This window comes from Dreissena polymorpha, chromosome 1 (assembly GCF_020536995.1).
Source record: "Dreissena polymorpha isolate Duluth1 chromosome 1, UMN_Dpol_1.0, whole genome shotgun sequence".
Classification (NCBI taxonomy): domain Eukaryota; kingdom Metazoa; phylum Mollusca; class Bivalvia; order Myida; family Dreissenidae; genus Dreissena; species Dreissena polymorpha.
This window is the reverse complement of record NC_068355.1, coordinates 165,572,122-165,644,210: the sequence shown is the minus strand read 5'-3', so window position 1 is coordinate 165,644,210 and position 72,089 is coordinate 165,572,122. Positions and strand designations below refer to the sequence as shown.

At 35.0% G+C, this 72,089-nt stretch overlaps 4 protein-coding genes across 6 annotated transcripts; 1 reads left to right on the top strand and 3 right to left on the bottom strand.

Annotated features, from left to right (window-relative positions):
- Nucleotides 1–14,749: 14,749 nt before the first annotated feature.
- LOC127859652 (uncharacterized) lies at nt 14,750–18,905 on the bottom strand. The gene is made up of 3 exons (XM_052397161.1): nt 18,178–18,905; nt 16,721–17,709; nt 14,750–16,299 (listed from the first exon to the last, which is right to left on the bottom strand). Exons 1-3 carry the CDS (start codon nt 18,513–18,515, stop codon nt 15,950–15,952), a joined length of 1,677 nt encoding a protein of 558 aa, XP_052253121.1. The 5' UTR covers nt 18,516–18,905; the 3' UTR covers nt 14,750–15,949.
- A 19,460-nt stretch (nt 18,906–38,365) lies between these two features.
- LOC127859801 (pre-mRNA-splicing factor 18-like) lies at nt 38,366–47,718 on the bottom strand. The gene is made up of 10 exons (XM_052397309.1): nt 47,545–47,718; nt 46,584–46,694; nt 46,151–46,222; nt 44,726–44,839; nt 44,093–44,251; nt 43,182–43,250; nt 41,373–41,513; nt 40,657–40,728; nt 39,215–39,370; nt 38,366–39,011 (listed from the first exon to the last, which is right to left on the bottom strand). Exons 1-10 carry the CDS (start codon nt 47,608–47,610, stop codon nt 38,925–38,927), a joined length of 1,047 nt encoding a protein of 348 aa, XP_052253269.1. The 5' UTR covers nt 47,611–47,718; the 3' UTR covers nt 38,366–38,924.
- Nucleotides 47,719–47,828: 110 nt separating this feature from the next.
- Nucleotides 47,829–55,221, top strand: LOC127859717 (uncharacterized). 3 transcript variants are annotated; one of them, XM_052397228.1, is made up of 5 exons: nt 47,829–47,992; nt 50,479–50,665; nt 52,336–52,548; nt 53,303–53,514; nt 54,477–55,221. In XM_052397228.1, exons 1-5 carry the CDS (start codon nt 47,858–47,860, stop codon nt 55,167–55,169), a joined length of 1,440 nt encoding a protein of 479 aa, XP_052253188.1. In that variant the 5' UTR covers nt 47,829–47,857; the 3' UTR covers nt 55,170–55,221. The 3 variants fall into 3 exon arrangements, with proteins under 3 accessions (XP_052253188.1, XP_052253201.1, XP_052253195.1); XM_052397241.1 differs by having other exon boundaries at nt 53,303–53,506; nt 54,477–54,616; XM_052397235.1 differs by having other exon boundaries at nt 53,303–53,521; nt 54,477–54,601.
- Nucleotides 55,222–58,519: 3,298 nt separating this feature from the next.
- On the bottom strand, nt 58,520–71,727 carry LOC127859501 (uncharacterized). The gene is made up of 5 exons (XM_052396992.1): nt 71,504–71,727; nt 68,868–69,026; nt 65,858–66,831; nt 63,407–63,504; nt 58,520–61,618 (listed from the first exon to the last, which is right to left on the bottom strand). Exons 1-5 carry the CDS (start codon nt 71,611–71,613, stop codon nt 60,635–60,637), a joined length of 2,325 nt encoding a protein of 774 aa, XP_052252952.1. The 5' UTR covers nt 71,614–71,727; the 3' UTR covers nt 58,520–60,634.
- Between the last annotated feature and the right edge of the window lie 362 nt (nt 71,728–72,089).

The following is a 72,089-nucleotide window of genomic DNA, read 5'->3' as shown; positions in this document are numbered from 1 at the left end:
ATGAATACTAACATTAACTTCAGGATTATCAAGGACGGGCATTCCTGGCTTGGGTTGCGATTCAGTTGCTCTGCATACAATAAAGGCGTCTGATATTTCTACAATTCTTCATTGTTCTATGCCAATAGTGATGGCGACGTCAGAAAATGATTATAGTTGCAGATTTGTGCCCTAAGGAATAAAAAGTTTCACTCAACACGCTTCCACAATTATAAAAGATGCACAAATTGTTTAATACAGCATTTGATTTTAGAACATAACTAAAGGTAGACATACATATACGTTTCTGCAATACAGATTGTACTTGTTGTAAATAATTATGACGACTTCTAAAAATAGTTGCCCAAATGCAAATCTCATCCGAGATAAGCTGGGTGTACATAAGTTAAATATTGGGAATACATTTTACAAAAAGTAAAGTCTTTATCACAATAACAGTACCGAAGTGTGTGCGGCCATACTTTCCCTTTCTAGCAACGGCTCATCGAGCACGAAATAACACAGCGTACACTGGTGAGCTATTACAAAGACTGAACAAAATATTGTCCACATAATTTTAAGTCAGTTTGTGATTCAGTTTTAATACCGAAAGTGCTGTGTTTTTAAAAGAAAGATTTTCAAAGTTTTTTGTGTTATACACTTACTGATATAGTGAGATATCGTTCTTCAGCATTAAACAGATGCAAGCCATTGTCGAACTTTGACAATGTCGGATCGTGGAAGTAGTTCAATATAAATGTTTTCTCAATGCCGTCCAGTTTCACAACAATGTCCTATTCCAGACAGCCCGGGCATGTTGCCGAATTGAGATGGTTTGTGACACCTGTGGGAGCTGCAGGCACTTTACAAAACAGGATTTTGGTAGAGTTAACTTTTGGAAGGCACGGCTCTGACTGTAAAAAAAAAACAGATGATATATTCATTATTATGGCTAAGGACTTCTAACCACATGATTGCATGTCTTAGAACAGCTATGTAATTTAAAGCTTCACAAATGACTCATTTGTTTTGGAGTAGGCCAATCAAACGTGACATTAATTGTCTTCGAAGTAATAACTGAAGTACTTACAGTCTCATTGCCACGAAGGAAAACTTTTGGAAGCTGAGCATTGACCAGATTGTCCCCTGTCACTGTCAGAATAGTACCGCCACTGAAATATGGCCTCAACAAAATTAAAATAAACAGCCCTCCCCAATAACTGTACCATGCACACTACACATTGAACATTGATCAGATAGTCACACGTCACTGTTTGAATAGTAACAGCGCTGTAAATGGAAAAGAGACAGCACCCACCCTTTCCCGTCACTGTAAGAATAGTAACACCCCTGTAACCTGGACACATCACAATTAAAAAAGACAGACATAATAGTTGTATTACATGCACTCTCATGTACATATAATAAGGCTGATCAAGAACTTTTCATATAAACCCATGACTTAAATTGTATAAAATATCAATATAAAACTAGCTCTAAAGATGGATGGTTAAAAAATGCACATACTGATTTAATACCAAATTTTAAGCGTTGATGTTATATTGCTCCGACACAAAACAAAAATGAAATAGCATTAACAAAGAGAAAACTTAAAATACAGAAAACAAACAAATAATCCGCATATATTTTATTCTGCCGTTAAATTGTGACTTTTACCATTGACTTATTTGCATTAGTCATATCGGTACAAAATATGAACTTGTCTTGCATAATATGTATAGGTTATAACAAAATGATATCAATAATTAAGCCTATGAGAGGAACTAACTATAAATAGTTAACCTGACACATGTCATTGCGAGCTTAACCTTTGTTTAAAGGGATCTTTTCACGCTTTGGTAAATTGACAAAATTGAAAAAAGTTGTTTCAGATTCGCACATTTTCGTTTTAGTTATGATATTTGTGAGGAAACAGTAATACTGAACATTTACCATGGTCTAATATAGCCATTATATGCATCTTTTGACGATTTTAAAACCTAAAAATTATAAAGCGTTGCAACGCGAAACGATTGAATAATTTGGAGAGTTCTGTTTTTGTCGTTAAATTTTGTGAAACTACGAAGATTGCTTATATAAGGTATAAAATACGTCAAGTCTGTGTACTCGGCGGAATAGCTCAGTAGGCTAAAGCGTTTTTACTTCAGGACTCTGGCAGGACTCCAGGGGTCACTGGTTCGAAACCTGCTCTGGGCAATGTTCTTTTCCTTTTTTTTATTTTATTCTTGATTTTTTACTGGAGCTTTTACGACCCAATTTTTACATTTATCAATATAAAGCATTTAATGAATAAGTTAAAAAATGCCAAAATCTGTGAAAAGGCCCCTTTAACAAGCATTGGTATGATACACAAAGGGCATGAGGAAAAAATTAACAAGTAATGTCAGCCATTAGACAGGAATACAAAGACAAACATACATTCGATTCGACAAAAAGGAGCTTAATTGTCGTTTAAAGTATGATATGGTAGATATCAAGATAAAATAACCTTACAGGATAACATAAAATGTATTAAACATATGTAACTTAAATAACCACAATACTTCTATTTATAGCATTAAATACGCGCCACCAAAGACCTTGAGTTGCTTTAACTGTTCTTTTTTGTATGTCTGCTGCTCTTTTGTGAACTCAAAACGTTCTTGTACTTTGCTGATATTTTATTATTTACACATGTATGCACGACTTAATCAATCAAATGTGTTATGGTGAGCTAAAATAACCCAAAGGGTCTTCTGAAACCGCAATGACACAAAGAAACTTCACTCATACGAGTAGGAAGATTTCACGAGTTTTCGCCAAGCAAACCAACACATCCCTGGCAGCCATAGTTGGCTACGGGCCGGAACAATACTCGATCTCTTTTAAGATTTAATCAGAGCAACATTCTCTACATAAGTATCGTGTTGATGGGAAAAAATCTGAGTTTTTCAATGTCCACCAGAGTTTTGTTCCTATTCATCACTCAATCAAGGTTATTTAAGATTTGGCAAAATATGCTACCTTAATGGTAACTGGTTATATAGAACAACGAACGACATGTTGCATTGATTTTCTGACATAATAAAGAAACTATAATTTAGAGCACTGTAAAACATATTTTCAATACATGGTCTAATAACATTTGCCAATTGTATCTGAACACTTGTCAACGGTCATTGATTTATTTAAAACAGATTAGTTTCAACCAACCATACGCTACAAAGAGCTGTGAATGCTCGAAATGTTTAATGGACCCCTAGCTGAGACACATAGAAAGCTGATTGTATTGCATAATTAATATTTAAAGTGATTCTTTCTGCGCAAAAAAATATTTAAAGAATATAGCTTACCTTAGAAATCCGTGTTTGAGATATATGTCTTTAATTGACGGATTTTCTAAGAATTAAAATATGTCGCTTTCGGAAATAATTTCAACATCATTCAAAAATACCACAAGGCTGGTATTTCCGATAAAATATCCTGTTGGTATTTCTCCAATTATCACATGAACACCTTGTCTGCAAAAAAAAAATATAACATTGCAAGAGACGCACTTATGGCGTGTATGGGCGTCGCATATTGTTGTTTTTACCAAGTCATAGCAATAGTATACGGTCCGTACCTTCAGGAGCAGCTCGCGCCATCATATTGACAAGAGAGGATACAGCTGAAAACTAATGGAAGCAATATCAGCTCATTAATAACTTAAACTGACTTTTTCATATTTCGGCTTCCGGATTATACTGCTGTGTTCAGCCAAATAAGCATGGTAAATATTGCTTCAACGTCTCCATAACACTATGTAAGGTAAAGTAGTTGCTAGATTTCTTGGCATTCAATGTTCTTGCCAAAACATATGAGTAGATATTGACAAATATTATATATATATATATATTTAACGTTATTTTTTAATCAAGATATGCTACTGAATACTGGCCCATTGGCTTTCATTTGCAGAATGGGTACTAGTGAACGTCTCGAAGAAGATCGGTGCGGCCTTATTGGTATTCACATGCCTCTTTCTGTTACTCTCCGTCCTCAGTGCAATCTTTGACGTCTACGTCTGCTGGGTGAGTAGCAGAGTTGATGTACTTCTACCGCTCCATTATTCTATTGCTCCAAAGCTTCATTTTGGACGTCTACTTCTGCTTTGTTAGTAGCGAACGTTCAACTGCCTTTCAGTTATACCCTGCGTCCTCATTGTCATTTTTGAGTTCGACATCTCAAAGACTAGCAAAGTTTCATGTTAACCGTCTACGTTTTATTGCTAAGTAGAAGAGCAGGAGTCCATCTACCTTTGTAATGCGCTTCTTCCTCAGTTTCGACTTTCGCTTCTCTGTCTCATGAATTATTATCAGGAGGAAGCTCATATGTCTCTCACTGATAGTATTTTTCTTTAATGTCGTTTTTGACGTCTTTGTCTGCTGTATGAGCAACCGATCTAGTTTTCTAAATGTTCGTCCTCAGCGTCTTCGTCGATGTCTACACCTTCTGGATGAGCAACACTTCTAGTGTTCATCGGCCTTTCTTTATATTCTCATTTTTCTCATTGTCATCTTTGACGTTTAAGTCTGTTGAGTTAAACATCTGGTATCTACTTGCTTTTTTACTGCTGTGTGCGTAGCAAGGCGGTTGTTCACTTGCCTCTCTTTGTTTCTCTATAATCTACGTTTAATAGTTGAGTAGTAGAGCTAGTGTTCACCGACCACTTTCTTACGCTATTCGTCATATTCAACTACGTTGACGTCTTCGTCTGCTGGGTGACAAACAGAAGAGGTGTTAACCTGTTTCTCTCTGATATTCTTTGTCCTAATTTTCATAGTGGACGTCTTTATCTGATTGTTGTTCACCTGCATTATTCTTCAACTCATTATAAAGAAGTGAAACTGCAGCTGCTGGATCAGTATTGTATTCTCATTATAAACAATTAGTTGGTCCTTTATTTAAGGCAAGTGGCCAAGTGCCAGAACAGTACGAAACAGCACTATACGAAACAACATACACACATTGAAGAATAAAGCTGGGGTCATCGCCTTGGAACGGTCAATGCAAAGCATTGGGGGTTTAAACCGGTTTTAGAGCGCTCAACCTAACACTTAGCCCAGCAATATTCATAATACATATAAGTGTAAATAAAATTTAACCTCTTAGCATTGCAACTTAAATTAAACAATAATAAAAGGGAATTAAAGCGCATTAAATTAAAAAACCAATTGATTACTCAACGGTAGGAAGAAGACCAGAGCAACAGAGTTACACTTTTTTGAGGAACGATGAAATGAAATTACGAACAAAGTCAAAGTCCTCACTGTCATGATTGTTATCCAAGTCTGCAACGTAAGTAGCACAGCGAATGTCAACCTAAATATCTGAATTTCTCTGATCTAAGTTTCATCTTTGCTGTCTACGTCTGATGTCTGTTCACCAGCCACTTTCTTATACTCTCCATCTAATCGTTCAGGTGTACATCTTATTGGTGAGTATCAAAGCTGTTGTCGCAGCATTCGCATAGATAGCACGCACGTACCAACATTTTGAGTAACTTAAACTTAATGTGCATATAAATGACTCACACGAAGACAATCGACCGCTTTTATTTTAATTTTATGTATTAAGAACATTATATAGTATACATATATTGTTAAATGTCTTAAAAAGTGACTATTATTGAGTCAATAATTATAAATACCATTACCTACAGAAAACGAAAGTGTTCATTGGTAAGTACTACACACGGTTCTACCAGCCTGATTCCTCTGAGGAGACAGACCTGCTTCCCTCTGAATACAGGCACATCATCAAGCTTTGGGACATCTGGACAATACTCGGGGACATCTTCAGCCTCTATGGCACCGTCTGGATAGTCTTCAAGGTAATGGTGAGTATATTTGCAATGTGTTGCTAGTTTGACTTCCTTGGTTGACATACCGGTATTTTGCTTGCCCTTTTTATAACAACTTTGGTTCATATATAATACATTCAAAAAGTAGGATTGACACCTGTGTCTACTTAACCATTCGTTAATGTTCAGTGCTTGGAAAAGAATATATTAAATTCCTGTTTTATAAAAAGCCTATACATAATTATCTTAAGCGAGTATACAACATTTTAATGTGAATATTTTTATTTTATTTTCGCAATCGTTAAACAACTATGGTTTCTAAACATTGCCATGAGGTTGCTTTAATCGTTTTAAAAGAGGTAGTCAATAGCGTCATAGGCTGCACTCCAGTCACCTCTTGGCTCATCGCCATGCGTATCTCAGCGATATCTAGCAATATTACTATAATCTAGGTTAACGCACCAACATCAGATAACAAATATAATGTGATCAAACACGTTCGTGAAGATTTAGAGCTCATCGTACCAAGGCCCCTAAGAAATGCATTCGTATCGTCAAATCGATTGGAACGCCAGATTCGACCAAACACAGACTGGTTAGGGAGATTAGGTACATTCGACATAGGAGAGATAAACGAAAGACGGCTGAGACTTATTGGTTTCTCAAGAAGCCAACAACTCACCCTGCCCGCACCAACCGTCCAGAACAGCGACCTGGCATGCTTCAAATGGACCACTACACGCCAAGATCGATTTCATCCTGGCGCATCAACGGTTCAATTCCGGTATCAACAAGGCGAACTCAACAACGTTATTTGGCGCAGAAATCTGCAGTTTCTATGACTTAGAGTTAAACACCATCAAGCTATAGACAATATTGGCTTATTTAATATATACAATAGACAAACCATCCATGAGTATACATGATTAAAACATAGTAACATATATAAAGGCATGACATGTGATCACTATTAAATTTCAAAAGTTGTTACATTGAGTATCAATACATGAAAAGGTCTAGGACACATTGTCTTTGGATTACAACATTTAGAATCTATTTCACAATCAATGCTATAACGGTAACATCAAGAACAACAAAGAAGAATCTACTAGAGTGCGAGAAGTCAAGTTTGGGTAATGCATTATATAGAATTAATCATAATGATATGTATACAGGTTTCTTTGACTAAATGCTTTATGTACATACATAGCTACGTTTATGTTGGTACGTGTATTATCCGATTGCATTATTTCAATAAATGTTATCATGCATTGTCTTTGCCAGTAATAATTATTTATATACAATTTCCTAATTTCATCATGTAAAGAGAATTCTAAAAAAAAAGGATATTCATCCTCAAGAACATTGCAATGTTGACATTTTCTATCTTGAAATGGTATGGTTTCAGGTTTGTGCCATCTGCCTGATTCTGTTTCTAATCTATGGGATGACACCCTTAATCTACAAATATCAGATCTAAACTTATTTATGCTAACATTTTAAAAGTAATGTTGCAATTAAAATTTACAAAACTGCCTGTAGCGTATATCTCTTGAGGAATCATTAAGTTATGACATCCAATTTTGTATAAATGTATCATTTAATCTAGACTTTACCAAGGTTAAAAAACTTTTTTAATCAACTACACCTTGGTTCAGCCATGCATATTGAAAGCCTAAGGTCTGCAACAGATTACATACAGAATTTGCTCATTAATGTTTATTTGGTTTATTTACTAACTTCTCACACGTGTGTCTATAAATACACTTTACACACGTATGATCTTCTAACTGTATAATTTTCAACCAATACCGTATTACATTGATGGCTCTTTTAGTTATCAAGGATGTTCTTCCAAGTTCACCATATACAAAATTATTTTGTGTTTGAATTTTTACGCCAAGTAGTTTTTTTGCAAAAATTTAGGTGAACTATTTCAAGTGCCATTGCCTTGGTTAAGCCCCATATTTCTGACCCATAATTTAAAATTGGTATAACAAGCTGATCAAACTACTCTAGTTTATATAGTTTAAGGGAAGGCGCATGACCATTAACAACAAAAATCAAGGAATCTCTGCTATCATAGGCCTAATGAGTGATTCGGGTAGAGAGGACGAAGAGCAAGCCACGGGCAACGATCGCTATTATGGGCGTCTGCGTAAAAAAAAAGAAGGATAGGTTTGAAAATTACACCAGCCAGGACATAATACCAGACAGCGATATTAGATATTAGAATTGTATTCTACAACAAAGGAAGTCCAATCTTAAAATTACAGAAACCTTGGCTTCTTAATATCTTTTTTCATAGCCAGTAAATCGCTGGGTCAATAGTCTTTCTGTCTAATTTGATATACAAGCCTCATTTATTGTAGCCACGTATTTATCCTTTATCAATAATACAGCATGCTATCAGCTGCATTAAGTACAATGATAATAATTGTAATACATATGGTATAAAAATAATACAATAAAGCTGCATCAAAGAATATAGATTTTTTGCCGATGAGCAGGATGCTTATGCAACCAAGTGGACAATACCCACCAACTAACTTTACTTAAAATTCCATTATTAACTAAGAAAATAATACAAAATATAACATTATCGAAAACTTAAAGTGACATCACAAGAGGCTTCAAAGTCATCAAAGTAGGCATGACTACAATTTTATAAACTGTTGAAATGGTCTTATTATACCATACATGGATGATACCATTACAGCGATTTTTTTGCTTCTTTTTACAGTAACCGTAGAAGGTACTTTTCCAATTTATTCTACAAAATTTCCATTTCCGGTCAGAAAAAATCCCAAAACAATTGCGTCAATTTTGTTTCAAAAGTGAACATTATTAAAGTAAACAAATAAAATGAGCACTGAAACTGAACATTTCAAGTCAAAATTCATGGACATTAATATTTAAATTGGTTTGTGCAATTTTAACCAAGCTATTAAAAAGACCCATATTTCCTAATCTGAAAATTCCACGACGCGAAATTTCCCAATTTCATGATTGTTGCGATTTTTTTCCTAATTGGTACAGTATCGGTACTTTTCCACAGTGGGCAAACAAAATCGCTGCATTATATATTTCAAGCTTGTTAAGCACGTGTTCTGATAAAATAAATAACAATTGGGCAACACATTTTTTCAGTACGATGTTTGCAAAACATGATCTATAGATTTAAAAAAGAGATTTAAAAAAATAAGAAAACAATTATAATAGAAATACCGGTAATATAAATTATGAATATAATATTTACTGTCAAAACCATAAAACATTATTATATTCAGTATTCATTTAGCACGGTGCAAACAATTGTATGTGAACTAAACCAGCTGAATAGAACTTTATCAAGCTTTCATAAAATGCATGAGAATTTCGCCCGCCTTAGTAAAAGAATAAATAAATCCTTATATTTAGAGAAATCCCCCTAAACATGAGCCGCATCAATTCGTCTTTATGGATATGCCTTAATACAGCGTAGACGAAATTAGCACTTTTCATTTCAGGGAAATCCTGAATATTCTGTTTAAGTTATTACAACATATAGATATGCATGTTGCTTCAGTTACAATTACGCATCAAATGTTGCAAAATTTCAAGGTCAGTGCTCTGTCATCATATCGTAAATAGGAAGACAGAATTGACTCTCGATATATTCATTATGCTGATAACACAGTATTGCTTTCAAGACTCTGACGAGAGAAAGTTGCCGGGAAGCGGCTGTTTAAGATGCCCATCCATTCACCGGACAGGATGCAGAAGGCGTGTATTTACACCGTCTGACTCCACACACTAATTCAAACCATTGCCCGAAACTCGGTGAGCCCAACACGCAGTCGAAGGGTGATTGGCTTGCATTTTGTCGATACCGGGGGATAACTCTTAGCTGTCAGAAAGTAACATGGACATATCGGCATATGTGTGCACAACTTTGACTCCCAAACTTATTTACACCTTACATCAAACTAGGTCAGCTTAACAAGCATCCCATCCGACGGGTAGTCAGCGAGCATTAAGTCGTTTCTGGTGGAAATCTCTTTTTTCATTTCAGACAAAGTGCATTTACACCACCCACTGATCCATCACAACTCTAATTAAAGCTTGGCCCTTAACTTGGTCAACCAAACAAACAGCCGACGTTTAATCGGCATGCACTTGGTCGTTACCAGCGGACTACACTTTTTCAGAAGAGATAATATCGGTGCAAACCATTTTAACCGATGGGCAGCCGAAGGGTGGTTGCCGTGAACTGGTCGACACCGGGGAATAACTATTGTTATGAAAATGGCCATTAAATGTGCCCATTTGTTCACAAATTTATTAATCAAATCTGAATATTAAAGCTGAACGTTGTATAAACAAGAGGCCATTTAGTTGAATAAATTGTGTTGGTCACTTTAAAATATAAAAATCCAACTTTCTCACTCCGCAGACTGATAAAGGAAGTTTTGTAGAAAGTGTTCAAGTGTTATCATGCCAAGATATGACAGAGCTGTGAGTATTCTTCTTAATAAGGAGGATTTCAGGCATCTTTTCGATACATGTTATTAAATGTTCGATTGCAAGTAAGTTAGGTCATAAGGTAGAATTAAACTAAAAAGATCATCATGTGACTATACAATTGAAGATTGTTTCTTATGAAACAGCTTGTCTGGTGAATCATTGCTTTTAGAAGATTTGTACCGGCATATATCTAAAAAGTTAACAATTATGCTCAACAACATAACGAGATAAAGAACAAACCCCCTACTTGTACGTGCCACACTTCTGACAAATCAAAATAGACATGTTTTAATTGAAAACCACTTTATGAAAATGACAACAGATAGAGAGCGCACGTAACTGTAACGAACTCCTGCTATTTTGTATGGGCCATGCTCTGTGAAAAAAGGGTTTAATGCATGTGCGTAAAGTGTCGTCCCAAATTAGCCTTTGCAGTCCACATAGGCTACTCAGGGACAAAACTTTCCGCTTTGATGCTCTTTTTCGTTTTAAAAGTCTCTTCTTAGGAAAAATCAAGTTAAGGCGGAAAGTGTCGTCTCAGATTAGCCTGTGCATTCAGCCTAAGGATAATTAGGGACGAAACTTTCCGCCTAAACTGGATTGTTTGCACATGCATGCATTAAACCCCGTTTCACCGAGCACGGCTGAAAATAAAAACAAAGCACAGGAAAAAAATGTTTATTAAGCTTCTGTTATTTTTGAAATCAAGAATATGCATACATGGTGCCTTTTATATATTTAAGTTTCTCCGTTTTCTGTGAATGTAATATAATATTCCCCTTCCAAATGTTTCTTTTATCATTATTCCGCAATATGTAATTAATTCGAATGCTTTTTTACCAAGTTCGTTAAATACAACTGTGTTATGTTACTGCGCATATCAGTATAGGTATCCAAAACGAATACTCAAAATATTTTGATATATATTCCAGTTGAGCACTACTTTATTACTTACAAAAGAGTATATATATATATATATATATATATATATATATATATATATATATATATATATATATATATATATAGCATTAATAATGACATTTTGACAGATAAAATGTTCCATGCAAATTTTCGTCATTGTATTTGTGTACGCTGTGAATATTTTAATACATGTATTACCTTTGTAAAAACAAAACCATTGCATTTTATTAACGATATTAAAGATTTCATTAATACATTTTTATAATAACATTAACAAAATACTCAGAACTTCATAATAATCATAACTATGTAACAACAACGCATCAGAATGAATATATTATTGCCGCGTTATTGTCCACTTTGCATCAATTGTTCGAATGCATTGATGCACAATACATATATCCGACAATAGCTATTCAAAGTGTTGAACATGTCCTTGCGCCACGTGCTCTTGGGAATTAAGCGTCACAAGCCTGAAGAATATATATGGTGTCTTAAAGGAAGAAACTTTTGTTTTAAAAATGTAGCGAAAGAGAACATAAACATTATTTTATATACGGTAAAAATTTGTTGTCAGTTGCAGAAAGTGTTTGGCCTATTTGGTATTATTAACAAAAGCATCCAAATATAGTTATTTATTTAAGTAAGAAGTAGAAGTAGAATTTTATAAATAGAAATATTTAGGACAACCGTTGTGATAATCGATTAAATGCGGTAAATTGTATTTGGGATATAATGCTATCTTCAATAAATGACATTTGCTTCGCTTCACGTCACAAACAAAGTGACCCGATTCTCTATCTCAAAGTGCATGGATTCTGTTCGATTGGCATCTTAGTGAATGGTTACACTCGCAATAGAAGAAAATACTAAAAGGGTTTCGTGTCAACTCTCTATTATGAAAACACTTTCTAAAAATCTTACATGTTTCATGATTAATAACTTCATTCAACAGTTAATATTAACATTAAAAGTTACCATTAACCATCTGCTCGCACTTTGTATAACTAAGCATGTAATTTATATCCTTCCATTAACAAGTGCAAAGTCATTAAGTGTATATAATATAAATATTTATATACTATATAGTGTGATATATCATCACTAAATTACCGTTATTCCAAGTTTAAACGAACATCAATATTTCATGAAAATCTTTTTCTGGTCGTATATGTTATGAAACGAACCCTCGTACGGGGCGCAATCTGTCTATCCAATAGTTCATCTAAACTCGTTAAATTATGACAATACGGCGAGTGCTAAATACTTCAATTTAGAGGTGTTGCCGCCCGTGTATGGATACAAAGTTGCAGAGATACCTTAGTCGCAAAGATTGAATTACAACATATTAAACATTGATTATATTTTTTCATTTATTATATAAATGCATTGTCATTTCATTAACGTATTTGTAATGAACATTCACATGTAAAACGAAAAGAGGTAACATTCTTCGTAAATCGTTACGTATTTTCAAGGCGATTGTTTAAGTATATTTCAGAACAGAGACGAACAAACAAACAGTATATATCCTTGTTTAGAATAAGAGTAGACATAAGCTCTTTCGTGCTCTATGATATATTTCAGTCACTATCCTAATGATCGAATTTAAAATGCCGTTCTTTAAATAGATCCATTGTATGTGTGTTTCATAATTGTTTAATCCTAAACAAACAGTTATTTACTACAATTTCTTGAAAGGAAGTACAACAATAGCATGGATTACCTGCCCCTGACAATACAAGGTTGAGTCAGGCACAGAACAACACTAACCTATAATATGTGATTTTAGCCGATGTAGATAAATATATGAATGAATAAAAGCTCATCAATCATACATAGTTTGAGTAGATCTATAGGCGTGCACTTCTCTTATAAAATTGTGTAATTGTAAGCTAATCCTTGTGAGTCTTCAGTTAAATGATTGTAAACGATCATGTGATTATTCGACAAATTTTATTTCATAATAATAACTGTATTGTTATTACGATCATTATAGTGCATTTACAATTTGTATATAAGCATGTGATTGTTTTAGCGCTGATTTGCGACACTGCTGTTTTGAAGTCGTGATGCCATGTCATGTATACATGCCTTTTGACGTCAATATGCTTTTTTATGTTATGTTAGATAAATAAGTAGTCAATTAATTAAAACAAACTTTTAAAAAGAACTTATTGGTCGAAATATATCAGGGATGAGTTATAAGTTTCTGTGCTTATTTCCTAGTATTCCTCCTGGATACGAAACTGGTAAATATTGCAATGTAATATCAAGTTTACATTGTCGTGAAAATATATTATGTGTATGGAGATTGGCCTCAAATCAAACAGTCGAGCATTATTCGATATTTTAATTGTATATAGTACAGTACCATGCATAAAAACTATGGAAAACATTAACAATAAAGCTCGTATAATTTTGTGGATGAATGTCTCATTGAATTGTTTTTATATTTTTGCAAATAAACTTTATCGACACAGAACGAGTACGTCAGTGTATATTTAATAGAAAAGATTCGATAAACATCAAGTCACTATATATTAAAAATTAATTAGAAACTGCGATAAACTACGACTTCTGCAATTCATAATGATCGATGCATATCAAAGTGTTAATTGATTAGAATTGTAACACGTTTAAGATAATTATAGCATTTAATCATGTGTATTGCTTTCAACACATACGTTTACGATTTACTGGAGTAAACTTTTTACATACATTATCGAATACGTGTTTTATTTCCATTTGCGATTCATCGACAGCAATTAAACCAAGTTGGTTATGCTTGATACACGCTTATATGATTATAGGTGATACCTTACCTAAGGGCAAAAACTATCCATGTATTGTAATAAATATATGGACATCACAAATCATTACAATTGTTTCAATAAAAATGCAAGTAATGCATCTAATAAATAAATCTTATATTTCGCTCGTTACAAACACACGTTTTGCAAATGCCTATTTTTTAGGGCTAATATCTTATGATTGCTGTTGTATCCTTTGGAATTTAAAGCTGGTCTGGTGGCTTTATCGTTGTGGGTATTGTGTCCGCTTAGCGACTTGGAGGTCTCAGTATTGATACCTTTAGTGGGAGTGTTCTTTAGATCACTATTATGACACCAACTACTAGTCCTGCACAGGAACAATCAAATGTCTCAATTCAACTAAAGCTGGCTAAAGCAGTTCATTCTAGCAAAAACTGATTTAACATAATGAAACAAATGTTATGTGCCAAATAAAGATTATCAATGTATAACTTTGTGGAACAGAAGGACGGAATTTTTTTTTTGGAAAATTGAAATTGCGATTACAGGTATCTCGCAGGGTTTTAACTTACTCTGATATACTTGTGTTGCCTATCGGTAGGTTAAATTATGTCGCCACTACTAGCCATGGTGTAACTATTCATTCATAAATCAGAGTCTAAACTGCATGATATTAGTTTGTAACTGTATAGTAACGATGTTAATTCAAACACACTTAATGTTATGTATCATCTATATTTGTTTATTTATTTATTGAAATATCACATACAAACAACACAGCTATGTCAGTAATCATATTAGCTTATTTATAGCTCAGTCATTATCTTTCTAGGCTTTACCGCTAGCAAACGCATGTAAATAATTTAAGCATATTAAGTGCATGTTTACAACAGTTTATGGTAATGTATGGCAATATAAAATACTTCACATTTATTTGCACGTAAAAGAATACTAGTAGTTACACAATAAGTAATACTAAAGCACTCCCATCAACCTACAACAATATTTACATACATGTACTCAAAAAGTGGTGTAATCTTTTGAAACACAGTTCAATCATTGATTTATGTATCATAAATCAGTTAATACATATATGAAAAACAAGTATAAAACAGCATATTATATATATTAGAAAGAAATTGTTCAAAAGATTTATAGTCGAAAGCGCTAGAGTATAAAAAAAACTTATTGTTTGCACTCTTTGAACAATTTCTTTCTCATATATATATATACTTATTTATAATTGTCTAATTTCTAATTATATATGTATATAAATATATATATAAATTTATTTATTTATATTTATATTTATGTATATACAAGGCAAGAACATGGAGAACAATTCGCTACAAATTAATAACTTCCCTGTCGTATTTTGCGTGTATATGCACAATCATTCAATATAGCATTGTCGTCGAAGTGTTAATGTTGCTCAAGTGAGCTAGAATTTTGCCTCGCGAAAAAGATGTCGCGGACAGAAAAAAATGAGTCTGATAGGTAGGGCTATATGAATGTCAGAAAAGTGATGCAAACAACGGTCAACTCCCGCACATATGAATAAGTGTCAAAGTAAGATACTGTCGGGCGTCGGGAAGTGGCATAACATTTCAATAAAACAAAATCAAACCAAAGGCACTCTCTCGATAAAATTTGTGAACGTACAATGTGATATAAATAGTAATATAGGTGTATTACTACTTTAAAAAGGAAGCATGTTATATAAAATGAACAATAAATCATAGTTCATTGTTCATAAAGATATGAATATAACATTAAATTTCAGTTATAGCGCACATGTCATGCCAATAGAGATATTACCTATTTTCACTATGCGTCAATTTTTAATCGGTAGTTCTGCTAGTTTTTATCACAAATGGATTACTTTAAAAGAAAAGTGTTAAGTTATACACTCAACGTTATGTCATTTTTTGTCATACACTACAATGTCATCATTTCTATATCTTCCTACAAATATGGAACCAGTTTGTCTCGAGCAACAGATGGACAAAAGTTGCGTTCCTTCCTTCAGTGAAGCTACATTAGCAATTTTCTCTGTCCCCTCGCTGTTGAGTTGAATGATGTTCTTTGAAGCGTATCCACACACCAACACTTGTTCTGACTCTGTCACTTGTACGTCAATCGGGCATTGAAGTTCTGGGTCAGCGAAGGACGAAAGGAATTGTCCACTCATGTTCAGGGTCAGGACCTTGTGATTTGTATAGTCGATGACATGAATCCGATCACCATTCGCGTTCAGTGCAAACCTGTAGACTGTGAAGTAGAACTGGACTTTATAAATACATAGCTAGTAGCTCGTTTGTGTAACGGATCAGACAGAATAAGTCATGCAAACAAACACAAGCGTACAAACAATATCATCTACACCATTTTACTTTCATTTGTTTTTTATTATAATACTTAATAATGATACAAATTTAAATTCTTATAGTATTCATTAAATTTGTTATGACTTATAAATAATGTAATAAATAATGTGATAAATAACTAAATGTTTAACACATGTATATCAGATTTCACTGCAAACATTGTATACCCGCAATCTTATACCAACATATGAATATGGCCGACGATAATCAAACAAATTTATTAACAATCGACATATGATACCATTAATTCAAATTCGCTGATCTGTATTAGTTACATTAATTTGATAATAAAATCATATGTAAACCTGTGCAATAACCCGATGTGTCTTCATACATCTTGTCCAGCAGCATGCCCGTCATTGTGTACCGGTATAACGCTTGTGTGGATGCAACGTACAAATGACCATTATAGTGTCGAATTCCGGTGCATGGATGTGTCAGCTTAAATATTTCTTTCTCAACCATAGTATCATTTGTCAGTGCAAGTACGTGAATCTCGTGTACGCTTTTCCAATTATAAACTGCAACAGCCACTTCAGCGTCTGTTATCTGACACACGTAGAAAGGACATGCTGGCATATCATAGTAACTGACCACATGGAAGTGTTTATCAAGTATCTTTATCTTGTTGTTTTTAGCGTCGGCAATAATGACATTACCGTTAGGCATCTCACATATGCATCGTATCTCACATGTTGCTTCACCACTTAGCTTTATATTGTAATGTGAATTTCTTGTTGTTGCAATAACTGTGCTACTATTTGAAGTGTTAATAGTGCCAAGCGTTGTCATTGTAGCTAAACAATTTTCAATATTTTTGTCAAGGGTAAATGATAAAGTGAAATCAGATTTTGAGTCCATCTCGCGTAAAATTGAGTCAGAGGTTAACAGCTCATTTTCGATTTTCATAAATGCAACGGTAGATAATTCTGAATCGTGTGGCGCAATTTTATCGGACGCATCTTGGAGGGATTGAATCCTTTTCAGAGCAGCTTTACCCGAGAATACATCAGCTTGCAGTGATTTTTTCAGACGAGCTACCACTTGTCTTCCTTCATTTATAGTACGCTGCACCAGTAAATCTAATGCGGCATTAAATTTCTGACGCACGAGAGTGATCTCTTCTATAATGTTGTCGTACGCACACTGAAGTGACTTGACTTTGCACTCTTTCTGTTCTACCAGTTTTCTGAGACGCTGTGTCAAGTTAATGATGTCGGTTGTCAGCTTTTGTAGATCGTCATGTTCCTTTTTGTGTTCCCCACTGGTTATTTGAGTAACCTTGTTACATTGCCTAAATAAATCTTTTTTTTTACTTTATTATATGCTCATTGAGTGATTAAGCAATATGTCGCATATGATCTAATGCTGTTCGTTCACATATTGTTATGTAAGATATATATTGATGTTAATATCGAAACTTGAAAAAAGTAAAAGTTTAAGCATTAACACAAACGACATTTTTCGTATTAAATAATTGGTTAAACACGTGACTTACGCATATATACACATGGTCATTATTACTGATTAGTATTCATAATTCGTAAAAAATGTTCAAGCCTTCGACAAATACAGCGTGAAAAAATACCAATGAATGAACTCAACAGTAGCGAAACATCAAATTAAGTCACTTTAAAGACGATTGGTAATTATATCTATGTCAAATAACCTAATTTTCGGATGATTGATCATCAAATGGTACATTTAAATTAAATGAACACGTAATTTAAGTCTCTAAATTCAAATATTGAAATCTACTTACCTATGATCGAGCAGTACACACGTCGTACAGCACAAATGACTATGGTCCGCGCAGAACATTTCAATCATTTTCCCTTTGTGTTCCTCACATTTTGTCAAGAGCTCTGCTACGCCCCTGGCGACCGGCCATTTTACTTGCTCACTCTTCCCAAGCGTTGTGTGTTTCTTGTACATCTGACCATGAAGAGACACACACTGGTCACAGTACCACTTACAACAACTCTCACAATAGAACAGCGCCTCTGTTAGTGTATCATTGTCATCGCACACACAACAACAATAGTCGAATAACGCGTCTGAACCTTTCTGTAACACAGGTGTGTCTTCTTTTGTCGCCATTTTATCTTTAGGTTTGTTATCACAAGCGAAGATCACCCGAATGTTATAAGTAAGTAGGTATGCAATCACAAATGATGGTTTCACAATAGCGCAGATCGCCTTTACAAGTCCGCTAGCATGTTTAGATCCCTTTATTACATGTAAATCTAATTTACAGCCATTATAACTTGATAAGTGAAAACGAAACTAGATGGTTTATGTTCTAGTTTATGCTATTATCGATTACGCGCTGGTGTATACATGGATATATGTATAATGGGTTTCCGTAAAGCCAGTTCGTTGCAAGCACGATATCGCGATTAGACTTCATGAAGTTATTATAATTTGAGATAATTATTTATTTCGCCGGGAACGGACGTGCGATCATAACATTGCAGGTATTTCGCTTCTTCGTACAGAACAGTGGCGTAGCTAAGGGAACACAAAAGCCGAGAATGTTAAGGGGGGATCCGACTGTATGCAAACACGTCCCCGGAATGTTTTCTGCAACAGAAAAAAATTCAGCTTTCATGGTTATTCACTTTGAACGCGGATGACGTGGGACGTTCTCGGTTCTGATGCCGGGCAAATTTGCAGAACACTCAGACAATAACTAGTTGTGATAGATGATCATACTTTGTATTCTTAGCTCCCTGTTTTCAATAATGAAACGCTATCAACTGGATATCTATTTTTTTATTACGTATTTCAGGGGTGTGATTTAAGAACGAACTCAGGGGAGAAAAATGCCGTACCGAATCCCCCAAACAAGGTTCAACTAAACTTTTTGTTTTTATATAGATCTATACAGATCCATCAAAGTTTACAACTATTTGTTAAATTAGTTCGACGTTGAAAGGGAAAAAAATCAGCTGAAAAGAGGATAAATCACACCCCTGAGAACACTTATTCTAAATGATCAAAACTGTTGGAATGATCAATGCGAATTATTTGCGGTTTAAACTAGACGAACCTAACACTTACCCCATAATCAATCACAAACCAAACGCGCTTCTAAAACGATCACATCATAATGTGCCTATGTATACAGAAAAAGAAAAGAAGAATGTCAAAACGTGACGCGTTAATCGAATTCTACAAAAATAATAGTCCTCTAGGGTCGCTGGAATCGGAAATCTATTGAAACTCGGTTCACTAATCAGACAATGAAGTCTTGTGTGAAGTAATAGCGGACAGGGTAGTTCCTGACAAGACTGTGCGAATGCACTAAGAAATGAAATATCGCATCGAGAAGCAGCATTTTTATTTTCCACCCGTTTTCGGATCAATGAGGTTCCTATTTTGTTGTTCGCTTGAGAACAACTAAGGTTTGAACCATCTTTTGCAAGCAAAATTGATAAGGTAGTAAACACCTGATAACTGCCACATTGTCGCCTCCGCGCCGAGAAAGAGTTGGCGGCGCCGTGAAAGAGTCGGCGGAAGAGTATACTTTAAATAACATTTATGAATCATGAAAATAGTCCACTGCGTTTTACGTTGAAATCGAGTAACACAGCTCTCCTTGAAGGTCACAAGGGCATGTCTGCCGACCTACGCCTGCGTGTAACCGCCATAAACGCGCCATGGAGTAATAGATAATCAACTGATAAGAAAAAGCATGACGAGAACGGGAAATGCCCATGTAATTTTGTAAATCAATGGGAAGTTTAAATTCAAATAGAAAATACTATTATGATTATATGTAAATCATACTTTATGATACTTTCTGAATAAAGGTTTTTGATTTTCAAAATTTTCTTTCCTTCTACATCAAACATCATATATTTCTGAAGTCAAAAGCTGTCAAAGTATTGTTGCTGTAGCACAATCATGGGGTGCTCAATGTTTATATTTATGCACTTTATTCAATATGTAAGATCTATTTTGAGCATACATATTGATCTTTTGTCAAATGACTAGTTGTATAGTCTTTATAAATCACATCATTGCATACATATTACAGCTTCATGTCCTAATGGATCTGCATTATTCATGCTGCGCTTGGTTTGCTTAGGACTGCTAATATATATATATACATTTTCAATAATGTAAATGTATTATAAATCATTATGCAACATACATGCATAGTATTTTGGAAGTAGTACATTTAAATAATTATGTGCTACAACTTTTTCACTTACTTTCATTTTCATTGATAGCCAGTATTTATGTAAACCGTCATTCCTAGTATATGTGTTAAGAAAAATGGAAAAGTTGTATGAACTATGTAGACTTAAAATTGGTTTAATACATATACTTTTTATAAACATGCATGAAACGAAGTCTGATTGGTCTACTTTTCATTTGTTCCATCATGGGTTACTAACTCAGTGATGTGTTTGCTTTACATTTAACAGAAATAGAAATGGATACATGATAAGCGATTTTCCATAATGCCATTTCGTTGAAAGCACGATATCGCGATAAGACTTCATGAAGAGTCCATGTAAATTGAGATACTAATTTATTTTGCCTGAAACTGACGTGCGATCATATCGTTGTAAAGTTATTTCGCTTCTTCTAAAACACAACAGTTGCGTAGCCTAAGGAACACAAAAGCCGAGGAAGTTAAGGGGGGTCCGACTGTATGCAAACACGCCCCCGGAATGTTTTATGCGACAGAAATGACTGCTTTCCAGGTGTTTCACAGTGAACGCGGGTGACGTGGGACGGTCGCGATTCTGATGCCGGGCACATTTGCAGAACACTTGGACATTTACTAGTTGTGATTGATGATCATACTTTCTATTCTTATTTATAGAATGAAACCATATCAACAGGACATCTATTTTTGTTCTGATCCACTTATTTTATTCCGTTCTAATCAGTGGTGTGATTTAAAACTCACCTCAGGGGAGGAAATTGCCATACCCCTCCCCCCCCCCCCCGCTAGCAAGTTTTCAACTAAACACTTCGTTTCTATATAGATCCATCAAAGTTTACAACAATTTTAAATTTAATTCGACATTGAAAGCGAGGAAATCAGCTGAACAGAGGTAAAATCACACCCCTACGAACACTTATTATAAACAATACATGATCAAAACTGTTGGAACGGTCAATGCAAAGCATTTGAAATAATTTCCGAACAAGTTAGAAGCGATGACACCATGACGTCAAAAAAATCAAATATAATTTAAGGGGCAGTACTGTAAAATAAAAAATAAAAACATTAAAGGGGCAGGCCTGTAAAATCGAATTACCAATAAAGCCAGCTATTATTATTGAATATTTTAGAATCAAACATATAAAATGGTCATTCCATTAACAATTCCAAATGTTAAGAGACGACAGATAAAGTGAATCGAAAACCAACAAGATTGTGTGCACAAGCCATTCAAAACGAAATAAAATTTAAGAAGAAATACCGATACAAACAAAAAAGATTCCAAACATTCCTTCTCATATTCAAATTATGGTCCTGTGATTGACTTTTGAAAATACTGACGACAACATGTAAATTTTTAAGTTTACACACCAGTTCACACTTGCATTCAACAAAAATATGGAATGAGTGATGTATTGGACGTCATCATTGATGACGTTCAATCGAACGAATGATAAAGGGGGCTAAGTTTCGTTAAGTTGAGGCATATAGCCGCGATTTGAGCGCCTTAAAAACTGGCCGAACACGTTTGCTGAAATTTGACATGTATATGGACCAGAATGCGATCTACCTGTTGGCGTAGGCGTTATACCTGGGAAAAATCAAGTTTTCGAGTATTTTGTGTTTAAACTTTTTTTGTGGGAACGGGCACGCGCTCAAATAAACATTGTGACGTCACTTCACAAACAGCGTTAGACATCCGCCATCTTGTAACGCGACAAAGAAACTCAGTGTCATTAATTCAATAAACACAGAAAAATATGATTGTGTTTAATAATCATTAATACAAATGTCTATATTTTGTGCAGCGGATGTTTATTCAGACAGATACGGCAGAATTATGTAAGTATCTTTGTGTACTTTACAGTAGATTTGATAGTGGTAAACAACTGCGTACCGGTAAAGTTCAATCTAGCCGATTTTACTACGCAAGAAATTTAAGTATCTCACTGGCAAAATGAGCTTGACACATAAACAACAACCGGATCCGATTTACATCCACATAATATTGTGGGAATCCGATGCAATGCAAATTACTCATGTTTGATAACGTTTGATGAATTCGTTATATCAATATGCATTAACATTCAAGGGGAATAATTTTTAATTGAAATGTGCGATTCAATGACAGTGTTATATTGGGATAATAAGTCGTTTAGCCGTTATCATGATAAGTATATTGTTTGTTGTGTTTCATTTTCATAAAAAACATACTTTTACTGTTTTTTCCTTAAAGTAAAACAGTTCAGTAGTCATTATATCTTGAATTTTAAATATTGAAATAGATGTCGGATATTTCATATTTTCGGACGTTGCTACGTAAGCTAGTTGTCAACATAATTATTAATATACTGATTTACCTTTTACGCATACAGTTGTGCAACTGTTGTCTACGTAATGATACGCTGTTTAATGTCTATAATGTCTTCCTGCCCCTGATGATAATAAGTATTTATCTCAACAAACCCCAGCAATGTCAATGGTCTGTCAACATAAGAAAAATATTAGCTAAAGAAACTTCAGTGTACAATTTATATAGCAGTGTCCGACAAATCCATTGCCCGGAGCCCGGGGGCTACAGAATTTTTTCATCGGGCTACTGAAATGTTTCAGCTGACGCCCGCCGGGCTACTATAAATCTATAAGAGCGGTAGCCCGTTTTATTGACAGACATACGTAGAATAAACACGCTGACCATGTGTTTCTACACCGTGTCTTGTTTATAATCCGATAACAAAGTGCAATCAATTATCTTATCAATCACCGATCACTTGCGGTAATGTCGTAAACAGTAAGAGTGCATTTTAATCATTCAATCAGAATCAACATTTGTCGTCTGCTAATAATATAATGAGAGCCGGTTGGATAGTTGGCGCACATGATGCAACATCATTTCGCAGTTTGGAATTCTTTGTTAACCGCAACAATGAGTAAGAGCGACTACGTTTTTGATGTCGTTAAATATCCAAGGATGCCGAACATTAAATAAATCAAAACAATAGCGGATTCTTCAAAACGGTAACGAAACCGAAAAATGAATATTAATAACAACGCGGTTAACACCTGCTAATTAGTTTGCATTGTCAATTAATAATTGGATTGATCGACTGTTAATCAATAATCCCATATATGCCCAATTTAATTTTTTTTAAACCAAATTATGGGAGGGTAATATAGACGATGAGAGTCATAAACACAAACGTTTGAAATTTTCTAAAGTGTCAATTGAATTTCGGCATATGATTCTATTTAAAGATATGATGAAATAAGCTCCCAATCAGGACCGTTCAATTGCAACTTGCGTAAATCACCTGCGACGGTTTGCACACGTTGTGTACAGCTATTTTAGGTTACAAAGTTCTACATTTAATAAATGAATTTCTTTGTCCAGACAGGGACCTATACAAACGTATAGGCCCCTGGTCCAGATAAAAAGCGCGCACAAATTGGCATGGGTGTATTTATTTGTAAATAAAAATTTCGTAGCGGGTACATCATTGAGATCATTTAGTTTCCATTAAAAGTTTCGTTGTGAATTTCAACTAAAGTACCGGGGTATCTCGCGAATTATTTGGCATTGACATTTCCTCTTAATAAAATATAATGTAAACACGCTGTATCGTTACCGTTACACTGTATCAGTTCCTTCATTATTGAAACAATTATTGTATTGTATACTGACTGCACACTAGTGTCGTAACATACGGATGCAATACGTAAATTCGGACAGAACTTAAAGTCGGACACAAGTAAATAAATGATTTAATACTCTTGATTTCTTGAAACTCGGTATTTGTTGTTAAAAAGAGCAATTGCATTGATTAACACCATACGAGTCAGTCGTATTGATCATCTAAACGCTTTATTTACGTTTCCAACTTAACGTGCTGTCCGAATTTAAGTACAAATACATGTGCACATACATGTAATATCTATAACATGCAATAAGAAATTTGTTGGACACTGATATAGTATTGACATACCTGTATGATGAAGCCAACCCCGTATCAAAAGTCAACCAGAGTCGTAACATATTTATGTCATGCTATAAATCAAAGAATACTCATTTTCTTGGATACATTTCTACATATATTTGTGAATGAATATAAATTACTGCACCGAGGAATATTTTAAGGTTCAAATGTTTCAAATGCATCTTACAATAGATGAAAATAACTCTCATCAGTCTGAAATTCACAATTTTGACGCCATTGTCGCTTTGTCCAAGACTAGTTTTAATTTGGATACTTTCGAACGACCTTGACATTTTTTGCTGAAATTGTAAACATTACTTTCGTTTTCTGAAATCTATTATTTGTGATTAACAACAAGTCTGGTGGATTATAAAAATGATTTCAGTGTGAATCGGGTAGTTTTAAATATTTACTTTGAGTTTGTATTTACACTACAATTTGTTCACAAAACAAGCCAGAATATTCTAAAATACCGGGAAATGTCATTCTGAATTTGAAAACACTTGAGCACATGGTATGTTACTAAAAGTAGAAATACCATCATATGACCGTGAAATCTCGGGAGATTCGCATTTCAAGAAAGTCTGTCACATCGCTGTTTTTCTCGATATGTAAGAGCAGAATAGATAAATTTTAAATGTTTAAGATAGTATTTTGTGAAAGAATGTATCAGTTTAATGTGAAAAATGTAAATCTTTCCAATCAAGTGATTGATATGGGCCAATAACTGCATTTAAAAGCTGTTTTGGACCTGGTCTTTTTTAACTGTCGACTTTTCGGCATTTTCTGGTTGACTTTCCTAATGGGGTTGGTCCATAACTATAAAGTCGCGCCAGTCAAAAATCATAAAAAGCGACATTTAAAGTTATGGTAGCCAGAATTAGAAAAATATGTACAACTGAGCAATCAATCATGACAGACTGATGTCTCAGGTTAGTGCAGTGATTTTTCCACCAGATTCTCACCAAGGTGATCCCGGTTGATTTCACCACAATTGAATATATGTCAGTACACAAATAAATTATACAGCAGGTAATGACAATCGATAAATGTCTTAGTTTTAATTTAATTGTTTGCACAAATTTGGACACTCTTTGTGTCTGAGATATGTTGGGTTAAATGACCTTTACAACAAAACATACATCTCTGAATCTGCGATACATTACAGTTAAAGTTTAACACGTAAAATACCAGTATTCAGATCTGAAAATATCCTAAAAAACTCGTATGGTATGAAGTACATATATCTTGTGACGTATTTTCATTTTAAATCTTGAATTTAATGACGACTTGAATTTAATGACGACAAGTCGGACATGCAGTTAAATATTTTTATACGTATATCGTGTGACATAATTTCATTTAAACTCTAGATTTTAACGACATTAGTCTGACGCGTGCGGCGTTATTTTATTTAACAGTAAAACAAAAATTAAGTAGACTATCAAAAAAATACAAAAAGTGTACTTGTAAATAAAAACTCCTTCATTCCGTATAAAGATTGTACGTTACAGCAGAGCTCCAGATAACTTTTCTGAGTAATTGGGTTAATACCCACTACTTTTGAGTTCAATTGGGTATTTTCATATTCAATTGGGTACAAAAAAGTCGGTACCCACAACGGGTACTTTAATTGACAATTGGGTACCTTTGTTTTAAAATTGGGTATGTTCATTGTCTTAAATTCTCACCTGCTTATCTGAATAAGCTGGTTGTAGTTCCACTCTTAATTGATTAGTTTCAGAGATTTTGTGTAATTATGTAGATGTATCCATAATATACAGTCTTGATTCAAAAAAAAAGTTCAACGATTTTTTCCACCAGTTTTCTTACAATGTAAGCACTGACAGCAATTGCCTCCGACATAATATCGTCAAGAATTAGTTTCACTATATTTTCCGCTTCTGATTTTGTGTTGCCTGCGGTTAAATATCTTAAAATTGAGTTTCTTTGTGCCTAGGATACGATGTTTCCATTTTTAAGGCCTCACGATTTCGACATTTTCACAACAATAACACGTAGTCACAAAGACACTTTTTTCCGTACATATTATTGTACTGAAGGTTATACTGAAAGCGCTTGAACAAAGCGGAAAGAATCCGGGTATTTCGGACCAGGGTATTTCCGGGACAAATTTACTCGTTATGCAAAGGAAAAATATGATATGCGTAATCGGCAATTTCAATGGGGTTTCGGAACGCATGGTTTTATTTTTCTATGCGTAATCGGCAATTTTACATTGGGTATTTGCACAAATGCCCACCTTATCTGTAGCTCTGTTACAGTAATCTGTGAAACAACGTCATTAATAAAAACAAAAATATATGTTTGACAACAACGGTGGCTAATAATGTTTACGAAAAAATACAAACAATATAGATTTATCTATTACATAACATGTTAGAATTTTATCATGCATTTATAATCACTCATAAAGAGATTTCAATATACAGTTACATGCATAGACAGTTTTTTTAAGCCAGTGCCTTTTGAATTCAGAAAATAATCAAGATAAACCATAAAATTGGGAAAAAAAGATAGTAAACCATAAACTTGAGAAAAATGAGGCATTATTAATATGATTATAAATAACAGAATTACAATAATTTTGTTTGGAAGTGCATGATTGAGTGCATTTTAAAATTTATATTATAAAATGCTGCTTGAATTTCTTTTTACCTTTCATATGTAAAAAAAGAAATATCATCTGCTAGTGCAAAATATGACTGGGAAAGCTGGTTTATGGTCATTTCGTAGCAAAAGAGAAGAAAATAAGTGCATTAAATAAATGAATTCATATTTTTGTATCTGGAATAGTTGTATTTTAAATAGATCCTCCACCCCAGGGCTTTTTTTCCTGACTTTGTGAAGCGGCCCTGGCACCCTCACTTTGTGAAAAAATGAGTCATGAACTTTTCAAAATTGTGAAAAAATGATTCGTGAACTTTTCAAAATTGTGAAAAATTGAGTCGCGAACTATTCAAAATTGTGAAAAATTGAGTCGCGAACTTCTTAAAATTGTGAAAAACTGAGCCGTGAAATTGTTGAAATTGTGAAAAACGGCCAATTTTGTAAAAATTCACGGCCCTGTTAGGTTTGTGAATTGTCCCTATCAAAATTGTGAAATGTCCTTCCAGGGCCACTCGCAAAGAAGGAAAAAAAGCCCTGCTCCACCCTATAATGGCCGAATAAGGGCTAAATTGCTTTCCGACTTGAAATGAAAAGGCATATTGGTTGATCGTGTAGCGTTTATGTGCAAAATTTGAGGGCCAATTGATAAAGCTTGTTGATGCCAAAACAGGTAATAATAATAATTTATTATCAGGTACATGTACACAAGCAAATAAGTATATTTAACCCTTTCAGTGCGGGAACCGAATTTTAAAGGCCTTTGAAAACAGTTTGGATCCAGATGAGACGCCACAGAACGTGGCGTCTCATCAGGATCCAAACTGTTTGCTATTCTGATAGTATTCTTTGAAAATTTTTTGAAGAAAATGCTAATTTTAGAAATTCAGCAGACGACATTTTAGCAGACGACAAATTTCCCAGCATGCAAAGGGTTATTAAGATGCTTAAGGTGTGGAAGACTCATAATCAGGTTTGGTGTCCCTCAAACCCTAAGCGTCTTGTAATTCCTTATGCAGTTTGTATAGATAGTGCCGCATCCTGACACGTAAAGCTTGTGCTTTGTTGGCAGCGTTAGTTGGCTGTTAACAGGTTCATTGTGGTTATCTCCACCATCAGTCTGTCCGTCTGTCCTAGCCACTATCTCCTACACCATTAGCACTAGAACCTTGAAACTTAAACACATGGTAGCTATGAGCATTATGTGCGACCCTGCACTATATGGAATTTTGATCTGACCCCTGGGTCAAAAGTTAAAGGGGATGGGGTGGAGACAGGTCAGAGATTTTCACTTATTTTTAGCTTGACTAATATATATGAAATATATATAATGGAGCTATCCTGATCACGTCGGCGTTACCGTTAGCGTGCACATGTTAAAGTTTGTGTACTACCCCATATATTTTCTTTGTCCTTTTACAAATTACTTTTATACTTTGCATACATGTACTTCTTTACCAACATGACCCTTATCTATAAACAAGAGCAGACAACTGTATCAAGCATTTTGACAGAATTATTGCCCCTTTTATACTTAGAATATGCATATTATTGATAAATCTATGTTAAAGTTTGCATACCACCTTAAATATTTTCTATGTCCTTTGACTTATTGTTTTCATATTTTGCATACTTCATTACCAACATGATCCCAATCTATAAACAAGAGCAGACAACTGAATCAAGCATTTTGACAGAATTATTAACCTTTTATACTTAGAATATGCATATTATTGATAAATCTATGTTAAAGTTTGCATACCACCTCAAATATTTTCTATGTCCTTTGCCATATTGCTTTCATATTTTGCATACTTCTTTACCAACATGATCCCAATCTATAAACAAGAGCAGAAAACTGTATCAAGCATTTGACAGAATTATTGCCCCTTTTATACTTAGATAATTGAACATTTTGCTTAAATTGCCATAACTTCTTTATTTATGAGCACATTTGATTCATACTTTGACAAAACAACACTTACCTGACATACCACAATGCACTGCACCCAAACTATCCCCCATGCCCCACCCCAGAATCCCCCCCCCCCCAATTTTATTTTTATAATTATTTTTGAAACTTCATCTTTTAAATTACCACCAACCCACATTAACCACCCGTCTCCATGATGGCTTACATTAACCTGTCAAGCACTCGAAATCTCTTAAGACAATAGTTACGGTCAATCTCAACCATGCATGGCCGCATTACCAACCCTGGGGCGCCCCCTGGGTCAAACATGCGGCATGGGAATACGCGTCGGCCTCTGCCGCACCATTTTTCACCAATTGACTTCAAATTAATACTTAAGATTTCTTATGACAACACAGTGTCTCGACCATCCATGTTCACATTACCCACCCCAGGGCCCCGCCCACTTTGGTGGTAAAGATCCCAAGCTATTTCAGCATAATTAAAATCCAAGCCATTTTTGTGGTCAAGCACCGAGCTTTCTCACCATAATTAAAATCCAAGCCAGTTTGGTGGCAGAGACCCCGAGCTATTTCAGCATAATTAAAATCCAAGTCAGGTTAGTGGTCAAGATCCTGAACTTTTTCGGTATAATTAAAATCCAAGCCAGTTTGGTGGTCAATTTTTGTGGTAAAGACCCCAAGCTTTCTAACCATAATTAAAATCCAAGCCAGTTTGGTTGCGGAGACCCCGAGCTATTTCAGCATAATAAAAATCCAAGTCAGTTTAGTGGTCAAGATCCTGAACTATATCGGTATAAATTATAATTAAAATCCAGGCCAGTTTGGTGATCAAGACCCCAAGCTTTTTCAGCATAATTAAAATCCTAGCCAGTTTTGTGGGGGAGACCCTGAGGTATTTCAGCATATTTAAAATCCAAGTCAGTTTAGTGGTCAAGATCCTGAACTATTTCGGTATTATTAAAATCAAGGCCAGTTTGGTGGTCAAAAACCCGAGCTTTTTTAGCATAATTAAAATCCTAGCCAGTTTCATGGCCGAGACCTCGAGCTATTTCCGCATATTTAAAATCCAAGCCAGTTTGGTGGTGAAGATCCTGAACTATTTCGGCATAATTAAAATCAAAGCCAGTTTGATGGTCAAGATCCTGAGCTATTTCAGCATAATTAAAATGCAAGCCAGTTTGGTGGTCAAGAACCCGAACTATGAGCATAATTCAAATCCAAGCCAGTTTGGTGGTAAAGATCCCAAGCTTTTTCAGCATAATAAAAATCCAAGCCAGGTTGGTGGTCAAGATCCTGAGCTATTTCAGCATAATTTAATTCTAAGCCAGTTTGGTGGTCATGACCCCCGAGTTATTTCAGCATAATTAAAATCCAAGCCGTTTTGGTGGTCAAGACCCCAAGCTATTTTAGCATATATTTTTTTGGCATAATTTTTTCTTACCCAATTGTTTTCGTACACACATTTTTTTCGTACCCATTTTTTTCTGTTTTTTGACAGAATAATGCCCCCTTTTATAGTTAGAAAATTGAAAATTTGGGTAAATTTTGTGTTCAGGTCTACTCTTATCCTATTTGTGTTAAGGTCTACTCGTATCCTAAAGTATCAAAGCTATATCGTCTACTTAATGTTATATGTCATGTAACTGACATTTTTAAACATTTTATTTCTTTCCCATTTTTGTTTTTTTTATTAAGGTGACATACATCAACTGTTTAATAATATTAAGTCTACCTTTTTGGTAAAAATATTGTTTTTACCAAATTTTCAAAATTGACATTACGGACACATGTCATTTGCTGAATGAAAAAGTAGCATAACTGACATTTAGTTAAATTTTCAGGAGAAGGAAAAACTTCTTTATTGAAATAAAATAGGGATACTTACAGAGTGAAACAAACACATGGGATATTTTCAGATTTGAATACTGGTATTTTACGCATCTTTAGGCAGTTCTGTGTACCAAGGATAAATACAATATTTAAACATTCATGTACAATGCACAATACTAAAAACCTGAATTGTAACTGTAATGTGTTTCAGATTCCGAGATGTCTGTGTTGTTTCTAAGTTCATGTGAAAAATTAAGTTTATATGTTTATAGGTTTAAAATTGCAAATTTTCCTCTTACTTGCCCTTGTATTTCAAGATAGAATACTTTCCTTCCCAGAGGAAAGAGATCTGGGTTTGAATCCCAGTGGGGGCTTCAGAGGATGATTCATTTTAAGAAAAATGAATATATTTGCTTTACTTTGTCTCTAACTTAACCAAATAACTCTGACAATGCCTTTACAAGTATGCAGTTTTTGATAATTCAATTATGCAAGAAACATGTATAATTTTAGGGTAGACTTAGACAGCAAACTAAGAATTGGCATCCATTTTAGTTTTTTAAGTCAATACAACAATAAATGCATATAGGAACACATATTTAAATTAAAAATGCAACAATCAGAGGACATAATCAATTAAATAGTAAATGACTACTTTAAATATTTTTTAGCACTGTTTGTTTTTCAGAGATTTGTAAATATGACGTTTTATGTTCTTCCCATTGAACTAATGCAATATGTGCTTTGGAACTGGAATCATATAGTGTTGGAAAGCTGATGTTTCACGTCCAGAGGGTCCTTGCTTCCGGAAAGCTGAAAATTGTATATGATCTCCCCACTCATTCCATCCCGCGAAACCCTTAAGGTGTCGCAAGTCTAGTTAAAGTGTTTTTTTTAGCTCTCTGATTATACTCCTTTAATTGACGTTTCGGCATAATGCCTTTATCAACCCATTGGAAATTATATGTTAACTACATTTTTATGTCTTTTGACTGCACAATTTAAATATGGAATGAGTGATGTATTGGACGTCATCATTGATGACGTTCAATCGAACGAATGATAAAGGGGGTTAAGTTTCGTTAAGCTGAGGCAAATCACTGCGATTTGAGTTTCTTGAAAACTGGCCGAACACGTTTGCTGAAATTTGACATGTATATGGACCAGAATGCGATCTACCTGTTGGCGTAGGCGTTATACCTGGGAAAAATCTAGTTTTCGAGTATTTTGTGTTTAAATATTTTTTCTGCGAAACACAACGCGCGTAGATAAACATTGTGACGTAACGTCATGAAAAGCGCTTAGGCTAGCTTCCATCTTGTTAAGAAACAAAGAAACTAAGTTACGCGTTATTAATTCAATATATATACAATTAGGCGTTAAATCTATAAACAACGACGTAATAATTGTGTTTGAATATCAATACGAAGTACACATGCATGTCTTTTGTGCAGATCGAGTGTGGTTGTTAAGATATTCATGACATAAATTTATGTTATTTTGTGCTAAGAGTTGAAGAAAGGTTTACACGGCGAGGCTTTCCGAGACGTGTCGGATAAATGTAAGTACACACTGGTATTAACATGGTATTCTATTTATCCGATAATATCTTTAATATACATGATAATCATGAGACAAATAAATTATTAATTTATGGTTTAATTATTGAATCAATCAATAAACGTGAGCAGCAAATCAATTTAGTATAAACAACACGCTTACCTTAATGACGACAATAATCCAATATAATATAACAATTACAATTATGTATGATAAACACACAATCCGAAATACGTTTTTGCATTCGTTTGATGCTTTAAACAAATAAATAACTGTTAAAAACATCCAGAGAATTTAACTTAAAACTGTTTGTTTTGACAAATAAATTACGTCACACAACATACGTCATAAATTGCGCAATCAGTTGCATGCAAAATAAAAGTACGGAAAGCCGGTTTTGAGAAATGTTTATATAGTGGAGCAAAATAGTATGATATAAACAATAACAAACGATAGAGTGGTGACGGACTTCTCAAAATAGCATTAATTGAAATAGTTTCATGTATATTAAAATCTCTGTGATATCTTTGGTTACCATCATCAAATACACAGAAAAAATAAAATACAATGTAAGTATCACGTGTACTTGAATTTGTCCGACGAGTTGAAGAAAGGTTTACACGGCGAGGCTTGCCGTGAGCAACACATCATTAGCAGCATAAAGTGCGTAACAAATAAACAAAATAATCAAACATAATTATAATTTCACATAGCACATTAAAATATCTATTGCAACTGACACCGTTTTGTAGCGAAATTTGATGACTCAATTTCAGCTGTAACAAGAGTTATAAAAAACTTAATTTAGTATAAACGTCACGCTTACCTAAATGACATCGTTAATCCAATGTTTGTAACAATAAGTTGACTACTTTAATCCAAAGTTTATAACAAACAATTTGAAACGATATGCACTTTCACCTTTATTAATCCATGTCTTTATCGAAACTTAGTTCAAACCACACAATTGTATTGTATTCCTATCTATGTTTACATTTATGCATGATGAACACACAATCCGAAATACGTTTTGCATTCGTTCGATGCTTTAAACAAATAGTTTACAGATGAAAAACACAACGACATGTCCTTAAATTCCAGAGAGTGTAAATAAAACCATTGTGTTTCGTCACCGAAATGACGTCACACAATGTACTGCGTAGTACATTTCGTAATATAAAATCAAAGCGCTGATTGCATTGCAAAATGAATTCAACACTATCTTGAACGCAAAGCTATAATGATGTTTCAATAAAATACACAGAATTTTGTAGACAAAGAAAAAGGCTTAATGCTAGTCGATAGTGTTTAAGATGGGGATGTCCGACACACTGCAGTTGTTTGCTCTTTTCACGTTTTTAATATTATAGTCATGGGAATTGAAGTTCTACTTTTTAAGGTAGCTAATCGAACGGCCTCGAAAAAATAAACATGTCTGCGAGTATTATGGTTACTATCAAATGATATGTATATTAATTTTTTGCGAGAACTTTGGTTACAATCATTAAATGCACAAAAAGAAATAGGTTTTCAATTTTATTTCATCTCCCCACTCATTCCATCCCGCGAAACCCTTAAGGTGTCGCAACTCTAGTATGGAATGAGTGATGTATTGGACGTCATCATTGATGACGTTCAATCGAACGAATGATAAAGGGGGCTAAGTTTCGTTAAGTTGGTGCATATAGCCGCGATTTGGGTCTCTTGAATACTGGCCCAGCACGTTTGCTGAAATTTGACATGTATATGGACAAGAATGCGATCTACCTGTTGGCGTAGGCGTTATACCTCGGAAAAATCAAGTTTTCGAGTATTTTGTGTTTAAATATTTTTTCTGCGAAACACAACGCGCGTAGATAAACATTGTGACGTAACGTCATGAAAAGCGCTTAGGCTAGCTTCCATCTTGTTAATAAACAAAGAAACTAAGTTACACATTATTAATTCAATATATATACAGTTAGGCGTTAAATCTATAAACAACGACGTAATAATTGTGTTTGAATATCAATACGAAGTACACATGCATGTTTTGTGCAGATCGAGATATATTAGATATTCATGACATAAATCTATGTTATTGTGTGCGACGAGTTGAAGAAAAGTTTACACGGCTAGGCTTTCCGACTCCGAGACGTGTCGGATAAATGTAAGTACACACTGGTATTAACATGGTATTCTATTTATCCGATAATATCTTTAATATACATAATAATCATGAGACAAATACATTATTAATTTAGGGTTTAATTATTGAATCAATAAATAAACGTGAGCAGTAAATCAATTTAGTATAAACAACACGCTTACCTTAATGACGACAATAATCCAATATAATATAACAATTACAATTATGTATGATAAACACACAATCCGAAATACGTTTTTGCATTCGTTCGATGCTTTAAACAAATAAATAACTGTTAAAAACATCCAGAGAATTTAACTTAAAATTGTTTGTTTTGACAAATAAATTACGTCACACAACATACGTCATAAATTGCGCAATCAGTTGCATGCAAAATAAAAGTACGGAAAGCCGGTTTCGAGAAATGTTTATATACAGGAGCAAAATAGTATGATATAAACAATAACAAACGATAGAGTGGTGACGGACTTCTCAAAATAGCATTAATTGAAATAGTTTCATGTATATTAAAATCTCTGTGATATCTTTGGTTACCATCATCAAATACACAGAAAAAATAAAATACAATGTAAGTTTCACGTGTACTTGAATTTGTCCGACGAGTTGAAGAAAGGTTTACACGGCAAGGCTTGCCGTGAGCAACACATCATTAGCAGCATAAAGTGCGTAACAAATAAACAAAATAATCAAACATAATTATAATTTCACGTAGCACATTAAAATATCTATTGCAACTGACACCGTTTTGTAGCGAAATTTGATGACTCAATTTCAGCTTTCACAAGAGTTATGAAAAAACTTAGTTTAGTATAAACGTCACGCTTACATAAATGACATCGTTAATCCAATGTTTGTAACAATAAGTTGACTACTTTAATCCAAAGTTTATAACAACCAATTTGAAACGATATGCACTTTCACCTTTATTAATCCATGTTTTTATCGAAACTTAGTTCAAACCACACAATTGTATTGTATTCCTATCTATGTTTACATTTATGCATGATGAACACACAATCCGAAATACGTTTTGCATTCGTTCGATGCTTTAAACAAATAGTTTACAGATAAAAAAAACACAACGACATGTCCTTAAATTCCAGAGAGTGTAAATAAAACCATTGTGTTCCGTCACCGAAATGACGTCACACAATGCACTGTGTAGTACATTTCGTAATATAAAATCAAAGCGCTGATTGCATTGCAAAATGAATTCAACACTATCTTGAACGCAAAGCTATACTGATGTTTCAATAAAATACACAGAATTTTGTAGACACAGAAAAAGGCTTAATGCTAGTCGATAGTGTTTAAGATGGGGATGTCCGACACACTGCAGTTGTTTGCTCTTTTCACGTTTTTAATATTATAGTCATGGGAATTGAAGTTCTACTTTTTAAGGTAGCTAATCAAACGGCCTCGAAAAAAAAAAACATGTCTGCGAGTATTATGGTTACTATCATGTGATATGTATACATTGTATTAATATTTTGCGAGAACTTTGGTTACCATCATTAAATGCACAAAAGAAATAGGTTTTCAATTTTATTTCATCTCCCCACTCATTCCATCCCGCGAAACCCTTAAGGTGTCGCAACTCTAGTAACAAAGAAAAATGTTTTTAAACGTCAAATGACGTTGTACATGATGACGTCATAAATGGCGTTATATAAAATGGCGCCAAAAAAATGTGTGCTTTATATATTTAATAAATTGATATTTTACAATAAAATAATCATCATCATATGTAATTATAATCTACCTTAACTTATTATCATAAATTAAATAGGGTAAACTTATTTAATGACTCTTATTATTTCAATCCATATCTATGTATAATATTCTAATGATATTTGATTAAATAATCATATATACTTGCTATTCTATATATCATATACACATTATGGACAAGATAAATTGCATAAAGTACTATTATTTTTACATTCATTTATGTTGATGATTAATATAAAATGTTTTTCACATATATTTTTTACAAGATAGTTTCCCGTAGCAGGACATCAAGTTGATTTTTTGTATTTAGTCCATTTGGTGATTGCGTTTGAAACTTCTTTATAAATTCCAATTCTTTAATAAGTCTGTAATAATGGGAACTGTCTCTTATTTGTGTTAACACTGATACACCCATATCCTGCACTCTGTGGCCAGCACCATTGAAATGTTCTGAGATTGGTTTCTCTCTTCGTAGTCGCACGTCAGCCTCGTGTTCTTTGGCACGTTCCTTAAATGATCTGCTTGTCTCTCCGACGTATACCATCTTTTGGCATTTAATACAAAATATACCGTACACCAAGTTATAAATGTTACAGTTCTGTTTTATTGCTTCGTTTGGAATGTCACTTTTTGGGTTGTTATGAAAACCTCTTTTCAACATTTTACAGACTATACAATTAGTCTTACACGATTGTGGTATTAGTTGAAAACGTTTGTTTATTTCTTTGTTTGTTTTTCCATGAACTAAAATGTCACCGATATTCCTATCTCGTCTGTATGCAACTATTGGTACGTCTGGGAATATAATTTTCATTTTGTCTGATTCCTGCTACGGGAAACTATCTTGTAAAAAATATATGTGAAAAACATTTTATATTAATCATCAACATAAATGAATGTAAAAATAATAGTACTTTATGCAATTTATCTTGTCCATAATGTGTATATGATATATAGAATAGCAAGTATATATGATTATTTAATCAAATATCATTAGAATATTATACATAGATATGGATTGAAATAATAAGAGTCATTAAATAAGTTTACCCTATTTAATTTATGATAATAAGTTAAGGTAGGTTATAATTACATATGATGATGATTATTTTATTGTAAAATATCAATTTATTAAATATATAAAGCACACATTTAACATAGGATTAAGATACAATATGTAAGTGTTTAACGTCATTTCATTTTTGTTGAATTTTAACATTTTTTTGGCGCCATTTTATATAACGCCATTTATGACGTCATCATGTACAACGTCATTTAACGTTTAAAAACATTTTTCTTTGTTATTTAAATTGTGCAGTCAAACGACGTAAAAATGTAGTTAACATATAATTTCCAATGTTTTGATAAAGGCATTATGCCGAAACGTCAATTAAAGGAGTATAATCAGAGAGTTATAATTTTTTAATATCCCTTCGGATAATTCAACTGAGCTTATATGTTTTTTTTTTACTTAAATACATTCTAGACAGACAGTCTTTTCTATATAAATAGACAGTGTATTTCAGCTAAATACTAAGTACCTATAATACCAAAAATAAAGACACCTTTGCCTCACATCATTTTTATCCCCCGCTAAAGGCGGAGGTATATAGAATTGGCGTTGTCCGTCCTGTCACAAAATTTATTTTGGGCGGGGAATATCAATTCAATAAAGTTTCTTGTTTTTCATGAATCCATGTTATTTGTAAATGAAGCCAAACTCCTGAACTGTTCCGCACCATAGTCCTCCATGTCTATGTCCCTCAACCTTAAACTCATTTACACAGTCCTAAATTGGTGAACTTTCCACTAAAACAATCATGAATGTTCAACTCAACTAAGTAATGGTCAACTCAACCCATGAATCTTCCACCCAACCCATTAATCTTCCAACTTACCCATCAATGTTCCACCAAAGTCCTGAAACTTTCCAACCCATAATTAAAGAACATTGTAATAGCGCGTCTCAATTTTTACTTATATCACAATGGGAATTCAAACACAAACAAGCATGTGGACTGACATTCATACATAACAAGGCAACTATATTGTGCGCCAGAACTGATTCAATGGTCACCAAAAGCACTAGTATTCTTGCAAGTTCCGTGGATCCGATATGAGCCGCAATTGCGCAGGCTGTTCAGTAGCTACGGTGGCTTCATATGGCATAAGACACATTTTCACATGACGTGGCTCATATGACCTTTGTTAGAATTCATCCATCAATAGAGTAATGTACTATACATTAACATAATCCAGCACCTTGTAACGAATAACAGTAAAGAAAGCATTTCAGTACATTACCTAATACACTTTTTGATAAACACTGTCATTAAAACCTGACTCTGTATATATTTGTCATGTTTCACAGTCAAATCTCAAATATAGTAACGCCATTCAAAGTCGTATTGTCTTCTGTGCAAACCGTATGATCACTACCAGAAATATTACTTTCGACATGAAAATCATATTCTGAATATATCCATGCAGTCAAATAAAGATTTCAACACGTTCATTCAGTGGTGGATAGGCTCAAAGTTGACACTTCTGGAAGGATCTGTGGGGAAGAACACTTGAGCCTGGGTCATGATACGCTTCAGTCCCTAAAATGAAGTAAATATTCAAATAACTCGCTTTGACGTTTGCGTAAAGTATTAAAATCAAACCGTGTAAGAGTTTTAGTCCCTAAAATGAAGTACATTTAAGAAATACAGCAAGAAAAGTCTCACATTTAATTTGATTTTGAAAGAAACTACAAACACGTCAAAGTGCGTATCTAAGTGGTAACAGTTGACCATGGCCCTACCTGAATGTATTTTCTCTGTGTTTCGTCGTTGAGCACATGAGCCACATATCTGGATGAGATCTTCTCTCGGCCCGTACGGGCATGGATACCCACCATGGTAACTCCGATGGGCCATGGAGCATTACCAATGGCCATCTCCAGGTAAGAGTCATTTGCCTGTGGAGAACAAAAAATTAGGTTATATTCATGTGCTTAGTTTCTGTGGGCTGCACAGAATTATCAGGGACAAAACTTTTCCATTTTATGGAATTTTTTGTATCTTTCGAAATGAAAATACAGTCTTGGTGGTAAGAGTGATCCCTGATAAGTCTGTACAATCTGCATAGGCTTATCTAAGATGACTCCACACACATGCATTTAATCTCGCTTTCACAAAACTGTGCTTATTTTAAGTTTATGGGCTCAATTTCACAAATTGTCACTAATTAGTATACGAGTGTTAGTGTTAGTTGCAAAAGTAGCATAAATAAATGAGGCCCAAGGTATTTAAAAGCATATATTATGACATGAAAATCCTGAAAACAAAATGTATGTACTTCTAAAAATTGCCCGCATATATAAATATCATGAGGCCTGGGTATTTTAATAATTTGCTATATCAAGACAATAAGATCAAAGGTCTTCATTGCATGTTGCTAGTCAAAGCGATTTAAGCCAAGTTTTTCTGAAAATGATGGATGCTCCCCTTATGAAGGCGCTATAAGAATCTGTAACCAAAGTGTGACCATGAGAAGATCTATTATAAGCCTCGGTGACCTTGACCTTGACCCCAGTGACCTCAAACCTCATCAAAAGGTAGATTTCCATGCAAGATACCTACATGACAAATATGTAAGAGATCGGTAAAATATTGAAGGCACTATAAAAAACTGTAACAAAGTGGGACGGAAAGTGTGACGGAAGGAAGGACAAACTGGCAACTATATGCATAAAAACAGGATATTTATTGCAGAGTTTAGTTCATAGAACAGATAATTGTAAACCCCCTTAAATCATATGTTTGCCTACTTTCGAAAATCATCATACAATGGCAAGTTGGGCTTATTCTTGATGTTTTAATTATTGTTCCTATTTAACACCATTGAAACAAAAACCGTCTATATTATATTAAGATGAGATAAAAGTTGCATCTTTGATGAAAAAGCAAGTATGATTCACAGTGGGACTTCATGGGATATTTCTTAGATGCCATGCATGAACACCACGCAAACTATTCTAATCTTACTGTCTATAAAGAAATAGCTGCAAACTTATCAAGTGCGTGGGTATTGTTTCTTATGTTACAGTAAAAACAAAGACAAAAAAGCCATCGAGAAATTCTGATTGCAAACAAGGACAAAAAAGGGCACGTACAAACTTTTGTTGCTTAGGCATGTTTTACAGTAACAAAGACAAAAGGACTTAACAGAAATTCCTGGTTACAGTGAGTGTGAGCAACTAACCTTAAGGTAGTGCCTGTCCAGCAAGTAGCCCATGATTTGAACCAGGCACTCCAAGATATCCGCCTGCATGGTCTGAAATACAAACAGGATGACTACTTAGGCCTGTTCTGGGAAAATGGGTATAATGCATGTGTGCTACATAATGTCCGAGATTAGCGGTGCAGTCCGCACAGGCTTATCAGGGATAACACTTTCTGTCATGACTGAATTTTGGTTTAGAACAGACTTCCTTTAAACAAAAATTTCCTTAAAAGCGTCAAGTGTTTTCCCTGATTAACCTGTGGAGACTGCACAGTCTAATCTGCGAAAAAACTTAACGCACATATATTAAACCCAGTTTTCCAAGAACGACGCACAAATACACTGGCACCACTTTGTTCAAATAACCCACAAATGCGAGACTAACTTGGGATAAAAAAAATTATATATCAACACCTCATGCTGATGACATATATGAAGTTTGAAAGTAATCACATGAGAAATATCGATGGAGTTATCAATTTAACATCTCCAATTTTAAAATAAAATAGCTTAGATTTTTAGATTCAAGTGAAAAAGCTTACTCTGGATTTTTTTCATCATGTTCACCAAACTTTTTTAAATACTAGCATCAAATGCTTATGCTGAAACCATGTGTTGCATGAATGAATGCATTGTACATGTCTAAATGACAATAACAGCATGCTTTGAGTAACTACAATGAAGTGAACTCATACCTTGGACTTGAGTTTCCTGAACATTGGCTTCATGTAGGTCACAGTCTGTTGGTGCATGGCAGCGTTCATACGTCCTTTAAGACTTCGCTTCTCTTCAACCGTTTTCTTGTTGATATCCAGTCCCCATGTGGTGAGAACAAACTGAAAATGGAAATGAGAATGAACTTCAATTCATTGTAATGGACTTTGACGACAATAGTTTTCCATTAACATTTTTATGGTGTGTTTAGATGCAACTAAGAATCATTAAAACAATTTTTTATTGTTTATTTTTATTGACCGGGAGGTCATGGGTTTTATCCCAACTGTTGGATTGTTCTTTAGATCTTCCCCATAGACACCAAGTACCGTTGCTGGTTCTAGGCCCAGGAAACGGACTCGAGAGCTTGTCAAATAAAACTTAGGCTTTCTATGCAATCGAGCTAAAATAAATAGGTTCTACACTAATACAATTACCGGTATGATTCAATACAGGTTGAAGTAAAAAAAATAAAATTTAAGATTGCACTGTCCTAATTTAAACAAGATTTGTTTATCAATAAATGCTACTGCCCCTGTTGGCAGCCTCTTCCATATAGATTGATATGCTAAATGGAACAACTGCAAGTTCAAAAGTAAGGCAATGTCAAGGTTAAAATGAGGTCAAAGACTATGAGTGTACGAAGTGTTCATTGAAAGAATCAAAGCTTCTCCATTACAGAATCTGTCATAAAGAATTAACCCAAAACTTTGACCTTCTAAAATAATCTTTGACCTTTTAAAATAATCCAAGTCAAAAAGTAAGTAAATGTCAAGGTCTAAACGAGGTCTGGTGATAATGTGTTGAGACTATTCAGAGATCCATGAAAGCTTTGTAGCAAGCAGTATTTATGTTTCAGGTTAGCCAAAAATGTGGTCATTCTGAATTAGCCCAAATCTCAATGACAAGGTCAAAATAAGCTTTGGATGATGTTAGTGTATTGACAGTATTCAAAGACTACAACAATGCAAGAACCATAGCATTATTGATATGATACAAAACATGTTATTTTGGGTTCTTCTTAAAGACGGACATATGGAAAGTCATATAGATTTAACAATCGCTATATCTCTTTTGGGCATAAGTATACAATGTATACAGGGGCATAACAACGACTATCATCAGTTTAAAGTGAACAAGAAACTGTCAGAGACGGGTGATGCCCCCAAAAGGTTTTTTTGTCACAATATTGCACTATATATTCAGATGAAAAGGAAACGTCTTGAGGGCACAGTAGCTGGGGGGACAAGAATTTTTTATAGAAAATTTCAAAGGGCCATAATTCTGTGAAAAATCATCCGACCACAACCCGCTGATCATATGCACATCTCCTCTTGGTAGTGAAGCTTCCCATAAAGTTTCTTTGAATTCCGGTCATTAGTTGCTGAGAAATAGCCCGTACAAAAATTGCAATATATGTACAGTTTAATATTGGAAAATTTCAAAGGGCCATAACTCTGTGAAAAATCATCCGACCAGAACCCACTGATAATATGCACATCTCCTCTTGGTAGTGAAGCTCCCCATAAAGTTTCATTGAATTCCGGTCATTAGTTGCTGAGAAATAGCCCGGACAAAAATTGTGCACGGACGGACACATGGACACACAGACAGACAGACGAAGCAGCGACTATATGCTCCCCCCAAAATAAATTTTGGGGGAGCATAATAAACCAATAATTATTATTATTATCAACTACAGGTTATGCAAAATAGACAATAGCTTAGCAATATAATAAGAAGGAATCAAATGTTAAGCACAATTTGGTATATTTTTCCATTAATCAGACCTTGAGGTATCTCAGGATGATGTCTTGGTCTTTGTTGCTGTCACCTTTACCCAGCTGCTCCTTCCATTGCTGCAGCAGAACAAAATTTCATATAAAAATGGGTCTTCTGCCAGCATAATTCCAGACCAGCCTGCGCAGTAACACAATCAGAAGCTACCCTGTCTGCTATAAAACCATGCAAGATTAAGCAGTCTCATTCATTTATCTGTATTTAACTTTAACATTAATTTTAGTGATATAAGGTAAAGAAAGTTCTCAAACTCAAACTGCTATACCAAAATAGACCAGACATATTTCATCAAGATTGAGTCATAATTCTGGACTCTTTTGTGGAAACAAGATTTTTCTCAGATTTGACCTGTTGAAGTAGTTTTCCACTCACATGATATAGATTCGAACTTTGCTTTGATATTATAAGATAAACATTCTGACCGAGTTTCAGCATCATTGAGTATTAAATGAGTCCTTTAGAATGTAAACAAGGTTTTTCTAAGCATTATTCTGGCGACCTACTAGCTAGTTTTTTTAGAAAAGTGACCCAGTTTGGACCTTTGCCTAGATATTGTATTGATAAACATTCTGATTAAGTTTTATTAAGATGTAATGATAACTGTGGATTCTAGAGTTATAACAAGCTTTTGCAGATATTTTACCTAGTGACCTAGTTTTTGAATGCATGTGACCCATAATCAAGCTCAATATTGGTAAGATAAAAATTCTGGCAAAGTTTCATTAAATTGAATGAAAGTTGGCCTCTATAGAGTTTTCACGCGATTAAATTCACAAAGAACTACACAAAGCTGGTTGCCAGACTACACGTTGACCACAACAGCTAATCATAAGAAGTTAAAACCTTACTATAAACCTTTCATGCATGTATAATAGTCATATTTTGCAGTAAGGTTTCAGACCTCTAAATCGTCTAATGTGGTCCCATCATCCTTGATGGAGACTGTGTGTTTACTCTTGCTGCCCCCGTCCCCCTCTGTGGACTTCATGATTTCCTCCATGTAGTCCTCCTCAACTCTGTCCATTGCAGCTTTGAAGTCATTCGCACCAGCACCCATACCCTTAAATACATCATCAAAAGAAATTACCCTTGCTCTTGAAATGGGTTTTATGCACATGCAGAGAGTGCTGTCCCTAAGGATAATCAGGGATGACACTTTGCAATTTAATGGTATTTTTATTTCATGAAAGACAAGCAAAAATTATTTTTAGGCTGAAAGTGTTGTCCATTATTAGCCTGTATAGACTGCACAGGCTTATCTGGGATGACACTATATGCACATACATTTAGCCCCATTTTACTATAATTTATAATAGTGTTACATTTGGAATGTAAATTTAAAAAATATCATTTTTCAATCGCCCATATATATATGAACATATTTAAAAAACATGGTCTTTGCTATTTATACCTATTTGTTTACATTTCTTTCACAATTGCACAAAAGTCAACTTGCAAAGTCAACACATTTTAATAAACAATTAGTTCATAAAGCATGCGACAAATAAAATATTTCTAAGAACAACAAAGTTACTTTATTGAAGTCCGGTTCCATGGCTTCCAGTCTCTTCAGTCTCACGAAGGCATCATACTCAGACTCACCAAATAGCAAGATGGGTTCTTTTAAATCTCGAAGGCGACGGATAACCTGCAAGACAACAACGACCAAACGTTGTTCAAACATGGTCTGTCTTTAACCAGGGCGTTATTACTTCTTATAACAGCTGCCTTCTTAAAGCTCCATTCATGACTTCAAAATCATATCTTAAACAAAGTATACATTTGTTTCCTTTAAACCAAACATACAGGAATGTAATGTTTAGGATACGGATTCCCGTAATACAATAAAAACCCGTGGAATTATTTTTTTTAAATCATTTTGTATATGCACTTGTGTGAAACAGGGGATGTGCTTACGAAATTCTTAAACACATTATAGTCAATATTGGCCTCATTTAAGTTTTTAAAATAGAAACCAAATTAAACTGGATTATCTGGCAGTTGACAAGAGTTGTTGTATTTATGTATCCAGATATCAACACATACGTTATGGGTTTACTAAAATATTGAAATAAAAGTGGGACTTCCAACTTTATGTCTGGCACACCTACATCCAAATTATAAGGTTTGGAAGTCAAGACTTAAAACTTTTGAAAGCTAGTGGAAGGGCTGACAAACCGAAAGACATAAATGAAGCATCAAATTCAACTAAATACTTGAAGTAATGTAAAAGATAGAGTACTTGAACCCACCACAAAACCAGGATATTATGCCAACGCCAATTAACTAACTTAGTAAGTGCAGCTTAAATCAGCACTCTTGATAAAGGGAATGAGTCATGTTACTCTTCAAACCTATGCAAAAAGAGTATACTTTTACTCTTTGTGGTAAAATATGATAAATGGTCAAGATGATAATCTATTCACCTTCATATTTTATTTGCATATTTTCAAAAACATGTGCATGAATATAATCATATTTTGTCAATAATTTTGTAACAACTACAATTATATACTACAATCTAAATTAATACCTTATAACTTAAAGAAAAGTGGCCTTATTGCACCATTTGCATCCACATAACTTTTCGCAGAAATGATGCAATTCTCTGATGTTCTTTGAAGTAAATGAGCATTCAAATGCATATTGATTTGCTGACAGAAATCATGTGCTTTTGCTTAAACAATTTTAATACATGTGCCTTTCAGGGGTGATTTTTCCAATAAACCAGTAAATTGGTACGCTGACATAATAAAATGTTATGGTTAATGAACTTTTACCTGCAAAACTAACGTGCACAAAAGATAAAATTAATGTAAATGTTTATGATTTTATTTGTATTATATCCTTATCAAGAGCATTGTTAAACTATTTAATAAATGATGATAAGTCTTATGATAATGCAATCAAAGTAACGTAAATCATTATCAAACTAAAAGCTATATGAGTTAGTCCATACCTCTTTTCTGTGAACAACCATCTGTTCCTGTGTTTTCTTATCATTTCCAGACATTTGTTCTGTTTTGGGATCCTGAAAAAGTGCAATAAAATTCTCATTTCATTCTGCTCCCCTGGTACAAATGTGGATATCTTGTCGATTCACTAAACTGAAAATCGTTTTGCAATGCTTTAGAATTAGCTGTGACTGTACAAACGTGTCATGATCCTGTCAAATAACAAAAGACCCAGTCAATAAACATCCCATCATTCTGCAGACAGATCCAGTGAAACTTCAAACAAAGATTGAGAAGTCATATCATTTAAAATACAAAAAAAATGTCAACTAAGCTCTTGATTTTTTTACACAATGAACACATTTTGAACCAGAATTTCAAAAGGAAATTTGTCAATGGGTAAGTACTGTTACATGAAATACTCAATTGTAATCTTACCTCAATAACTTCCACACTCTCCACTCGCACACTGCGCCTGTGACGACTCCAATACTCTTCTGCTTGTTTAGCTGCCAGATCCCCTCGTTTAAAGTACTTCTTATCAGGAGCCTGTAAGCAGAGACAGAAAAAACTACCAATAATTTAATGGGTGCTGATTAGTTCTTCTTGAGCTTTAAGCACATACATAAAGCTCAAAGCTCAGTCTGGTAAAGGCACAAACCATGTAAAAAAATGGTGCAAACATACCTCACTCAAATTTGCTGAAGTTTATCATTTGGTTAAAAAATTATAAATATTTTAAACTTTGGATTATCTCGGTGTTTTCCATTGCAGAAGCAATTTGAGCAAAAGGAAAATATTTATGATATTTCAGTTATTTATTCAAAATAATATTTTATGTGGTGATTTTTTTTATTTAAATGCAGTGTGGACTCAAGGCAGCTAATATACATATTAATGCCACAACCCCGAGTGTCAATAGCTGGGAGTTGGATAACTGCTTCTGTAACCCAGCAAGAAAAATCTCTGACCACCATGGGGATTGAACCCTGGACCTCCCGGTTCAAAATCAGGCAGACACTCTAACGCATCGCTATAAAAGCTAGCTCATATAGCAAGGCAGTAAAAGTTCTCCTTATACCGAACTCTGCTACATACTCCCCTCCAATTGTGAAATTCTTCCACTAATTTCCTGCTACCACAACATCTGAGGGACGACACACATGATGGGTTTTTCACGTTGGACACCAATGTAACCCAGCCAGAAAAATCCCCAACCACCATGGGGATAGAACCTCCAAATCAGGAAGACACTCTAACGCGTCGCTATAAAAGCTGGCTCATATAGCAAGGCAGTATAAGTTCTCATTATACCGAACCCTGCTACACTGCGATATCCGAAAACAAAAAGAATATCCGATAGTGTTGTTTTTTTATAGAAGTTTCATAAATACGTTACCATGATATCACTATTTTCCTTCAGCTGCCGTTTCTTTCTCTCTAGCTCTGCCTTTAAAATATCCATGATTTTATCATTAAGAAATTTATATATGAGTTGATGTTGTTATCTGTAAGACTTCACGCATCGTTTGCCTTTGCTGTTATTATTGTTGTTGTTGTTGTTATTGAATCAACACATATCGAGTATACGTCAAACACTTTTTGATTGGTCAATGTAGACAGATGAGTACTGTTATTAGCCAATGGAAAAGCGTTTTGTCAAATTTTTTGATAAACATTAAACTGAATGTCCCGGATGAAAATATCTAAACATGACTGCAAAATATCTTTTGGTGATATCTATTCTTAATGTTCTTAACGTTTCTTCTGGGCTAACAGTTGCAACTTACAATATCTGGAACGAGATGTTTAACTGGGAAATGCGAAAGACACGAATTGTTGAAATGGTAGTGTTTCATTTTCTCTCAAAAAAACAATTATTGAAGGACTTGTTACTGTTAGCACAGGCAGCAGTATCATAAATTCCCCCCCCCCCCCCGGGGACCCGACCACCCCCCCCCCGAGCTTACCCCAGGGGTTCCATATTGTTAAATGTACACCTATTGTTTTTGTGTATGGTTTGACTTTTCATCAACAAAAATTGACAAAAATACACAGTTTGAAAAAATAACCCTCGTATAGGTATTATATATACACAAGGTATGAAACGTACTATATGTCTATTGCTGAAAGATTGTGGAACACTGGACGTGACCTTTTTCATCAAAAACACACATGTTCCCATGCAGTTGCCAACAAAATGCAACTGGATTCGTTAAAAGACAGGAAAAGCAACGTGATTACACAACTAACCGATCTCAGAGCTCCAGATAAGGGTCGTATTTTCGTAATTACGAATTATTTTCAAGTCTGTTACGTATTTATTTTAAAATCTTGTCGTACCATTAAGAATTACAAAATCAAGTTACGATTATTATTTTTACATCGGTTCGTATCGATTTTTATTGAGTTCTTTTCGCGTATTAAAGATCTTTGCGGTGCTTATATAGAATGGTTATCGGGTTTGTTTAACAAAGCGCATTTTTTCCAATAAAAGCGGCGTATACAGTCTATCTGTCAAAAACAATGGCGGCGCCCAGAGCGTCCTGAAAAACTGCAAAGCGTCCAAAAACACGCTTTTAACATATTGTACGCAAAGTGAGCCGAAGGTAAATGTTTAGAAAGACATTATAGAAAAGATCTTATACGATGTTGTATGTTCAGTTGACGACACAGTCGGAAAAGCTAAACAAAAACGCGACACAACGGGTCCAAACTTAAACACAAAAAAACATTGAACGAGTGAAAGGGACAAGTCCCGTGGCTAATCGTTGAAAAGATTGAAGGGGAGACCTGTTTTAAATGTGAAATATGTAACAATTCATCTAAACACAGTTTGGCCATATGAAGGTATTGGAAAAATAAAATTGCATAATACTGAAAAGACACTGTTGAACTCGTATAAATAAAGTTGCTAGTATGTTTATTTTGATTTTTTTTGCATGAAAATAACCATTATTATTTATTTTAGGTCATTTAGAAAAAATAAGAATTATTTTCCAAAACTTAGTAGTAACGTTAAGAATAAAATTTCAGAGTTAAGAATTCTTTTTGAAAATCTGGTAGTAATTAAAGAATTTCACAAAACCTTATCTGGAGCTCTGGATCTCATGCTCGGCTAATAACTTAAATATTCAATTAAATTTGACTTGCACGCTGTATGTCACTCGATGTTTCATCTACACATGTACACCATTTTAATTTTATAACGCGTCATCTGGTTGGTTGTTCTCATTGTGTTGGCCAATGATATGGCGTTTTAGAACCAAGCATGCGATCGACAAAATATGATAGCAAAACACACATGTAGCGAGAAAGTCGAATTTAATTGAATATTAAAGTTATTAGCCGAGCAGGAGATTGGTTAGTAGTGTAATCTCGTTGCTTTTACTGTCTTTTAACGAATCCAGTTGCTTTTTGTCGGCAACTGCATGGGAACATGTGTGTTTTCGATGAAAAAGGTCACGTCCAGTGTTCCACAATCTTTCAGCAATAGGCATATAGTGCGTTTCATACCTTGTGTATATATAATACCTATACGAGGGTTATTTTTTCAAACAATGTATTTTTGTCAATATTCGATGTTGAAAAGTAAAACTATACACAATAGGTGTACATTTAACAATCTGGAACCCGTGGGGTAAACTCGGGGGAGGGGGGGAAGGGGCCCAGGGGGTGGGGGGGGGGGGCAAATTTATGATACTGCTGCCTGTGACTGTTAGCATTTTTTGAAAATTAAAAAGATTGTATGCATTTTTGTCAAACAAGCAAAAAAACAATTCCGACTCTAATGATTCTAATTCTTTTCATAGATAATTTTGCTAATACATCATCTAACTCTTGTATCGTTCCAATATTAAATTGAATTATCCTTCGGTTACCACGTATTGAGGAAACGAGTAACAGAATTGCTTAATTAATGAAAACAATTCAACAATAAATGATTACCTTAATAGAATCATTTAATAACCGTTAAAGCCGTGTCAATTTTTTCATTTACAATGTGTTTAACCACGCAAATCTGATAGTACCATACACACCCGCAATAACATCCACTATAACGTTAATAACTGCATCATGTGCAAATGTTCTTTCAAGCGATACCTATACCCACAACTCAAAAAGAACCCACGACTTGACAAGAACCTACCACATTACATTCTAAATTACTTAAGAGCTAAAACAAGAACACAAAAATGTAAAATTGTGAAAATAAGGAACTACTCCTGATTTTTAATTCAGGCACAGGGGTATGCTAAGGCGTGTGTTAAGGCCTTGGTGAAAGGCCTGAAACATCCCTGTTCATACATTAGAATAGCTCTTTATTTTTCAGATCAAGGATTCACAGGTAGATGTCATAGCTTTGCAAGAAGTCAGAGGTAGTGAAAGATTGACCACAGACAACCAGTTAGAAGAATTACGGACATTGTTACCTAGAGAGTACAAATGGTCCTACTACAAAATGGCTACTAATGTCACGCTTCTGGCTGATATGATTGATGATCCCAGGGGCCAAGAAGGTGTGTTCATTGTGTCAAATGTTTGGGTATTCTCTTTGTTCCCTTTCCCTAGCTTTGTTGACCCTAGCTGAGACCATTAGCATTGATCAATTGAACTTCCACTCAAAGATTGCTCAGTCGTCCAAGTGATAAAAGATGAAAAAGCAGCCTTCTTAATGCATGTGAGTTCATTGTTGTCCCAGATTAGCCTATGCATTTTACACAAGCTAATCAGGGACTACATTTTCCTCCTAGATTTGATTTTTATGCGTCCCAAAAAAATTTGGAGGTAGCATATAGTCCCCGCTTCGTCTGTCCGTTCGTGTGTCCGTCAGTGCACAATTTTTGTCCGGGCTATTTCTCAGCAACTAATGACTGGAATTCATTGAAACTTTATGGTAAGCTTCACTACCAAGAGGAGATGTGCATATTATCACTGGGTTCTGGTCGGATGATTTTTCACAGAGTTATGGTCCTTTGAAATTTTTTATTAACTGTACATATAGTGCAATTCTTGTCCGGGCTATTTCTCAGCAACTTATGACCGGAATTCAATGAAACTTTATGGGAAGCTTCACTACCAAGAGGAGATGTGCATATTATCAGCGGGTTTTGGGCAGATGATTTTTCACAGTGTTATGGCCCTTTGAAATTTTCCATTAACTGTACATATAGTGCAATTCTTGTCCGGGCTATTTCTCAGTAACTAATGACCGGAATTCAATGAAACTTTATGGAGAGCTTCACTACCAAGAGGAGATGTGCATATTATCAGCGGGTTTTGGTCGGATGATTTTTCACAGAATTATGTCCCTTTGAAATTTTATATAAAAAAAGTATTGTCCCCCCCAAGACGTTTCCTTTTATCTGAATATATAGTGCTATATTGTGACAAAAAAATCTTTGGGGAGCATCATCCGTCTCCGATGGTTTCTTGTTTTTTAAGAAGAGACTTCCTTTCAACAAAGCTTAAAAAGTCATATCCCTGATATGCCTCCGCTAAGGTAAATCAGGACTGACACTTAACACACTTGCATTAATACCAGTTTTCCTAGAACATGATGGGAAAATTAATGATAATAATATAAAGGGATTGTGGTATGCACAATGAAGGAGCGAGACATTGTTTCATTAAACTAGGTTTTTGGAACATGTACAAATAACTTAACTAAAAAACTCTTTCAGATATTTGTTGATGGTAACTAATAGTCATGTTTTTTCATCAACAATAATAACATGCATCTCTCAGTGTCAGATATCAGTACTTGTATTTGCATAAGTTTTAATATTCAGCAATTTCTTTCCCAACTGGGAAAAGTTCCAGTACTACCCAAGTTGGGAAAACACAAAAGGTTTGGCAAATTCGCATTGTGAAATTTTAAAGACTGGAAATTATGGGAACGTAACCCATCTGAGTTTTCTTTTACATGCCTTTATGCTACAATGTTCAGTTTCAGTGTTCATTTTATTTGTTCACTTGCAGATAATAAGCTTTAGAACGAACTTTGCTAAATTTTCTTTCCTTTTGCGTTTTTTTTTTACTTTTTAATGAAATTGGGAATTGTGTAAAATTTTCCTTGATTGGTAAAGTGCCGTTTATTATCACTTTATAAAGAAAAAAGGTCGCAAATTGTATTTATCAAAGGTATGTTGAGGGTTGAGGATGAACCATTGTGTCTTTTGATGTACAGGTATTGGAGTGATCAGCCGATGTGAGATTGTGGACAAAACTGTGACCTCTCTGCACCCAAATACACAGAATCCAGACAAGAACAGACGCCTTGCAGTCAGTGTGCGAATCAGAGATGCAGCTGGGCTAATCTTTGACCTGGTTGCTGTCCACTTGTCATATTACAGGCAGCAACAATGCGAGAATATTGCAGATGTGCTTAATTTTGTTAATAGTAGGTTTGCTGCAGAGTTCTAGAACTGTATTCAGTGCAATATGCATGACACAAAGTATTTCAATTTTATACTGAGGTACACATTTTTGACTCTGAAGATGTTTTTTATTCAATATTCCTGCAAGATGAATCCTTTCTTATGTTTAAAGAAAAAAGTTGAAAGAAAATTAGAAAAATTAAGATTTTCTCTTTGCTCACATCCCTTAATTGTATGTTTGAATATAACAATCATGGAATTTTTATGTTTTGCACACACACAAATGTTACTACAAATAATTATTTCTAGCTTTAGCTCGGCTGTTTTCGGAGAAAACCCGAGGTATTGTCAAAGCCAGCTCGTCGTGTCATCCGACGTCCGCGTCGTGCTAAAACCTTAACATTTTGTTAAGGTTTTGAACATTGGCTCTAAAATGAAAGTGCTTCCACCTACAACTTTGAAACTTCATATGTAGCTGCACCTTGATGAGTTCTACATGCCACACCCATTTTTGAGTCACTAGGTCAAAGGTCATGGTCACTGTGACCTCTTTAAAAAAAAAATCTGACAAGCTGTCATTTATTCAAAACTGCACCCGCAGCCGAGTGTGGCACCCTTTATGCGGTGCTCTTGTTCATAACTTCTGATGTTTTGACATGTGTCGGACCATAAGGCATAATGCAAGTACTGTCATGCTGAATAAAATTAATAACCAAGCACAAACGTCATCTTTAGTACACCATTTCTTATAATTTGAACTTGGGTAACTGATTTCAGAAAGGGATATGAAGAATGTGATACTGTTGGGTGACTTCAACACTTACAATGACTATGAATGGCCTGTGAGGTTGGTGACAGACAAATTGGACCACAACAACCCCTGTACACGCCTCATCAACAGCAAATGGCCAAGCATGAACAAAGGCTTATACAAAGATGCCTGGATATCTACCAATCCAGAGGAGAAAGGCCTTACATTCAGTAATATGGTACATTGTATGTCATTATTTACGTCAATTAATTGTGAAGAAAGTACTGATATATCAGTTTATGCAATCATTAAGATATGCATATTCTATTGTTACTGGTCTGTTAAAGCAAGCAGTAAAACCAGTCATGGAAATTAGCAGTGTGGCTTAGCAGGCCCTCATTTAAATATGATCCCCTTCATGCAAAAATAGGTCTTATGCCATATGCAGACAGTGTAACATTTGCGCAGTCTGGTCAATAGCTGTGAAGTCATGTAAGGTCTTTTGGTGACATTACCACACAGGGTAGCTCCGGGCAAGACTGTGCAAATTAATAGACTGGTGTTGAGGTAAGTTGCCAGCATGTGGCATAAAACCCTTTTTTGCATAACACTGCTCATATTTTTATTTGAGGCCAACACAGTGTAACAAGCCAGCCTATATTAAACCTGCAGTCTGAGCAATCCTATTTAAAAGTTTAACAAAGCAGGTCTTCCAGGATTGTATTAATTTCAAACAGTGTTTGACAGTCCAACAAGTAAATATGTTCACAAGTAAATTGACCATGGTAGTGTCTTTCAAATAAATATGGTGTTTACACATATAATTTCTCTCGGGTATCACCATTTAATTTAAGACTAGTTTTGCATTTTAGTGCTCAGCTTGCAGGTCTGTATGAATACCAGTTAAAGCTGATGTGTCTTTAGTGTAATGGAAAGGTCTTAATCCAAAAAAAATTCTGTTCGGAAAAAAGAAAGTTTTGCATAATTGTAAAATGTTTTCTGATGAATGTTAACATCGTTATGGCGACTTTCTTGGGATTATGGCATTGATTCAATCCCGACTCATGGAGCTTTTAATAGACCCAATCCTGGTTCTTCCCATAAAACAGACTTGAAAGTCTCTCTCTAAGCCTAGCGCTTTTGATGCAGCCAAGCTTCCATGAAACTTACCTACAGTAAATGTATTGATATCTCTTTCAGCCAACTCCGGGATTAGAAAGCCGTCCAGACAGAATCATTGTGAGCAGCCATCTTCATGTGAAATCAGTGAGGCGTCTAGGAGATGGTTCAAGGTACAGGCAGAGATATGAGGGCGCCATCCATTGGTCCAGATTTGTAACTGTCGTCCAATCAGCATGGCTCTCTTATCATGGAATATCAGGGTATCCTTGCAGACATGACTGTGGACCTCATGGCTCGTGTATTTGTGGGATTTGTGTTGCTGTGGGCAACGAGAACAACTGCAGGTTGCCAAACTGTGAACAGTGCAATGAACAGACGTTTAAACGTGGTTTAGTCATATTTGTAATATTTTTGTTCTTTTTTGTCCATTTATTTCATTCAATTTTAGCAATATTGAGCGTAGGTTCCAGTTCATATGGCGATGTTGTCTATTCAATACTTGGATTTAAGTGTTGCCTGTTTAATCCAAAGTTATGTGAAACTCAATCTAAATTCTCTAGGAAAACAAATGTTCTGTTACGACATTGCCAGAAATGGCTGATATTTCGGCTGCCTCCATATTGGCAGCTTCTGCTGTCCATTGTTTTGTTTATTTGTTTATACATATATGCAAAAAATGTACTAGTAAATGTTATCGATATAACTTACAATATATTGGCAGAGGAATTTTTTCCTTCTGATCATCTGATGGTAATAGCAGATGTATCATGATGTTGAAAATTGTCATAGTTATTTAAATAGAAAAAAAAAATATAATAAAATATTTGTTCTTTTTTGTCAACATGACTTGCTGTTAGCTCCATATAAATCATATGCATCCTTCAAAAATGGGTATTGTACTTTATGTGTCCAGCCTAGCTCTGGGCATGCCTACTCTATCGCACTCGGGTGAGGAGCTACACTGTCAGCAATAATCTCAAAAGCTTTTGTGGCTGGTTATAGGACAGGGCAGCTCCTGACCCCACTGCGCTTTTGCCCAGGCTGGTCTGTGATGAAACCTATTTTTGTTTGGCTGTCAGAGCTTGTCCTGACTTAGTTCAAAATTCATCATGCATTTCAAAACAATTAGCCACAACTTTTCTTTAATGGATTTGGCATGTCATGTGCAAGACCTGTGGTTCTAGCTAACAATTCAAGTTCATTCTTAAAGGTCAAAGATGGGTATGTTGCAAAATGTCTAGACAGGAAACTTCTGGCAATTTAAAAATTTGTGTGACTTATACTTCAATATTAGGGAGGATGTGCTGCTTAAAAAGCAATCAAGGTAATGATTATACTTCAAGGTAAATTATCAAAGAAAGGACGTGATACAAGTTGTGCAGACTGTAACTTCATTACCTGTAATTCAGCCATGCAATTTAACAAGAGGGCCTGAAAGGCCCAAAGTCGCTCACCTGAGATTCAAAGGAACTGACCTGTTCTGTGCAGCCCAAGATGTCATTAGAACAAAATGTTCTTACCAACTTTCATGACTAGTGATCACCCTGGCAGCCACATTTTTCAACAGACCAGATCCATTTTCATACACATCCAAGATATCGTTTAAACAAGCATACTGACAAAGTTTCATGAAGATTCATAAGTCCATATAAGGAAAAATGCCCTGCCCACTGGTGGTCATGTTTTTCAAGCAACTGGAACCATTTTCGAACTTGTCCAAAATATCATTCTGACAAATCCTCTGACAAAGCTTCATGATGATCGTACAATAAATACGGCTTCTAGAGTGTTAACAAGGTTTAACTATAGCCATATTAGGAAAAATGCCCTGCCCCCTGACGGCCATGTTTTTTAAGCAACCGAAACCATTTTCAAACTCATCCAAGATATCATTAGGACAAATCTTCTGACCAAGTTTTATAAAGATCGGAAAATAAATGTGGCCTCTAGAGTGTTAACAAGGTTTTACTATAGCCATATAAGGAATAATGCCCCGCCCCCTGGCGGCCATGTTTTTCAACCAACAGGCATCATTTTTAACTTGTCCGAGATATTATTGGAATGAATCTTCTGACCAAGTTTCATGAAGATGGGACAATAAATGTGGCCTCTAGAGTGTTAACAAGATTTTACTATAGCCATATACATGTATAGCCATTTAAGAAAAAATGCCCCGCCCCTTGGCAGCCATGTTTTTCAAGCAAACGTAACCATTTTCGAACTTATCCAAGATATCATTGAGACCAATCTTCTGACCAAATTTCATGAAGATTGGACAATTAATTTGGCCTCGTTTTTAGAGTGTTCACAAGGTTTTACTATAGCCATATAAGGAAAAATGCCCCACCCCTTGGCAGCCATGTTTTTCAAGCAAACGTAACCATTTTCGAACTCATCCAAGATATCATTAGGAAAAATCTTCTGACCAAATTTCATGAAGATTGGACAATAAATGTGGCCTCTAGAGTGTTAACAAGGTTTTACAATAGCCATATAAGGAAAACTGCCTCGCCCCCTGGCGGCCATGTTTTTTCACCGATCTAGACCATTTTCGAACTCGTCCGAGATATCAATAAAACCAATGTTTTGACCAAGTTTCATGATGATTGGGCAAAAATTGTGACTTCTAGAGTGTTCACAAGGTTTCTCTATAGCCATATAAGGAATACTGCCCCACCCCCTAGCGGCCATGTTTTTCAATGGACCGGAACCATTTTTGAACTTAACCAACATATCATGTAGACAAACATTTTGACAAAGTTACATGAAGATTGGGCATCAAATGTGACTTCTACAGTGTTCACAAGGTTTTTCTTTTTTTTTACCTAGTGACCTAGTTTTTGACCCAGCATGACCCAGTTTCGAACTCAGTCGAGGTATCAATGGAACAAATGTTCTGACCAAATTTCATGAAGATCAGACAATAAATGTGGCCTCTAGAGTGTTCACAAGGCAAAATGTTGACGACAGACGACGGACAAAAGGCGATCACAAAAGCTCACCATGAGCACATTGTGCTCAGGTGAGTAAAAAATAATATGTCCTACACATTCACTGTTGAGAGGACTTATTGAACGCAATACCTGTGACACTGGCCCAAAGGTGAGGGTCACGCTGTCACTACCATAATAACTCCTCAACTTGCATCTGAGTTGTCAACAGGTGCAATGGTTTGAGAATTGTTCGTACTGCTGCCCCCGTGAGGGTGGACCTGTTTACCTCAAAACAACTGTGTTGTTTTCCCTCTCAAGTATCCAATATGCAAATATGGAGGATCACAGGTCAATGCCATCTCTTAACATTGTGGAGAAAGAAATGTCAAGTTACAAGCTCTGTGACTGTTACCTTGGACTGGGAGATAAATAGGAATCTTCCTTTATTCCCATGTAACCAGAATACCAATGCATATGATCTTAGAGGAGTGTTTTCTATATTTAAATGCTTCGACATTTTATTAAAATTAATTAGAACAGTCATTGAATTTGACAAAAACCCTCTATAGTCTATGGCTCATTTCAAGGAGGTGCAAAACTTGTAAAATGTATCTCCATATTTGTGTACTTCAGATCAGACTTAGAGACAAAAGGCTTCAAATTGATATATTTAATCAATTACCAAAGTTCAAGGGCACATAACTGTGCAATGACTGCACAAAAGTTAGGTATTGCACTTTTACATACATGAAGCATAAGAAACAACTGTATCAAGTTTCATTTTGATGCACATAACACTTCTCACAACACAAAGAACCAATGTACTAGATACATATATCCAAAATTCAACTAAATTCAAGGGCACATAATTCTGAAAAGAATATCTTGAGATACATGCAAATAATGTCTCGCACTTAACTATCAATAAAGTATCAACAACATACAGTGTATCTATAGTTTGAATTTGATAAGCAGAAAACTGAGAGACCAGTTCACCGTTATACACCGTTAGATACTGACGGTGTATGGGATATACACCCTCAATACTTCAATATCGTACTAGAGCTTCATTCTCGTATGGTATGAAATTACAGAGGGTGTATATCCCATACACCGTCAGTTACTAACGGTGTAACTAATAATACCTCCTTAAACCTTTACTGGGGTATAGACAAGAAAGTGAACACATGTATTTCATATTTAATATACAAAAATATACAAAAAATGTTTCACTCATGTGAAATAAATTAATTACAATTTCAGGTGTGTTAAAGTACAAAATTTTAACAAATTAGCCTAGGTACAATGAAAACAAAACCTTTCATAGTACCTGAAAATTTCTGTCTTCCCAGAGTCCCGCTTAATTATTTTAGAAATATTTTTTGCCCCAAGTGTTAAATTAGCATTATTAAAAGGCTAAATTTAGTTGTTGTTTTTTCACTCTTCATATGAAAGCTGCCAAGGTTTTACCATTTTAAGTCTCACACAAACACACACACAATGCTGACTTTTTGACTATCTTATTTCATTAAAGTACACAATTTAATAAATGCCCAGCAATATGATAAAACCACTCGAGCTCGCGTCATTTTATAATCAGATTAGTGTTCAATGGATAAAAGCATTTAATACCTTCTTACTCTTTACATGAACAATTAATAGATTTCTGTTGCCACAACATACATTATAGGTCACAGTTATGTTTATTTTAATAGAAAATCTTTTAGTGATTAAAAAAGTATTCGATAAATATGATAACAGCTCTACAACAAAATATGTAGAAAAAAAGTACCCTATCAGCCTGATATATCTGTACAGCAATTGTTTTCTTTCTTTATAACACCCCTACATGTAAAAGGCACTTCTCCATTTGAGGCAAAATTACAAAATATCAGTTTTGTTCCAAAGTGCATTACATGTATATGCAAGTGGAAAAAAAAGAGCTCTGAAACTGAATACTGGTATTCAGCAAACAAGAATGTTAGGATTAGTGTATTGGATTTGTGCAATTAAGTACCTTGCAGAATTCCCAAATCTGAAGATTTCAAAATGTCAATGTTCCAAATTTCAGGGGTTTTGAGCTGACTTTTTCCTTTGGCGCGGTACTGGTACTTTTCAAATTAGGCACACAAAAAAGCCTCTGTTAAGTACATATTCTTCTAAAGTAAAACAGATGTAGGCATCAGAACTTTAAAAACAATTTATAAAAAAAAATCAATGCCTACTTTTTTGTAAGTATATTATAGCTTGATTATTTATATTCCACCTATAAATTATTCATCATGTCAAAACAAAAACATTCCAAGTAAGATGTAAGTTAAAGTGATGCCATAACAAAACTAAATGCTGCACAGGAACCATTTATTATGGAAAGAAAACAAGCAAAGGTCCATGGTTTAAACCTTTCATTAATGTAAGAGAAATGGCTGGTATTGTGGCATTAAAGTTGCACATAGCAGAAATAATATGTATTGAAAGTCTGAAATTTATAAAACAATTAGTGTATGTTTGTTGTAACTGCAGGATAAAATAATACATGTCTAAAGCAATAGATAACATGTTCATGTGAAGAACACATAATCATAAAACAAATGAGTCTCGCTTTGTAAAAAGGGGTTTTTAAAATGCACAAGCGTAAAGTGTTGTCCCAGATTAGCCTGTGCAGTCAGCACACGCTTGTTAGGGACAGCACTTTTCACTTAAACAGGATTTTTGTCTAGAACAGTCTTCCTTTAAACAAAAAATACAATAAAAGCAGAAATAGACGTCTCTTCTTAGCCTGTGTGGACTGCAGAGGCTAATCTGGGTTTGACACTTTAAGCACATGCATCAAACGCCCTTTTCGCAGACCAAGGCCTACAAGTAATCCACACTTATTTGCCAAGCTTGATTAACATTCACCTGATGCTTTTAATCAAAAACATTCCATTCAATTTAATTGATTCATTGTTATTACCTGTAAACATAATTCATAGCTATAAAATGTTACGATAAACATCCCTCATGTTCATACTTAATTTTTGATTGTTGAAAAATCAATATGCTATAAATAAAAAATATATGAAGCATTTTAAAAGCATGGTTGACAAGGCTGGCCACCTTCCTTTTGCCAAATAATTCAATGACAACCATTCATATAAATCGCTCAAGATTCATACAACCTACAAATGAACAGAACTTCAATGCAGTATGGCAAACATGCCAATTTAACCATTCAACAGATGATCTGAAATTGCCTCTTAAAGCAGCATAACCGTTGCATACATTTTGACTCTAACACCATGACTGGCACTTACTGCCACTTCATTCATCTTTTGCCCTTTTATAAAACAAGAGATACGCATTTTCCCTAATTTCCCTGGTGGTCATTTCGTAGTCAATGTTCACCTCCCATACCAGCTCATCGTCAAACTTGTACCATATTCCGTTTTCAGAAAGGCAGTAACAGATATAATGCCCAAAGTTGGTGGACTCGGCCCCCAGGTGAACACACACCCCGTACAAGTCATACTTCTTCACCCTCTGCCCAGGCGACATGTCCTCCCTATTTGTCACATTGTCATACACGATGCTTGTGAGATCGAGACCTTTCACTGGAATACTGACTGCCGAATTTATTTTCCGACTCTGCTGTGTGAACTGATTGTACGAAAATCTCATGAGCTGTATAACAAGACACTCTGGAAGCTGACGCAACAGGCACCGCCGTTCAATTTCTCTTATACTCCGCGAGGGGAACACAAACCTTGAACCTTCACCTACGGGTGTGGACGTCCGAAATACATTGTCATGAAAACCACTATCATTTAAGCCATCAGGTCGAGGTATGGGGGACATGCATGATGAATTAGACAACAATGTGGAATGAAATGCTGAGTCTACGCTGCCTTGCGAACTTTGCACAACTTTGGATCTCAAGTTTTTCTGATGCCCTGACGGAGGGCAGTGATTGGCTACTGAGTTTGTCTTGTTGCAATGACCACACTGAAAGCCCTCAGTCCCTGCTAGATGTTCAACATTGCAGAACTTTGTGAAGCAATCTTCCACGTGGACAAGCCCTGAGAGATCCCGGGGACACACAATAGGTACGGGCAGTATGTTGAAAGTCTGTGTGGTCACAGTAAGATGGTTGTCTATAAGGCAATGGTAGGCCTCCACCAGCTGACCTGTAAACAGGTTGTCCACCACAGAGTGGTTGGACTGTTTGTAGGTCAGCCATTCTAGGTCCGACAGTCTCTGTATTGGCTCTGCATAGCTGTCGTTGTTGAGACCATTAGCTGAGTCAATCTGTGGAACAGAAAACTGCATTAACATTTGCCTTACTTATAACTGGTTGTTATACAGGTATTAAAGGACCATCACCATTTATGTTAACATGATATATTATTAAATTAACAGGTCAACAAAGTTTGGCAAGTAAAATTACTTGTGTTAAACATTAGCACCAGTCTGTGAGCACTCCACTGGTGGTTCATTTCCAGAATCAAAGCTTTTATTTAGAAAACATGTGTGTTACTTTATCCAGCTTCCACTTGTAACATTAAGAACAGAATTGCTTTTAGGATCAAATATTTAATTTTAATGAAATAATAGTATTCCGTTTTATATTAATTTACTCTTTTTACATTAGATAACAAGAATCACTCCCGTTAAAACCTTTTTAACACATTTGTTGTTTTTTAAACAAGTACAATTTACTGTTTCAAGATACCTTAATTGTGTCATAATCTTTCAACAAGGCATTAACTATTTAAACAGGAGAAAATAAATCAACAACAATAAATCAGTTACATTTTAAGCTGGACAATAACAATCGCTATTCAGAAAATAAACATTAAAAAACTTCTTTAAACAAGAAACCGTCTGATGCTCCCCAAAGGTTGTTTTTTTTGTCACAATATTGCACTATATATTCCGATAAAAGGAAACTTCTTGAGGGGCATAACTTTGGACAAAATAATACAATGGATGGTTTAGCAACTTAAAAATTTCAAAATGCCATAACTCTCTAAATAAATCATCTAACCATAACCCACAAATAACATGCGCATCTCCTCAAGGTAGTTAAGCTTCCCATAAAGCTTCATTGAATTCCAGTCAGTAGTTGGGGAGAAATAGCCTGGACATGAATTGCACTATATGTACGGTTTATAGAAAATTTCAAAGGGCCATAACTCTGTGAAAACTCATCCGACCTTAACCAGCTGATAATATGCACATCTCCTGTTGGTAGTGAAGCTTCCCATAAAGTTTCATTGAATTCTGGTCATTAGTTGCTGAGAAATAGCCCGGACAAGAATTGCACAATATGTAGAGTTAATGGAAAATTTCAAAGGGCCTAGGTTTTTACACTATATTATCCAAGTTATTTCTTTTTACATACTAAGTTTTCCCTAAAGTTGTGAATTTGTTTCTATAAAATATCAAATTACTAGTCTGTGCTGAAAATCTGTGATAACAAATATATGTGACATGTTAAACTGTGATAATCAAGCAATATATTATATTATATTATAGTCACATTAAATCATATTTTAAGTGTGAGGCTGTTGCTGATCTGTTCCCTTAAAATCTAATTTGAGGTGATACGCTTCCTTAAGACAATTTTATATTTTTTCACTTTTGTGTTCATTTTCCTTGTCATATCATATTTTATATTATTTTATGGCAGTTTTTATACCATAGGTTTTGATCAGCAGAAATCTCACAAATGCCTTTAGTTAAAATTTGTTATGTAATTTTGAAAGATAACTTGTATATTATGTGTTTTAAAACCTGAATAAAAATCAATCAATCAATCATAACTCTGTGAAAAATCATCTGAACCCACTGATAATATGCACATCTCCTCTTTGTAGTGAAGCTTCCCATAAAGTTTCATTGAATTCCGGTCATTAGTTGCTCAGAAATAGCCCGGACAAAAATTGTGCACGGACGGACAGACGCACACAAACACACGCACGGACAGAGGAGGAGGCGACTATGATATGCTCCTCCCAAAATAAATTTTGGGGGAGCATAAAAAAAACTAAAAATTTTCATGTTAACAACAACATACACAAAAAAAAAACCTACCTCCCTCCTGCATGCTTTCTTGAGATCACTTATCCGTCTGTCAGAGAGATCGCCATATATAAACTTCAACATCACTAAGTTTGAATCAGCTTCCACGTCTGCAAACAGAGCGTTAATGTAATTATTAGACAATGGGATTGGCTAAAACACCATGCAGAAGGAATTTCAACTTTCATTTTTACGCCTATTGGCGACCCCCACCTTTTCAGTATTTCCTGTTAAGAAGACGCATACTTTCTACATAATCTAAGGCCCAAACTAACATTTTATGGGCCAAAGGCTTGTGGGCTCCTGCTTACTTACATCCTTAGTTCAAACCAATGATAAATATTCAAACTGGATTTACATGTACATAGTTACATAAGTTTATTCCATCGGCACACAATGCTGGCACAGTCAGATGAATATTTAATATAACATGTTGAATGATTCAATTAAATTTTTGGCCAGGGCTATTACTGCTTAAAGCAAATGTTGCCGAATCAGACAGTTTTTAAATAGTGTTATATATTATACATGTAGATACATTTATAATATATGTATTGAAAATGGATAATGTTAGCCTCAAAATTTATTTTACAACTTAGCAACAAAACCAACTTTAGAAGTTTAACTTCTATGTTGCTTCAGATGGCAACTTGATGTTTGGCATGCATGTGTATCTCATGGAGCTGCACATTTTGAGTGATGAAAGGTCAAGGTCATCCTTCAAGGTCAAAGGTCAAATGTATAGCTTCAAAGCAGCGCAGAAGGGGCCATTGTGTTTCTGACAAACACATCTCTTGTTATGAACATTTTTTGAAACCTAAATGCGAAAGTGTGACGGAAAGACAGACGGTCCGATCACTATATGCCCTCCTTCGGGGGCATAAAAACAATTCATCAAGTATGCCTTCAATAGTCATATGAATATTTATCACTATTCAAACAGCTGCAAAACGGTTCCTTTAAAAATCATGGCAAAAACTGTGGCAAATGAAAAGCCAAATATGTTCCTGTGAAAGCATTCCTGAGATTTGATGCAAAAGAAACACATTTGCAACAGCTTTAACAACAAATATCAGTGATTTTTTTCAACTTTACAGTTTACAGCCTGTGCCTTTGTGATTCAGAAAAAAATGTGATACAGTGATAGACCATGAAATTGGAAAAAAATAAACATTATTAAACGATTATAAATAACAGTAAACTATACCATTTGTTTATAAGTGCATGTTTAACTGCTGTCTAAAATTTATATTATAAAGTGATATGAAACTAAATTGCTGTATAATAAACTCAATAAACCAATTATTGAATTTATTGACAAAGTTTGCCATACAGTGTTTTTTCCGTTAATTCGGTATTCAGCCCCATTCCAAATTGAAAAAAAAAAATTTCCCCAAATGTGACCTTAAAATTCCCAATTGAAGGTTTAAAAAAAAAATAATTAAAAAGATATAGATTTGTTTTCAACATTTTTTTTATCTCCCATCAACCCATATCAGTTCAACCTTATTAAAAATAATACTGAAAAACACTTCTATTCTCAATAAGAAGCATGTTTAGCAAAACAGCAAAAACAATAATTATCTAATTTTAGTCAAAATTTTTGGGGAAATTTTGGTAAGATTTTGGGTAAATACTTTTTGCCATTGAGAAACAGCCTTTTTTCTTTTTGCAATTGGGAAACAGCCTGTAAGAGGCTGTAATTTTGGGCAAAAAAAATCACTGAATATGTTTAATATACAATGTATGTACACACCCTCTCCTGATAGTCTGTGTAAGGACTTTTACAATCTTGAAACATAAAAAGGCTGACTATAAAAATAAAACCTAAGAATACAGAACCAACTTTAACATTTCAAATTAGCCTTGAACTGGGAAATCTGGTCTTAATGCATGTGCACAGTGATGTCCCAGATCAGACTGTGCAGTCTGCAATGGTTAATCAGGGATAACACTTTCCCCTTTATCAGAATTTGTCTTTTAAACAAATTTTCTTTAAACCCAAATTCTAGTTCAGAAGGAAAGTGTCGTCCCTGATTAGCCTGTGCAGAATCCACAACAATTTACACACATGAATTAAGAATAGTTTTTACAGAGCTTGGTACAAATGTACCAGGGCCCTCAATCTATTAAATCTGCCGCTGAAATTTGGCAGCAGTCCCCCACCTGAAAAGTATACTTTTTTCTCCTTTTGGGGTGAAAAATTCCCCCTAAAAAAAAAAAAAAAATTTTTTTTTAAATAGAAAGATGTGTCTCATGATTATTATATCTCAATTCTATTTCAATTTAATCTTTGCAAACATACTAAATTATGAAAAATGCAATGAATATAGTGCAAACATGTACAAATGTAATAATGAGAGAGTAAGTGAACAAATCCCCAAAAAGGGAAATGCCGCGAAAATTTCCCCTCATAAGGGCTGCAGACCCCTTCCCCCAAATTAGTGTGAGTGCGCTGTGTACCTTTGTTAGGTGTCTTCTTTAAAGCATTATGCAATGATTCCATCAGCCACATAAAGAACTCGGCAGTGTCTTGCTGATACTGGCGGACGGTGGGTGCAACAACAAGTCCTGAATTCAACTGGGCAACAGCAGCCCGAAACTGTGTGGGATCCAACACACCATCCGCCTGCATTTTCTTGCACTGGTCCATTAGTTCTGTGAGTGCAGAAATCATGGCTGACTCGGTCGCTGAACAATCCTGCTCATGGTTTATTTCCCAGTACAATTTGTCCACAAGACCTGGTGTACGAGACAAGCATTGTATCACACAGTTCAAGAAACACAAGTTTTGCCCTTCGTTTCTTAAACCAGCTGGTTTCTGAGATTTGTCCTTGTATCCGAATGCCGACATGAATCTGTTGCGTATATTGGATTGAGTATTTGAAAAGGAGTACTGTGGACTCTCGCGTGACTCAAACGTCCTAAGAGGTCTACGTTTAAGATCAGCTCTCCCTAGCCAGCTACTGACTGGTCTTATAGGAGAGCTATCAGGCTGAAAAATTGAGGCTTTTGAATTTGGTGTGCTTGAAAATGCTGGGCTAGACTCGTAGTTTTGTGAAGAGGGAGGCTCGAACGCCTTTGGTTTTTCAGTGTTATTTTGTAAAAAATCAGGAGACACACTCATACCAGGGTTATTTATTGCACCGACAGATGGATTCATACCACCCACATTCTGCTGCGTCTCTGGGGCAGGATACGGTGGAACAAACATTTTGTTCATTGAAAACACAGGGTTGACAGGTGCATTCATCTTTGCTTCTGATTTGCGAGTTATGAAGTCTGTTAGGCGGTTCAGCACAGGTTTGCTCACTGGAGCAGGCATGCTGATTTTCCGCCACATCTCCATACATTTCTGTTTTTCATTGATCAGCTGAACATTCTCTGTGTGATGCTGGTGTTCCTCCCATCGTTCAAACAGGTTGCGCCACCAGGTTCTGAAAAGATCAAAACAGCTAAAGGAACAAAGGCCATAGGGGTGAACTTTAAATCTCAGGAAGTGTCAACATGAATTCACAATCAAGTTTGCACCATGTTGTACAGCATTTAAAAAAAGAAAATGACTACCAAACATCATGATATTATGAGTGTTTATTTTATGCTTTCCGGTGGTTTATAGAGAAATATCAGTGAATTAAAACTGATAATTTCACTGTTTCAAAATTATAGATAATTTTTACTGTTTACTGTGAAATGACGTCATTTTTTTGACGAAATGACGTCATTATCCCCGCGAAATTCTTTCATTAAACTCTTTAACAATGTATATAAACTGTTAAAAAAGGCATAAAATAAAAAGAAAATTTGTTGGATTCGGTGGATTATTGCGCCACTCGTGAAAATATTATTTTCTATTATCACTTGTGAATTAAAATCAATAATCCACCGAATTCAACAAATATCCTCTATATAATATACATGTATGTAAAAATGTCTGTTGTCTTATGAGTCAACATCATTAATTACATTCTTATTTATTAAAAGAAAGTAATATATATGCAGTGTTCTGCCATGGATGCGCCCTTGCGTCATTGGCGCAAAAATAAAAGATTTGTCCCCACCCGTTTTCCGTATATGGGCCTGCGGGCGCAAACAAATTAAGAATAAAAACTAATCGATTCAATTTGTAAGTCGGTATAGTAATCGAGTGAATGTGTAACTAGAACCAATTATTTAATTGGACGTGACGTCATTTTGCAGCCAATGGTTAATTTACATTAATAACACTTTATTGCATTGGTAAGTTGAGATCATAACAACCAATCAGATATCAAGGAAATTTCCACACCTATCAAAATGGCGGAAAGTGACCGGCAGAAGAAAACAAACTCCATTTTAGTTTGTTCCTCCAGCAAGTTAACTTAGAAAATATGACGATAATAATAACAACATCCCAACAGAATCTTCCCAAGTCCCAACATCCTTTAGCAATGACAAAAAAGTCTGCCCCTAAATGTACATTCCAAGCAAATTGGCTTTGAAAATTGTCTTTGTCACTGTTTGACATTAACAAAATGACATGCATTTTGTGCAAATAGCACAAAAAAGAAAACACCTTTACTATCGGTAATTCTCAATATCGAACAAGGACTTTGACACGCAATGCTGAGTCCAATGACCATAAATCTGTTCAAAGTTTTATAAATATGCTGACAATTGTTTGACAGTTTTAAAAAGTTTTAAATATGTTCAAGTTTGAATTAGAAAGTTACATCTTGTGGACTGGCTCACAGTACGAAGAAATCAAGCAAATTTAAGTGTGCAAGTAAAAGGTAATTAGTTTCTGAAAATTTAATTCTGCTTCAAATATATTTCTGTGTCCCCAGATTTTTCCTTTTTGTCCCCACTTTTTAAACCCTAATGTGTCCCTGTCCCCAACAGTAAAGATTCACGGCAGAACACTGTGTATGGTATTAGGACAAAACAATTCTTTTAAAAAATGATAAAACATTGAAGAATAAAGTTCTGAAGAAGTTGCACTAGAAATAAGTGTTAAATGAAAATAATGTTTTGCTGTGAGCTCAAATACACATTTATATGCAAAAGGCATTAACTTTTGAGAAATCTGGATTATTTTGTCCACATTTCTTATTACAAGACCCTTATGCACAACTTGTTGGTACTACACCAAATAACAGTTAATGTGCTGGTATTGGCATACACTTGGTAGTTTGGAATTTCATCCAAGTTTAAATTTATAAAATAGTAGCCTTTTTCAGATAGTTAATATATTTTATTTATCATTCCTGGTTCAAATTTTTTATTGGTTACCAATTGAGAAAATTAAATGCTGTCATTAAAATTGTTTTTAGACATGCTTTTTAGCATAACATTAAATCAGACGGTCATGTGCCAAGATTTCATATATGTCTCACTATCACTTAATTTAAAGCCGGGCCCCAAGTACAACACAATTTTAAAAATTTCAATAATCAGATTGACACAAAATTTCAGCCTCAAAGGTTTTCATTACCTGATTTTAATTTTCCCAGCCAGTTGGGTGTACATCAGAGTGGTCAGGGTGAGTGTTAGACCAACATAGGGAGTGTGGTCCAGCATGTATATCAACAGACATACAACACCAAGTGCAAGGGATTCCATCAGCCATATTGTTCGCTTCTCCTCTTCAGTTCTAGGGAAGAACAACAACAAATAAGTACATGTATTAACTACATTTTTTTTTCACATGACTTGATGCAAACACTAGAAATAATCAAGAGCTGTGTTTGTGAAACACAATGCCCCCAGTGACCTTGACCTAGTGACATCAAACCATGTTTGAATGTAGGTCTCAATGAGACGGAGCTTGAATAGCGAATTGTATTGTGACCTTGTCAGGGCTATAGATAACTTTTGGGGTATATTGGGTAATCACACCTGTTTTTGACAACAATAGGGTTTTTGTTAATTCAATAGTTTAAGCAAAAATGTCCACCCCTAATTTTGAGCTTAATTGGGTTCTTCACCCCCGATTTGTTAACTCAATTGGGTAATTTAGGGAATGACATTCATAATATAACTAGGCCTAAAAGTTTTTGAGTTATCATCAGAAAACCATTTTACTGTTTAGATTCACTGTGACCTTGACCTTTGACCAAGTGACCTGAAAATTGATAGGGGTCATCTGCCAGTCATGGTCAATGTACCTATGAAGTTTTTTAATCCTAGGCATAAGCATTCTTGAGTTATCATCAGGAAACCATTTTACTATTGAGTCACTGTGACCTTGACCTTTGACATAGTGACCTGAAAATCAATGGGGGTCATCTGCCAGTCATTATCAATGTTCCTATGAAGTTTCATGATCCTAGGCGTAAGCATCCTTGAGTTATCATCCGGAAACCATTTTACTATTTTGAGTCACTGTGACCTTGACCGTTGACCTTGTGACCTGAAAATCATAAGGGGTCATCTGCCAGTCATGATCAATGTACCTATGAAGTTTCATGATCCTAGGCCTAAGCATTCTTGAGTTATCATCCGGAAACCATTTTACTATTATGAATCACTGTGACCTTGACCTTGACCTAGTGACCTGAAGATCAATAGGGGTCATCTGCCAGTCATGATCAATGTACCTATGAAGTTTCATATAGGCCTAAGCGTTCGTATGTTATCATCCGGAAACCATCTGGTGGACGGACTGACCAACGGACCGACATGTGCAAAACAATATACCCCCTCTTCTTCGAAGGGGGGCATAAAAAAAAACTACAGTAACAATGGTTACTGTATTATTTATACAAACAGAATTCAAAAAGGTACATGTACATAACAACAAACAATTACTGAATTTCTTATCAATGTTCATTCATTTTTGCGCTGAATAAAACCGAGTTCGTGAAAATCGCTGCACAATTGGTGAAGTTATGGCTGTTCAAAGCGATGCACCTCATTTCCGGGTCATTTTGAGTTGAAGACCTTGAAAATGAAAGTAGAAATCGGATGGGTCTACAAATAATTACAATAATACCCCAAAGATTGATAACCGCTAGAAAGACTGCCTTCTTTTGTTCATAGGACGGCATATAAACTTTCCGGTACATATGTATACAGAAAATAACCAGTCTAAAAAATTCTCCTGGCGTTCGTAAGAATTGCGTTTCTTGATGTATTTTTTACGGGAATTACGTTATTAAATTTGTATTTGTGTTTTTGTACGCTTTATTTAAAATCTAACTACGTTTTTGTTTATTTTAATTGCGTAATAACTCAAATACGCTTGTTATCTATACCCCTGCCGGGGCAATTGCAATTTACCGGCACGTTAAAGAACGGAAAAGCGTACCCTGACCCGCAACACCTAATAATCCCTTTATCCTATACATTTCCTAAGTACCGAGCGCTACCAACCCAACCCCCACTTTGTCAATAGTGGTAAACAACTGCGTACCGGTAAAGTGCAATCTAGCCGCCCTGCCTTGTAAAACATTATTTATGTAGTATTCTATGAAGGTCGGGACAAAGTGTGTCACATCAGGACACTGGGACAAACACACCAAAAACAGGACTGTCCTGCCAAGATCGGGACGTCAGGCATGTATGGCTAAAGAGCTAGCCAAACAGCACGGCTGTTTGAAGTGACCTTATTTTGGGGCAATTGCACTTTACCGGTACGCAACACTTAACACCAAACAGCATACCCTAACCCTTAACACCTACAACATAACAACCAACGCAACACCTTATAATCCTTTTTATCCATTATATTTCCCAAGTATCCGGGGCTACCGCCTCCAAACCCCCGCTTTGTCAATAGTGGTAAACAACTGCGTACCAGTAAAGTGCAAATCTAACCCTTATTTTACTTCACTAGCCAGAAATATCTTGAGAGAATTTTTTGGGTCTTTTTCAGCATTTGGGTGTTTGGGTTCCAGATCTACACCAGATCCTATTTTGCTATATATTTGCATTATAATAAACCATCAAATTGGGGTTATTAGTCTTCTATGAATAAAATTAAATCGAAATGTCACATGTTTTCGCGACGAAATAATTTAGTATAAAGTATACACGTTTATGAAATGAAATGATGAATAACATGTAAATCACATTAATCTGATTATTTAATATAATGAATGAAGCAAGTATTCGCTATATAAGCGCTACCTTGCTTCTTTTAAAGGAGTTTTGGCCACCGCGTCGACAAGGACGAAAAAAACAAAGTCGACGATCGAATCGACAAGGAATTTATAAATGGCTCCAAAGAGCCAAAGCATGATTGCGATCGTCGTCTCCCACAAGACGTTATATTTGTGAAATTATCCGAAAATCGGTTAATTGTTATTTCGTCGAGTTTTTTTCGAATTATGGCGTTCAATGAGCATGCGCAATTCTCAATATGTAGTGCCTCAAAGTAACAATAAGGCGAAAGATTCTCAACAAAGGCTACACGCAACTAAACTTTTTTTTTAATCCAAACAGACTAAAGACTCGAAGATGTTAACTACCTAAATAGCAAACGGTAACCATTTCCTCAACAGGCGAAATCATTCTACAAATCAAAAGATTTCTGTTATTTTATGCCACGATACACATAATTCCAGACAATATACCACATACAATTTTTAACACATGCGCTAAAGATCTTGCACCTGGTTTATGTTCAATCTTCCAAACATCAGTAAATAGTGGCGACCTACCATACGACTGGGTTAATGCGAATGACACACCGATATTCAAAAAGGGGACGTAC

Bases quoted from the DNA above. Each gene is read 5' to 3' on its own strand.
- LOC127859652 (XM_052397161.1), bottom strand. From the start codon at position 18,515: ATGGCGACAAAAGAAGACACACCTGTGTTACAGAAAGGTTCAGACGCG. The intron at 17,710-18,177 runs GTAAGTAGATTT...AGATTTATTTAG, and splicing joins TGTGTACTGCTCGATCATAG to GCAATGTAACAAGGTTACTC. The intron at 16,300-16,720 runs GTTTACATATGA...TCTACTTCACAG, and splicing joins CACATCGGGTTATTGCACAG to TCTACAGGTTTGCACTGAAC.
- LOC127859801 (XM_052397309.1), bottom strand. From the start codon at position 47,610: ATGGATATTTTAAAGGCAGAGCTAGAGAGAAAGAAACGGCAGCTGAAG. The intron at 46,695-47,544 runs GTAACGTATTTA...CTCTGCTTACAG, and splicing joins AGGAAAATAGTGATATCATG to GCTCCTGATAAGAAGTACTT. The intron at 46,223-46,583 runs GTAAGATTACAA...GCACTTTTTCAG, and splicing joins AGAGTGTGGAAGTTATTGAG to GATCCCAAAACAGAACAAAT.
- LOC127859717 (XM_052397228.1), top strand. From the start codon at position 47,858: ATGACTGCAAAATATCTTTTGGTGATATCTATTCTTAATGTTCTTAAC. The intron at 47,993-50,478 runs GTAGTGTTTCAT...TTTATTTTTCAG, and splicing joins AGACACGAATTGTTGAAATG to ATCAAGGATTCACAGGTAGA. The intron at 53,515-54,476 runs GTACATTGTATG...TATCTCTTTCAG, and splicing joins GCCTTACATTCAGTAATATG to CCAACTCCGGGATTAGAAAG.
- LOC127859501 (XM_052396992.1), bottom strand. From the start codon at position 71,613: ATGCTTTGGCTCTTTGGAGCCATTTATAAATTCCTTGTCGATTCGATC. The intron at 69,027-71,503 runs GTAGCGCTTATA...GTTCTTCCCTAG, and splicing joins ACTCCTTTAAAAGAAGCAAG to AACTGAAGAGGAGAAGCGAA. The intron at 63,505-65,857 runs GTACACAGCGCA...CTCTGTTTGCAG, and splicing joins AAAGAAGACACCTAACAAAG to ACGTGGAAGCTGATTCAAAC.